Source organism: Lactuca saligna, chromosome 3 (genome assembly GCF_052625555.1).
Source record: "Lactuca saligna cultivar CGN05327 chromosome 3, ASM5262555v1, whole genome shotgun sequence".
Taxonomy (NCBI): Eukaryota; Viridiplantae; Streptophyta; class Magnoliopsida; order Asterales; family Asteraceae; genus Lactuca; species Lactuca saligna.
Genome location: NC_136419.1, coordinates 138,861,398 through 138,933,486, shown reverse-complemented (window position 1 = coordinate 138,933,486; position 72,089 = coordinate 138,861,398).

The window sequence follows — 72,089 nt, the reverse complement described above, 5'->3', positions numbered from 1 at the left end:
TTTCGTTTAGATTCCGTCGGCAAATTCCGAAATTATTTTTATTATTTATTTTTAAAAGGTCACGATAAGAAAATTTCTTTAGAAATTCATAACTTCTTTATCTGACGTCGGTTTTTGCCAGACTTTTTACTGCTGAAATACCATTGTTGAGACCTTCGATTCTCGTTTAGGTCATTCCGGTCAAAAGTCGCTCGATCTCTGATTCGAGTTTTTAGACGGTTGTCGTTAAGCTGAACTTGAAAAATTCCTAACTTTCTTATACGAAGTCGGATTTGGGCGTTCTTTTTACGTATGATCACAGTTTAATGACTTATAACATAATAGGTAACTTAATTAGTGATTTTTGGATATTTTATTTTTGAAGTTAATTTTATTACAACTAACGTGGTTACAATACTTGACTTTTTAGGTCGTTTACATGTAGTTGAAATATCGGGTTGTCACATCATCCCCCCGTTATAGGGAATTTCGTCCCGAAATTTAAAGAAAGAAAGATACAAGTGAATCAAAGAAAAAGATGCGGGTACTTTTGTTTCATCTGATCTTCGCGTTCCCATGTGAATTCAGGTCCTCCCTTAGCGTTCCAACGGACCTTCACGATGGGTATGCGACTTTGTTTTGTTTGTTTGACCTCTCGGTCCATGATTTCTACCGGTTCTTCCACGAAGTTGAGGCTCTCATTGATCTCGATCTCGTCGAGTGGGATAACAAGAGTCTCATCGGACAGACACTTTTTCAAATTCGATACGTGGAAGGTTGGGTGTATGTTACTAAGTTCACGTGGTAGATTAAGTTTGTAAGCTACGGGGCCGATTCTGGCGAGAATCTCGAAAGGCCCTATGTACCTTGGGTTTAGCTTTCCACACTTTCCAAAGCATATCAAGCCTTTCCATGGCGAGACTTTCAATAGAACACGGTCTCCTACTTGGAATTCCAAAGGTTTTCTCCGTTGGTCAGCGTAGCTTTTCTGTTGGTCTCTAGATACTTTCAACCGTTCACGAATCTGAACGATCTTCTCTGTCGTTTCTCATATGATTTCCGAACCGGTGAGAGTGCTTTCAGTATCTCATCCTTTAGCTAAATGTGTGTCGCCAACTTCGGTCCAGCACAGAGGGGATCTGCACTTGCGGCCATAGAGGGCTTCGAATGGAGCAGCCTTTATGCTCGTATGATAACTATTGTTGTATGAAAATTTGACAAGAGGTAAGTGGATATCCCATGCCTTTCCAAAGTCAATCACACAGGCTCTTAGCATATCCTCCAAAGTTTGAATCGTTCTCTCACTTTGTCAGTCTGTTTGTGGATAGTAGGCTGTACTCATGTCTAATCTAGTCCCTAGGTTACTTTGTAGTGACTACCAGAATCTTGATGTAAATCTACTATCTCTATCGGAGATAATGGACATCGAAACCCCATGCAATCGTACTATTTCCCTTATGTAAGTTCTTGTAAGCCTTTCCATCTTGTCAGTCTCCTTGATTGGTAGAAAATACACAGATTTGGTTAATCTGTCGATGATGACCCATATGGTATCAAGTCCACCCGTTGTTTTGGGAAACTTGGTTATGAAATCCATAGTGATCCGTTCCCATTTCCATTCTGGTATCTCTGGTTGTTGTAGTAATCCTGAGGGTTTCTCGTACTCGACCTTAACCTTAGCGCAAGTAAGACATTTACTTACAAAGGTAGCAATCTCTGCTTTCATGTTAGGCCACCAGTACAGTTTCTTAGGATCCAAATACATTTTATCTGAAACTGGGTGAACGGAATACCTCGTGTTGTGCGCTTCAGTCATGACCACATCCCTGAAACCACCATGTCTTGTTGTCCAGATACGGTCCATTACATAATAGGCTCCGCCACCCTTGATTTCTAGATTCTTTTCCATTCCTCTCAGGGATTCACCCGTCACATGTTCGAGTTGTAAAGCTTCCAGTTGATCCTCTTTAATTTGTGTGGATAAGTAGGAATGGATGGTCATATTCAGGGATTTGACTCTCCGACCAGTGTATTCTTTTCGACTGAGGGCGTCAGCTACTACATTGGCCTTGCCCAGATGATAACGAATCTCGCATTCGTAATCATTGAGTAACTTAACCCATCGTCGTTGTTGCATGTTGAGCTCCTTCTGATCGAAAATGTGTTGAAGGCTCTTGTGGTCAGTGTAAATAGTACTCTTCGTTCCGTACAGGTAGTGTATCCAGATCTTTAAAGCAAATACCACTGCTCCCAACTAGAGATCGTGTGTCATATAGTTTACTTCGTATGTCTTAAGCTGACGGGAGGCATAAGCAATAACCTTCCTTCGTTGCATAAGAACACAACCAAGCCCTTGATTCGATGCATCGCAATACACTACAAAATCTTCTATCCCTTCGGGGAGGGATAGTATTGGTCCGGTGCATAAGGCTTGTTTCAGAGTTTGGAACGCCTTCTCTTGTTTTGCTTCCCAATCAAAAACCACGCCTTTCTAGGTTAATGTAGTAAGAGGTTTCGCGATGCTAGAGAAGTTCTTTATGAATCTGCGATAGTAGCCAGCTAGACCTAGAAATTGACGAATCTCAGTAGGTGTCTTTGGGGCCGACCAATTCTTAATGGCCTTAATTTTGGAGGGGTCCACGTGTATCCCTTTTTCGCTAACAACGTGGCCCAAAAATTCGACTCTTCGAATCCAAAATTCACATTTAGAGAACTTCGCATAGAGTTTCTCTGATCGTAGTGTTTCTAAGACCCTCCGTAGGTGTTGACTATGTTCTTCCTTACTTCGGGAGTAGATAAGTATATCATCAATGAATACGATGACGAATTGATCCAAATAAGGACGGCACACTCTATTCATGAGATCCATGAATACTGCTAGTGCGTTGGTTAATCCGAACGGCATCACTACAAATTCGTAGTGTCCATAACGGGTTCGAAAGGCTATCTTGGGAATGTCTTCCTCTAGCACTCGTAATTGGTGATATCCGGATCGTAGATCTATCTTTGAGAAGTAGCTCGCTCCTTGAAGTTGATCAAATAGGTCGTCAATGCGGGGTAGAGGGTAACGATTCTTGACAGTGAGTTTGTTCAGCTCTCGGTAGTCGATGCATATCCGAAACGATCCGTCTTTCTTCTTTACAAACAAGACGGGTGCTCCCCAAGGTGAGAAACTTGGCCTGATGAATCCTTTTTGGTGAAGTTCGTTAAGCTGAATGGAAAGTTCTTGCATCTCTGCTGGTGCCAGACGATAAGGCGATTTTGCTACAGGGTAGCCCCTGGAATTAAGTCGATTCTGAACTCGACTTGGCGTTGTGGTGGTAATCCCGGTAGTTCTTCTAGGAAGATATCGGGGAAATCCCGTACCTATGGGATGCTATTTATATCCTTTACCTCCCAACTCGTATCGACGATGTGTGCAACAAATGCCTAATAATCCTTCCGCAGACACTTTCGAGCTTGGATGCACGAAATGATGCGAAGGTTTGTACTTGATTTGTCGCCGTAGATGACTAATGTTTCATGGTTAGGGAGATTTAGACGAACAGCTTTTTCAAAGCACATGATGTCGGCGCGAAGAGGACTTAACCAATCCATGCCAACTATAACGTCGAAACTTTTTATTTGGACTGGCATAAGGTTGATTGGGAAAGAGTGACCGTCTAAAGTTAATGTACAACCCATGTATATGCAATTAGTGTTTTCCGTTTTGCCATTTGTCATTTCTACAGTGAATGATTCTGCTAACATGCTAGGTTTACGTTTAAGTAAGTGAATAAAGTTTTGGCTCACAAAGCTTCTCTCTGCTCCACTATCGAATAGGATGCATGCATATGAATTATCGAGAAGAAACGTACCAGCAACTACTGTAGGGTCAGCTACGGCTTCCTCGTGACCAATAGATAATACTCGTCCCACTCCGCCAGTATTTGTTGCCTTTGGGCAGTTTCTTTTGTAGTGGCCCACCTCGCCACACCCGTAACATGCTTGGCCTACACCAACACTGGGAACTTGAGTGATCGGTTTTGCAGGGGTCTTGCAGAAACGGACAGTGTGTCCCTTTCTGTTGCAGTTGGAGCACTGCATTTCCTGACACGGTCCGTGGTGGTGGTAATTGCACTTGGTGCACTTTGGGAGGTTGCCCACATAAGGCTTTGTTGGGTAGAGATTTGTAGGAACGGTAGTAGGTACCGTCGCAGCGTTTATGGCAACTAACTGTTGTTTCTTCGAGGATTCTTGGGAAGATCCACCCTTCCCTTTATTCCACCCTCTCTTCTTCTTGTTGTTGTTATTTTTGTTTCCCTTGTGTGGTTCTGGTGCAGAAGTTGTTGAGTGTTGATGATTTCCGTAATCAATAAGTGATTGTGCCAGGTCCTTGGCACTTTCAAAAGTGTCAGGTTTGGAAGCTAACACACTTGACTGAATTTGGGGCGACAGTCCCCAAATGTATCGCTTTATTTTCTTGCTCTCGGGAGCAATCATATATGGGCAAAGGATTGCTAGCTCGCAGAATCTATTGGTATAAGTTGCTACATCGGTACCAATCATTCCTAGAGTACAGAGTTCGTGCTCGAGTTTTTGAATCTCTCCTCGTGGACAGTACTCCCTCATCAACATGATTTTCAAGCTCTCCCAGCTTATCGAGTTTTCCACTATCAGGGTAAGTACCTTAACGTGGCCATTCCACCAAGTTAAAGCCCTATCAGTAAATGTGTAAGTTGCAAACTTGACTTTGTTGTGCTCGGGGCAGGAGCACATTTCAAATACTGATTTCGTTCTTTCAATCCACTGCCTTTAAACCATCACACCACCCGTTCCATTAAACATCCGAGGTTTAGCATTCGTAAAGTCTTTATAGGTGCACTCTCGGGGTTGTCCATGACTATCGCCATGATTGGAAGGATGTATGCCAATTCCTGAACCCGTAGTAACAGGGGTAATCATTTGTGACATGGCAGCTGCCACAGCTGCAGTGACTGCTGCCTGGAACATGACAACATCAAATTGAAGAGGTGGAGGTGGTGGCGGTATCGGTGTTTCGTTGTTAGGGTTACATCTGGGATTCCTGCGTGGCGGCATCTTTAACTATAAGTTTAAAAGATGAGGATATGGATAAGAATAAATGTGTCACACCCCGAAAACCGAAGGCGGAATACATTTTCGGGGTTGACTACCGTGTTGAGTATCAAATCCAATGTACATAGTAAGTAAAGTAAAACAAGCATTACATTACATAATAATAGTTTTACAGTTGTTTCAAAAGTAAAGTTTGTACAGTTGTGATACATAGTATATATAGACAAAATGTAACGGGTCTTCATGTACACCGTCTTCATGCAAAAGAATCTTCGGGTACCTGTTCTAACGCTGACCTGAGAACACAAGCGGTTTGAAAATCAGCATAAAGCTGGTGAGTTCATAAGCGGTTTTGTTTTACGAAAATGTATCGGTTTCCTTTCTGTTTCTGAAATGTTATGTACACCAAGAAAATCCCGTATTTTCTTAAAAGTTGGTTATTGTTTCACAATTTTAAAGTATAGTAAGTTTGTACACTGAAAACATGTTTACTCGTGTGAAAATGTATAGTTGGTTATCTGACTGGTTAAACTGTTCTGTTTACTTATCATGTGTTACCAGGAAAGTCCCATACTTTCCTTATTGTATGTTACAAATTGTAAAAGATGTAATGTTATCCATTCTATGACTCTTTCTAGTTACGTAAGTGTTACCCAGGAAAGCCCCATGCTTTCCTGCATGTATGTATCTTATGTAAACGATGTGAAAGATGTAAAAGAGGTAATCGTGATTAGATTCCATGTTTTCCCCAGGAAGGTCTCGTACCTTCCTGAATGTTAGTTATAGTAAGTAAAAGATGTAAAAGATGTAAACGATGTATAAAGAAATCCATTATTACTATAAGTAAATCTCTGTTATCCTAATTGCGAGTTCCATAACCATACAATAGACTGAAACCTGTGGCAATAAGTAGTCCACATGTGGCAATAAGTCGTCCACATACTTATGACTTTCTTCACCCTTGAACCATTTCGGTTCGGCTGTAACTAGCAGCCAGGTGTGGGGTAGTCAGCCCCGTATAGATCTATACACTCAAGTCACGCTCTCTAAATACCAGAGATTCTGGTTATGGGTGTAGTCCTCCACTCGCGTAATCCAGGTGGAGTGTTCTCCGAGGACGTGTCTCCAATCGTACCGGAATAACAAATTTACTAGTAATAATATGAAAGTCCTCCACTCGCGTATGTGCGTGGAGTGTTACCGAGGACAAAACAGTGTACAGGTATTATATTCAAATGTTTTAATTTCATGCTTTTAATTGATAAAATGTGGAAAAAAACCATTTGTGAAATACATGTAAAACATACTAGTTTAAAAACTTATTTCACAAATATATGTTACGTGATCTGTAGATTCGATCTGTTATCAGTTGCGGTAATCAGTTATAAAAGCATACAAAATGTGAAATACACATTTGAAAACATGTTTTGAATACAAGAATTCCCTTGTACTTTGCTTGTGTTCCCCCCCCCCCCCCTGAAAACAGTGAAAAAGGGTAGGGGTATGAACTCACCGGACTCGGAAACGTGTCAGTTTTGAATGCTAGACGTCGGTTCGGGGTTTGATTACTCGCGATGACCCTATGTAAAATGATATAATGTCCATATATATACAATTAGAGATACATTCACTAATCATATGGAACATTACACTCCAATGAGGTTAAACACCTCAAAACGAGCGTTTGGAGTGACCCGGGTGACATCTTCGGACTTGTAATGGCACTAGGGACTTGGGACATGAGTTTACTCTCCATAAGTAAACATTTAAATGCGTTTACAACCATGAAACACACTCACACATGAGTTTACGGCCGAAAACTCATGTTGGTGTGGTTTTGAGGGTTTAAGGGCTCAAATGGACCTAGAGGTTGCTAGAATGGATTTTCTAAATTGTCTTGGAACACTTGGACTGAATTTAAATCATCAAAATGCTTATTTTATGGGATTTTACGGCCCAATATAGGCTCCTGGCCGTAAACTCCTTAATCTTCATGAAATGGGTGTCAAATGTTGTTAAAACAAATCACATGTGATTCATAAGATTATTCCAAGACCTAGTATGATTTTTATGTGACATTTGAGGGGTGTTATGGAGTTTAGGGCCCATGAGACCCTCCACATGGCCATAAACTCTAATGTAGGGTCATACAAAGTGTTTCAAGGTCTAAAACTTGTATAGAAGGGCTTCTAAAATTCATCTAAAGGCTTTAGGGGTGTTTAGTTTGCATTCTAACACCAAAAGTTTTGGAGTTTACGGCCTAAGAACAAGCCTTGGCCGTAAACCCTTATAAGTCCCACAAATGATGTGTTTTAGACCCTTAAAGCATTTTTGGTTGGTCCCTTGATTTATTCCAAGTCTTTTGCTGGTGTTGGATGGCTTTCTAACACTTTAGAATTGGGTTTATGTCACATTTTGGGGAGTTTACGGCCCAAGCACTATCCTTGGCCGTAAACTCACATAAGTCCCACAAAATTCATGTTTCAGGTGTCCAAATGCTAAAACCAAGGTCCTACAATTCATATCTAAGCCATAGGAGTGATTTGGAAGGGTTTTAGGGCATGAAAAACCCCTTTTACTTGAGTTTACGGCCTAAGCTTATGCCTTGGCCGTAAACTCCTTTAAATGGCTCAAAATCATAGTTTTAAATGTTCTAAGTCCATATCTTGAAGTCCCATAGCCATATCTAAAGTCCAATTGAGTTTAGGAAGGAGTTTAAGGGCTTAAAACCCCATTAAATGGAGTTTACGGCCCAAGCTTGTTCCTTGGCCGTAAACTCATGTTCTTGGCCCTAAAACTCAATTAATTCATCAATTTGAAGGCTAAAGGTGTTGAATAACATGATAGGGAGGTTACCTTAAAGATTTGAAGCCTTAAACTTGTGATTTGGACCTTAATTCTAGCTTGAGGAGAGAGGTTGTAAGAGTTTAGTGAGAAATTGGCCAAAGGCTTCAAATGAAGTCTTAAACACGTTTATATAGCGTTTAAGTTTTGGACACGGTGGAATTTTACCCGATACCGGCGTTAGACGGGGTTTTTGGTCGTACCCGATTGAGTTACCGTAACCCGATACGGTAAATTCTAGAATTATTCCGATCACTAGAGTTGAGTGTTAAAATGATTTCTAAATGTATTAAGACACCCATTAAGTTATTTTAAATGTGTACAAATTAATGACTTAATTAAACTGAGAAATCGGAAATCGGAAATCGGAACGACGATCGGTTGCGCGAGTTGATTTATGAAAAAGTTACATTAAAATGAAGCGGAAATTTCGGGTTGTTACATTATCCCCCCGTTAAAGGGAATTTCATCCCGAAATTCAAGTTTAGAACATAAGACAAGATACAAATCATGGATAAGAAAAGAGTTGCGGATACTTCTGTTTCATTGAGTCTTCCCGTTCCCAAGTGAATTCCGGTCCCCGCTTGGCATTCCAACGAACCTTCACTAACGGGATGCGACTTTGTTTTGTACGTTTGACTTCTCGATCCATGATTTTTATTGGCTCCTCCACAAAGTTGAGGTTTTCATTGATCTCGATCTCGTCTAAGGGAATTGTTAGGGTTTCATCGGATAGGCACTTTTTAAGATTTGAAACATGGAAGACAGGATGAATGTTACTGAGTTCGTGAGGTAAATGAAGTTTATAGGCAACTGGACCAATCCTGGAGAGGATCTCAAAGGGTCCAATGTACCTCGGATTAAGTTTCCCACGCTTGCCAAAGCGTACAATGCCTTTCCAGGGCGAGACTTTCAACAGGACAAGATCTCCAACCTGGAATTTTAGTGGTTTCCGACGATTATCAGCGTAACTCTTTTGACGATCACGTGAGGCTTTCAGTCGGTTACGGATTTGAATGATCTTTTTGGTGGTTTCGCGGATGATTTCAGGACCAGTGAGAGCACTGTCGGGGACTCGACTCCTGGCTAACTGTGTATCCCCCACCTCGGCCCAGCACAGAGGGGATCTGCACTTACGACCGTATAGGGCTTCGAACGGAGCAGCCCTAATGCTGGTGTGGTAACTGTTGTTGTATGAGAACTCGATCAAGGATAGGTGTTTATCCCACGACTTTCCAAAGTCAATGACACATGCCCGAAGCATGTCCTCCAGGGTTTGGATTGTTCTCTCACTCTGTCCATCGGTCTGAGGATGATACGTCGTGCTCATATCTACTTTGGTTCCAAGGGCTTTCTGAAGAGATTTCCAGAATCTGGAGGTAAACCTACTATCTCGATCAGAGATAATGGATACAGGTACACCATGAAAACGTACTACTTCCTGAATGTAGATTCGCGCGAGTGTCTCCATCTTGTATGATTCTTTGATTGGGATGAAGTGAGCGGATTTTGTCAAGCGATCGATAATTACCCATATGGTATCGTACCCACTAGAACACTTGGGTAGTTTGGTGATGAAGTCCATGGTAATCATTTCCCATTTCCACTCGGGGATCTCGGGTTGTTGGAGCAGACCTGAAGGTTTCTGATGTTCGACTTTGACTTTGGCACAAGTCAGACATTTGCCCACGAATGTAGCTATCTCAGCTTTCATGTTTGGCCACCAGTATTGTTTCTTGAGATCCAGATACATCTTGTCCGAACCTGGGTGAACAGAGTATTTGGTTCTATGTGCTTCCTCCATGACTATTTCCCTGAATCCACCGGATTTGGGAATCCAGATTCGATTCATGAAACAGTGAACTCCGTCATCTCTGATCTCAAGTTTCTTTTCCATTCCTCTCAAGGTTTCATCTGACACGTTCTCGGATTTTAGGGCTGCATACTGAGCTTCTCGGATTTGCGTAGGTAAGTTGGAATGGATGGTCATCGTCTGGTTCTTCACTTTGTGGTTTGTACTATCCTTTCAGCTAAGGGCATCTGCTACCACATTGGCCTTGCCGGGGTGGTAACGGATTTCACACTCATAATCACTGAGTAATTCTACCCATCGCCGTTGCCTCATGTTTAAGTCTTTTTGATTAAATATGTGCTGCAGGCTCTTGTGATCAGTGAAGATTGTGCACTTGGTTCCGTAGAGATAATGTCTCCAAATCTTCAATGCGAAGACTACTGCTCCTAGTTCCAAGTCGTGTGTGGTATAGTTGAATTCGTGTGCTTTCAGCTGTCTACAGGCATAGGCAATCACCTTTCCTCTTTGCATAAGCACACTGCCTAAACCTTGATTAGACGCATCGCAATAGACAACGAAATCCTCTGTCCCTTCTGGCAGAGACAGAACAGGCGCGCTGCATAGGGCTCTCTTCAACGTTTGGAATGCAGTTTCTTGCTTATCACTCCAACAAAAGGGTACACCTTTCTGTGTTAGAGTGGTTAACGGTTTGGCGATTTTGGAAAAGTTCTGAATGAATCGTCGATAGTAGCCGGCGAGACCTAAGAATTGACGAATTTCCGTGGGTGTTTTCGGTGCCGACCAACTCTCTATCGCTTTAATCTTGGAAGGATCTACATGAATACCCTCCTCGCTTACTACGTGACCGAGGAAAGTTACCTTCCGTAACCAGAATTCACATTTGGAAAATTTTGCGCAAAGCTTTTCGGATCTAATAGTTTCCAACACTAGCCTCTAGTGCTGTTTATGATCTTCTTCACTTCTGGAGTAGATGAGGATGTCATCAATGAACACGATAACGAATTTGTCTAGGAAGGGACGGCACACCCGGTTCATCAGGTCCATGAACACAGCCGGTGCATTGGTTAGACCGAAGGGCATCACTACAAACTCGTAGTGTCCATACCGAGTCCTAAAAGCTGTCTTGGGAACATCATTCTCCTGGACTCGTAACTGATGGTAACCCGACCGAAGGTCTATCTTAGAGAAGTAACTGGCTCCCTGGAGTTGATCGAAGAGGTCGTCTATTCTTGGAAGAGGATATCGGTTCTTAACGGTTAAATTGTTCAGCTCACGATAGTCGATACACATCCGAAAGGATCCATCTTTCTTTTTGACAAACAGAATCGGAGCTCCCCAGGGTGAGGAACTCGGCCTAATGAATCCTTTACTGAGCAACTCATTGAGTTGACTAGATAACTCCTGCATTTCTGCGGGAGCTAAGCGATACGGGGATTTTGCTACGGGAGTAGCTCCAGGAATTAGGTCAATACGGAACTCGACCTGACGTTCGGGAGGAATTCCTGGAAGTTCTTCGGGAAATACATCGGGAAAGTTACAGATTTCGGGAATGCTCGCGAGGTCTCTAACTTCTTGTTTCTCGTTGATCACATGAGCTAAGAATGCAACACACTCCTTTCGAAGAAGCTTTCGAGCTTTGATGCAAGAAATGATATGAAGGTTGGAACTGGGTTTATCGCCATAGATTATGAGAGTTTGATTCGAAGGAAGATTGAGACGGATAGCTTTTTCGTAACAAAGAATGTCAGCATGATTGGGACTCAACCAATCCATGCCAATGATAACATCAAAGCTCTTAATGGAAACGGGCATGAGGTCTATAGGAAATGAGTGATCATTTAGGGTAAGCGTACAACCTATGAATACGTCGTTAGCGCTTTCTTTCTCACCATTAGCCATCTCGACGGTAAACGTTTCAGTTAGTGGTTGAGGATTTGGTTTTAGATTATGTTTGAATGCATGACTAACAAAACTCCTTTCAGCACCCGAATCGAAAAGAATACTAGCATATGAGTTGTCGAGAAGGAACGTACCCGAAACAACAGTGGGATCGGCAACTGCTTCCTCCCGTCCCATGGTTAGGACCCTTCCAGTGTTACCAGCAGTTGACTTCTTGGGACAATCTCTTTTAAAGTGCCCAACTTCACCACAGTTGTAGCAGGCTTGACTAACACCTGCTCCCGATGATTGATTAGCTGATTGGGTAGGAGTTCTGCAGTATCGAACTGTGTGCCCTTTCTTACCACAGTTGGTGCAAGACAATTCTCGACAGGGACCAGGATGATGGTGGTATTTACACTTGTCACACAGAGGAAGGTTACCAGCATATTTACTGGTAGGAGTTGAGGCAGTGGATCCCATGGCAGAAACAGCAACAACAGGAGTAGTAGTAGTAGCATGGACTGCTGCCGTCTGTTGTTTCTTGGATGATCCTTGAGAAGATTGACCTTTCTTCTTTTTCCAGAATTTCCTCTTTTCACCACTCCTTTGAGTCGGCTCAGAAGTGGTAGTGATTTCCTTGACATCGTCGTTGTGATCAATCAGAATTTGTGCTAAGGTCTTGGCACTATCATAGGTATCCGGACGAGCAGCCATGACTCTTTATTGGTTGAGATAATCCCCAAACGAACCTTTCGATCTTTTTGTTTTCAGGAGTGACTAACCCCGGGCAGAGAAGTGCGAGATCATCAAATCGGGAAGTATATGCAGCAATGTTGGAACTTTTCATCTTCAGGTTCCAGAGCTCGTGCTCTAATTTCTGCATTTCACCACGGGGGCAATACTCAGCAATGAGAAGTTCCTTCATGGCTTCCCAGCCCATGGCATTGGCTACGGGTAAGGTCAGAGATTTGACTCGGCCATTCCACCAAGTCAAAGCTTTATTCGCGAAGGTACAGGCTGCAAATTTGACTTTATCGGATTCCGCACAAGCACAGATTTCAAAGATGGACTCGATTTTCTCGAACCATCGAGATAAAGAAATGACACCTCCAGCGCCATTAAAGGATGTTGGTTTCGCATTCATGAAATCCTTATAGGATCCCCCTCTTTGGTGTCCCTGGCTACCCTCAGGGTTTTGAGATTGAGTACCACCACCCGAACCACTAGGGTTCATTTGTGACATAGCTGCTACCATTGCAGCTGTCATCATTGTCTGAACTGATGCTAGGTCAAACTGGGGAGGAGGTGGCGGCGAAGAAGGATTGTTGTTGTTCTTTGAGCTAGGTCTCTTTCGGGGAGGCATCTTGATCTAATAAGATCAAGAAAGAGAGGATGGTAAGTCCTCTACATTGAATCGATAGATATGACAGTTATATGATTCGAGTAAGCGATAAAGCAGGAAAGAGTTATCGAACAGATAATTTATCGCTAAGAGTGATCACAGGGAAACCACTTGAATAAGGACTACTACAGAGGATCGGGATCGAGAAATACTCCCATAGTATTTCATGAATTGTTTACGACAATGATTCGATGTTTGGGATATTAGGGTAAGTTTTAGGCATGCCACATACCACAGTCACTCCCAAGCACATGTTGGTCGTGTCTCGAATGAATATAGTTGGCCAGGCCATATTGATCCTAGACACGACTACATAACTGCCCAGGTTTAACCGTAGTACCCAACACCCATTTACTTATGTTCTGTTCTACTTGTGGTTACGGATGGCGACGGTTTGGTATACTTGTATACTTTTGAAAATACTTGTAGTTTGAAGATACTTTTAATTCAGAGCACTTAGGCCCTTTAGTGTTTATAGTTTTATACTATGTAAGGTTTGGTATACTTTATTCACTATAAAAAAGGGCTCTGATACCAATCTGTCACACCCCGAAAACCGAAGGCGGAATACATTTCCGGGGTTGACTACCGTGTTGAGTACCAAATCCAATGTACATAGTAAGTAAAGTAAAACAAGCATTACATTACATAATAATAGTTTTACAGTTGTTTCAAAAGTAAAGTTTGTACAGTTGTGATACATAGTATATATAGACAAAATGTAACGGGTCTTCATGTACACCGTCTTCATGCAAAAGAATCTTCGGGTACCTGTTCTAACGCTGACCTGAGAACACAAGCGGTTTGAAAATCAGCATAAAGCTGGTGAGTTCATAAGCGGTTTTGTTTTACGAAAATGTATCGGTTTCCTTTCTGTTTCTGAAATGTTATGTACACCAAGAAAATCCCGTATTTTCTTAAAAGTTGGTTATTGTTTCACAATTTTAAAGTATAGTAAGTTTGTACACTGAAAACATGTTTACTCGTGTGAAAATGTATAGTTGGTTATCTGACTGGTTAAACTGTTCTGTTTACTTATCATGTGTTACCAGGAAAGTCCCATACTTTCCTTATTGTATGTTACAAATTGTAAAAGATGTAATGTTATCCATTCTATGACTCTTTCTAGTTACGTAAGTGTTACCCAGGAAAGCCCCATGCTTTCCTGCATGTATGTATCTTATGTAAACGATGTGAAAGATGTAAAAGAGGTAATCGTGATTAGATTCCATGTTTTCCCCAGGAAGGTCTCGTACCTTCCTGAATGTTAGTTATAGTAAGTAAAAGATGTAAAAGATGTAAACGATGTATAAAGAAATCCATTATTACTATAAGTAAATCTCTGTTATCCTAATTGCGAGTTCCATAACCATACAATAGACTGAAACCTGTGGCAATAAGTAGTCCACATGTGGCAATAAGTCGTCCACATACTTATGACTTTCTTCACCCTTGAACCATTTCGGTTCGGCTGTAACTAGCAGCCAGGTGTGGGGTAGTCAGCCCCGTATAGATCTATACACTCAAGTCACGCTCTCTAAATACCAGAGATTCTGGTTATGGGTGTAGTCCTCCACTCGCGTAATCCAGGTGGAGTGTTCTCCGAGGACGTGTCTCCAATCGTACCGAAATAACAAATTTACTAGTAATAATATGAAAGTCCTCCACTCGCGTATGTGCGTGGAGTGTTACCGAGGACAAAACAGTGTACATGTATTATATTCAAATGTTTTAATGTCATGCTTTTAACTGATAAAATGTGGGAAAAAAAACCATTTGTGAAATACATGTAAAACATACTAGTTTAAAGACTTATTTCACAAATATATGTTACGTGATCTGTAGATTCGATCTGTTATCAGTTGCGGTAATTAGTTATAAAAGCATACGAAATGTGAAATACACATTTGAAAACATGTTTTGAATACAAGAATTCCCTTGTACTTTGCTTGTGTTCCCCCCCCCCCCTGAAAACAGTGAAAACAGTGAAAAAGGGTAGGGGTATGAACTCACCGGACTCGGAAACGTGTCGGTTTTGAATGCTAGACGTCGGTTCGGGGTTTGATTACTCGCGATGACCCTATGTAAAATGATATAATGTCCATATATATACAATTAGAGATACATTCACTAATCATATGGAACATTACACTCCAATGAGGTTAAACACCTCAAAACGAGCGTTTGGAGTGACCCGGGTGACATCTTCGGACTTGTAATGGCACTAGGGACTTGGGACATGAGTTTACTCTCCATAAGTAAACATTTAAATGCGTTTACAACCATGAAACACACTCACACATGAGTTTACGGCCGAAAACTCATGTTGGTGTGGTTTTGAGGGTTTAAGGGCTCAAATGGACCTAGAGGTTGCTAGAATGGATTTTCTAAATTGTCTTGGAACACTTGGACTGAATTTAAATCATCAAAATGCTTATTTTATGGGATTTTACGGCCCAATATAGGCTCCTGGCCGTAAACTCCTTAATCTTCATGAAATGGGTGTCAAATGTTGTTAAAACAAATCACATGTGATTCATAAGATTATTCCAAGACCTAGTATGATTTTTATGTGACATTTGAGGGGTGTTATGGAGTTTAGGGCCCATGAGACCCTCCACATGGCCATAAACTCTAATGTAGGGTCATACAAAGTGTTTCAAGGTCTAAAACTTGTATAGAAGGGCTTCTAAAATTCATCTAAAGGCTTTAGGGGTGTTTAGTTTGCATTCTAACACCAAAAGTTTTGGAGTTTACGGCCTAAGAACAAGCCTTGGCCGTAAACCCTTATAAGTCCCACAAATGATGTGTTTTAGACCCTTAAAGCATTTTGGGTTGGTCCCTTGATTTATTCCAAGTCTTCTGCTGGTGTTGGATGGCTTTCTAACACTTTAGAATTGGGTTTATGTCACATTTTGGGGAGTTTACGGCCCAAGCACTATACTTGGCCGTAAACTCACATAAGTCCCACAAAATTCATGTTTCAGGTGTCCAAATGCTAAAACCAAGGTCCTACAATTCATATCTAAGCCATAGGAGTGATTTGGAAGGGTTTTAGGGCATGAAAAACCCCTTTTACTTGAGTTTACGGCCTAATCTTATGCCTTGGCCGTAAACTCCTTTAAATGGCTCAAAATCATAGTTTTAAATGTTCTAAGTCCATATCTTGAAGTCCCATAGCCATATCTAAAGTCCAATTGAGTTTAGGAAGGAGTTTAAGGGCTTAAAACCCCATTAAATGGAGTTTATGGCCCAAGCTTGTTCCTTGGCCGTAAACTCATGTTCTTGGCCCTAAAACTCAATTAATTCATCAATTTGAAGGCTAAAGGTGTTGAATAACATGATAGGGAGGTTACCTTAAAGATTTGAAGCCTTAAACTTGTGATTTGGACCTTAATTCTAGCTTGAGGAGAGAGGTTGTAAGAGTTTAGTGAGAAATTGGCCAAAGGCTTCAAATGAAGTCTTAAACACGTTTATATAGCGTTTAAGTTTTGGACACGGTGGAATTTTACCCGATACCGGCGTTAGACGGGGTTTTTGGTCGTACCCGATTGAGTTACCGTAACCCGATACGGTAAATTCTAGAATTATTCCGATCACTAGAGTTGAGTGTTAAAATGATTTCTAAATGTATTAAGACACCCATTAAGTTATTTTAAATGTGTACTAATTAATGACTTAATTAAACTGAGAAATCGGAAATCGGAAATCGGAACGACGATCGGTTGCACGGGTTGATTTATGAAAAAGTTACATTAAAATGAAGCGGAAATTTCGGGTTGTTACAAAATGAATAATGAATGTGTCTCATGAACTAAATTGCTATAGTTTCAACAACAGATGATAGTATGAGTCTCACAGATAAAAGAGCAAAGGTTATTCGTAAATCCGAATATATGAACAAGCGTATGGTTTTTCCATAATATTTTAAAGATTGAACGCGATACTCAACGTAGTAGTAATAGCGTGCGAATTATATTAATATGATAGATGATACAACGATCACGAAAATTTGACCCTTAAAAGGGTCTCCGATTACAAGAATTTAAAGGAAGTAAAAGCTTTTAGCCGAAGTCTTATCTTATAACAAAATTTGAGGTTTTCGCAAGTACTACTTGCGACGTGTGTTGCACTTGGAGCTCGACTCTGCATCCGGTTGCTTCGACTCCATAAGACGCCTATCGAAGGCGGCTTGTTGTTCCCTCAACTCTGCGAGGGTTGCACTTCTTTGTGCTTGGAATGCTTCGGCGCGGAGGTGGATGTCATTCTGCAACATATCCAGGCGGCGGATATCGGCCGTGTGGACTTGTACTTCCACGTTGACCTCTCGGATTCGGTTTGCTTGAACCCCCAATTGGTAGGACTGGTTGGCCAGTTTACCTACCATCGCCGGAAGTGCTCGGTCGGCTGAACCTCCGTCCCTGATGTCGTAGAAGTCTCGACACATACCGTAGGGAGATCGTATCCCTTGTTGTTGGCTCCAGTGGATGAGGTGACTTCCCCAAACGGGATTCGGTCCTTGGAAGTTCCTCCTAATGGCTGGAGGGTTGATTATCTCTGGTTCCGAGTTTGTACTTGAGTCGTCTCCTCCATCCAACTCGATAGGCTCATCGTCCTCTTCCGGATCCTCCTCAATCCATCCTCCGTTGCCTTGGTTTGGGTAGTAGGGGTCTCCATGCGGGTAAAATCCAGCCATTTGACTATACGAGAATTGGGTTATAAGATTTGAACAAAACTTGAGACATGTAATACTAATTAATCTATTGTATGCACCAAATACTCCTATAGTATTTAAATTGTACATTAGATACTAGTGTCTATTTTGTTAAGTTTTGACTTGTTGCTCACTACGATCATTCCTCGATATACGTTAGTCTAATTTTGGATAAACATAGTTGATCAGGCTATATTCGTCCCAAATTTGATTACATATCTCGAGAACTAATCATAGTGTCCAACTTGTCTTAATACTTTCGTATAGTTCTTATCATAAAAATGTGTTGTTGTATGCATGTATTTTGGATTTTCATAACCAAAAATAATCTATTTATATGAAATAATGATTTTAGGTACGAAAACTTTTGTCAGAGACTTTGAGTCCATAAGCATTTATAGTTTGTATATCTTATGAGGTTCGTTATACTTAGTTCACTATAAACATTGCTCTCATACCAATCTGTCACACCCCCAAACCGAAACGGCGGAAACGTTAGGGAGCGGATGACTTCATGTGGTAACGTAACAAATGAATACATAGTAAAGAAAGCAATACAACCATCATATATATAATTGAAAGTTTACATTGTTTAAAAGTGTACATGTTCAAAATCAATTACAATATGATGTCCAAAATATGAAATTAAACTGGCGCCGTAGCGTCCCTTCTCCAAAATCCGTTTGTTACCTGTAATTACTGAATCCTTGGGACATACAAGTAGTTTTGAAAGAGTAGATCAGCATTTAAGCTGGTGAGTTTCATAAGTATTTAATGATAATGTTTGTATGAAATGAAATTTTTTTGTTCCTTGTTTGCTTGTTCCTAGAAAATCCTATATTTTCTACTAGTATAAATGTAGCCTTCTTTTAAGACCAATGTTTGTTTCTAGTAAATGTATGTACGTATAAAATTTCCAATACGTCTGAAAAACCCCGTAAATCATTGTGTTTTTAATACTCCATGTGAGTTTTATAACCATGCTATTGACTAGAAATGCCTATACACAACGTTCTTCAGGCGTTGGAATGTTCTAACATTTGTCACCCCAAATGGTGGACTATAGCTAACAGTCAGGGCACGGGTTGTCAAGCCCGTATAGATCTATACACAAACACCATGCTCCCCCTCCAAGGGATTCTGGTATATAATACAGAACTTGAAATGTGTACTCGAACGTACATGAAGTTATTGTCTCACAAAACTTAGTATAAAACAGATTTACTTGTGAAAATGTTCGTTCGTTATTGTATATGTAAGTAGCTTCTTGAAATAGTATTTCCATGTATGTAAAAGTTCGTAGTATTCTCGTGAAACTATACCTACTATAGTTTCCGAAAAGTGTGTTTGGTTTGCATAATAAACCCTTAGTAAAAATGCTCACTTGTTATGAAAAGTGTAGTTTTTGCAGTGCCAAAACCGACACACAGAAAGGTAGTATAAGCAAGTATCTGATTTATATAAATACATAAATCGTTTTCTCATTTCAAAAGATAAAATGTTGTCGTGGTATAATTTGCATATGAAAGTTTCCCTTTAATAGTTTCAAATCACATATGATTACTTTGATAAAACGCGTAAAGTGAAAGTTTATATAACACACGATAATAATCGAGTGTTTTACTTGTATTCCCCCCTTAAAGCATGTAAAAGTAGTCATAAAACATTTAAAAGTGTGAATTATAGGGGTATGAACTCACTTGTAAGATCGGAGGTTGCGGGATGAAAACCGGATAGAATTTCGGCTTGAGAAAGTGGATTTCCTTAGGATTCTCGGGAATCTCGGGGGCACAAACGACCTTCGGGACTCGAGCAAAGTGATCGGGGCTTTAGGGAAGTACGGGCATGGAAAATGAGGCTAGATCGTAAGAGAAATGAGAGAATTGGTGTGTTTTTCCCAGAACCCTCGCATCTCTATTTATAGGGGGCTGAGAGACCTCGGTACGCGGGGCGTACTCGTGCGTCATGCGTGACCGAGTCCTCGACTGCCTCGGCTTCGGATGGGACGGGACGGGCAGGCTCGCATAGGGGCGACGTGGACGAACTGAGACCAAGGCCTCGCGTACGCAGGGCGTATGCCTGTACGCGGCGCGTAACTCGGATGAACCCGGTGACTCACCCTTCGGATAATACCGAATTTTTGAATTAAATTTATATATTAATTATTTAGCAAACTTCAAAAATTCATACCTTCTTCATACGAACTCCGTTTTCAATGTTCTTTATATTCTCGCGAAGGTGATACCATACTCTACAACTTTCGTTTAGATTCCGTTGGCAAATTCCGAAATTATTTTTATTATTTATTTTTAAAAGGTCGCGGTAAGAAAATTTCTTTAGAAATTCATAACTTCTTATTCTGACGTCGGTTTTTGCCAGACTTTTGATCGCTGAAATACCATTGTTGAGACCTTCGATTCTCGTTTAGGTCATTCCGGTCAAAAGTCGTTCGATCTCTGATTCGAGTTTTTAGCCGTCTGCTGTTAAGTCAAACTTGAAAAATTCCTAACTTTCTTATACGAAGTCGGATTTGGGCGTTCTTTTTACGTACGATCACGGTTTAATGACTTCTAACATAATAGGTAATTTAATTAGTGATTTTTGGATATTTTATTTTCGAAGTTAATTTTATTACAACTAACGTGGTTACAATACTTGACTTTTTAGGTCGTTTACATGTAGTTGAAATATCGGATTGTCACAATATAGGTGTTACAGGTGAGGAGTGGTTGATGAAACAGTGAGAGTTTACAGCCAAGAGAGAGAGAGAGAGAAAAGAGCATAAGTGTGTGAATCTTGTATTTGGATCTACATTCTAATCAAATCATACAAGATTCATATTATTCTTTTTCTCCTTTTCTTCTATTTTGATCTGGCTTCATCCGTTTGATTGGGATTCAGCAGCATCAAATGAATCTGATTGATATACAAGCGGATTGGGGACTTACAATTTTGTTGAATGGCTCACTCTAGATATTCAGAACTAACTAGAGCACAAATGGAATATACGATTATCTCTATGCGTTAACGTACTCTATGAATCTATCTTCCATTCACTTTTCCATCCGATAAATAGACTAATCAGTTGTTTAATCCTTCTAAAGAAGCTCAGAATACTATAGGAGATGTTCCCAATTCTACAAATGTTTCATATGACCCCCCCCCCACCCACATTCACAAGCGAAGAAACTCCCAAGCCACTTGCTGACGAGGATCTCTTGGATGATGTAATGTTCGAAGATGATAACACAATAGTTGATGCTATGCTGATCCTCAAATCCTTTAATATGTTGCAGAAGCCTTCCTCCTTGATACCATTTTATGATTTCAGTCTCTCCTCATCCTCCGAGGAATCCAAAGAAGAAGCACATGATGAAGCTAACAAGCATACCTCTCCAAAAACTACCTTGGAAAGTGATCAAGGTAATGGGGCTCAAGCCAATTCGATTGATGACTCCAAGCCCTCCAAACATCATGATGACGTAAACAATGATGATGATAAGAAGTCTAAGAGTTCTACCTCAGGCACAGGATCTTCAGGCGAAAATATTGCAAGTCCTTTTGCCCTGTTAGAACTCTGAGACAATGTTGCCTTTGCTATCACCAAGGTCGACTCCCTTGATTAGAAAGTCGCAAGCCTTGATTCAAAGATTCATAAAAAGTTTACAAGTCTAGAATCCAAGCTATATCTCATCCTTATATCTCTTTCTGAAATCCACGATGCTTCTCCTTTGGAAGTGGACCGAGCCAATCGGCTCGACCAACTTATTTCCCTCTATCTCAAGCATACTATCGAAGAAGTTGAATAGAAGTATAATGACAGTCTCAGCTATCACATCTCTACCACCACCATTATGCTCAAGATTCATGATGACATGATTAATGCTACCAACAAACTCATCAAACATACTCATGTTCGTCATGAGAAACAGATTCAATGATTGGAAAATGAGATTCGTAAAAATGATGCCTTGAACATGATAATGCAAGAGGTACTTATCAAGCTGATCCGAGCAACCTGGAATGTTCTTGATGTTTCGAAAAACAAGTTCGGTGATATGCTGGTAATTTTGGATGAAACCTTTGCCCACCTCAAGGCTTAAGCTCATGCATTCAAGGCTTATGTTCTCTCACCAAACAACTCAACACCAGCTTTCAACAAGTATTTGAATAGTTGGAGGAACTCAAGATTGAATCCATACTTGCATCAGAGGCAGGGCCATCCCATGCAAGAGGGGGAGAAAGATAAAGAAAATAAAGAATGATACAATAGAAATACTTCTCGAAGTTTGTGCTCCGAGATGAATCAACTGATGAAGAAATTCTCGAGGTCGAAGCTCTTGAATGAGGTGATGAATAAGATGAAGACCTAGCTAAAAATGTGATGTTAGGACTTCAAGCCCTCAGGGAACAACCAGTGTATGTCCTTTCGGAAGGGAGGATGATATGGTCCTCAGTTTCTTGGCCATCATCCTTAGCTGAAGTGTTTAGACAAAGCTAAAACATGGCAAAGCTCAAGACCAATCTGATTGTTGATGCATTCTAAGCTACTCAATCCATGCTTCCACCAATTTCTGCTCCAAGGATAGTTTAAATTGATGAATATTCTCCCATTAGGAAACCTAATGATCTCCCTGAAGAGCCTCTAATTCTCCTCCATTTGAGTTATTCATCACCAAATCTAGTCAAACAAATCATTTCCTCTTTTTCTAGCATGAGCGAAAATCCACAAGACAAAGGTAAACAGATTGCAACAGACTCTAACAGCCTAGTGAAAATGTTTCAAAAGTCTGAGGGCTGCTCTCAAGAACAAATCGATCAAGCTTTGGAAGAAAGCATTCAAATTCAAGCACTAAAAGACAATTTGAATCCTATGTTGGGCATCTCTCCTCTTTTCTAAGGAGTTATTCATGACATACACTTTGTTCCACTCACGTACTACGATCTTCCGACACATGATGCTGATAAACTTGACCATCCAATCTCTCCTCACGATTATATCTATATCAAGTACATTCCTCTACATCCAAATGATGATCCTCAAATAATCATTAGAATAGAGTGTGATAGATTGAGAATGTTTTACTCCATCAACACACAATCCCAAAAGGAAGTGTGGTCTCAGAAGTGGATTGCCAAGATCATCGGATATGGTAACAAGGATCAAAGCAAGTTTGATCTTAATTGTATAATGTACATATACTATGTTTCTCGGAACAAAGAAGCCACCATCACCATCACGGATGTAAAATTTTCTTCGATCAACCCAAATGAAATTCTCACCATAGTTTCTCACTTCTGAGATCGTAAATCAAGTGACACGAGCATTGGAGACTACAATGTAACAACCCACTATTTCAAGTCAATGTAATAGTCTAGGTCAACCATTATAACTCGTTTTAAAGTAATAAAGATATAATAAATTAAAATTAAATGTTAGATAAACCCGATATCTATGAAGAAAGTTGTAGTGGTCATGATAAGGATTTCAGATATATAAAGAACTCCGAAATTTGAGTTATAATGAAGAAGTTATGGCCTATCGAAGTTTCACAATAAAAGCGGCACAACGTTGTGCGACATAAAAAGTGAATTTACAATAAAATGATTTTTAACCTTAGCGGTCTAAATGAAAGTCATAGTATAAATTAAACTGAGAGCGTGCATAAAACGAACGTCCAAATCAGACTTCGTATGAGAAAGTTATGAATTTTCTAAGATTTGGCATAGCAGTGTGCAACCCAGAATTCGAATTATAGATCAAGAAACTTTTAGCCAATACAACCTAAATGAGAATCGAAGATCTCGTCAATAGTAGTCCAACGGTAAAAAGATAGACGAAAACGGATGTCGGATGAAGAAGTTATGAATTTTTAACGGACTTTTCCTATCCTAGCCTGCTAAAAATGTAACTTTAGAAATAGAATCAAAATTAGCCGATGAAATTTAAACGAAGTTGTAGAGTACGGTCCCACCTACACATGGATATAAATAATGTCCAAAATGAAGCTCATATGCAAAAGTTATGAATTTTTGAAGTTAAAGGTGCACATTTTGAGGTGTATCCGAAGGGGAACGCCCTGCGCAGAGGGAATCCTCCGCATTCGCAAAAGCCTGATCCGGAGTTGGCTACATAACCCCATTCGCATGGATGACACATACAAATCTCTGAACACGAACACGCACCCTGCTCCTCCGCACCGCGCACGAGGGTATGTCATGCGCTCCTCGTAGGAACACCCTGCGCACCAAAGGTCAGAATCCTTCTATAAATAGCATGCAAGGCCTCCCGGATTATTTTTCAAACTTACCCCTTTGTTCACACTCTACACCCTCTCAAGCCACCATAAACCCCTCCTCCCCGAAGCTTAGGGAACTTCCTTAGCACTAGAAGAAAGCCCCGGAGCACCCGAAGTCTTCGAGAAAAGAGTCTTTTCGGTTTAAAACTCTGCCCGCGCACAACCTGGTTTTTAACAGAAACTCGCAGTTTCGTCAAAGGAAATTATTTTAAGAAGCAAAGTGTTTTCCGAATCACCACTTTATCAAGTGAGTTCGTATCCCTACGTTTTCACTATCTTTTCATATTTTTAAGGGGGGAATACAAGTAAAACACAAGGAATCTTGTGTTAATATCAAAACTATTTAAATAGTTTTCAATTTTCATTTTTACTAAAATAAACATACTACTTTACTAGTTCGATATTCCATACAAAAACAAATATATAAACTATAATAGGTATAGTTTATGAGTCATACATATGATTTTATCAATACAAAATGGCTTTTCTTTATTCGACACATAACCATCAATATAGCTTTGTGAGATATACTTCAAGTACTTATCTAAGTACCAACCAAGCCTTGGAATTATAATCAGAGTCTCCTGGAAGGAGAGCGTCACACTGGTGTATAGATCTATACGGGATTGACAATCCCACACCTAAACTGTTAGCTACAGTTAGACCCGCGGGCCTGAATTGAAAAATGTCGTACCGATTCTGACGTCTGAAGAACGTTGTGTTCAGGACATCTTAGGTCATCACTTATGGTTATAATAACTCGCAATTGGGTATTGAACAATCCGATTAGTGTATGAATACGTAACAACTTTATATACTTTTATTAAATATAGAACTATAATACAATATTTTACAATACAGGTGGTGGATCCAGGCACATAAATTCATGGAATTCCGTACAAATACAATTACAGTATACTATTTTCCATTACAGATAAACTTACATTTCTAGAAACATTCATTTTATGGATATTATTTTAGAGTACAACAACATATACACGGTTTGGTCTTATGGTATTAAGACTACAATTCATTTACAATAGAAAATATAGGATTTTCTGGAAGAACACAGTTACACTTTCAAGGAACAAATGGCAGATTTCTCTTACAAATATGCTTATGAACTCACCAACTTAATTGTTGACACTCTTTTCAAAACAACTTGTATTCTCAGGGAATCAGTAAAACAGATAATCACCGGCTTTTGAGGATGGGACGTTAAGGCATCGAAAAAATCATTTTGACATCATATTGTAATTGACTTTTGAAACATGTAACACTTACAATGATGTAACCTTTTTCAATTACATATATGATGGTTGTGTTTGTTTTCTTTACTATTATTCAATTGTTATGATAATGTACATGACGTCCTCCGCTCTCGAACATTTCCGACATTCCGGTTTGGGGTGTGACAGATTGGTATCAGAGCATTGTCTATAGTGAACTAAGTATATAAAACCGCATATGATATACAAACTATAAATACAATGGGACAAAAACTCTATGAAGTAATTCGTACAAGTATACTTTAAAATATTACGATATTTTTATAAAATTATAAGTACAATCATACTTACTAGTTCGGTGTCATAGCAATAGCAAAACAAAAAGTATTAGATAAATTGAACACTATGAGTAGGTCTCGGGGTATGTAATCTGATATGGGATGAATATAGCCTGATCAACTACATTTATCCAGGATGTGACTAATGTATGTCGAGGAATGGTCGTAGTGAACTACGAGTCTAAACATACCAACAAACCATACAAAGAACCTTTATCATACAAATTTAAAATACTATAGGAGTATTTTATGATATTATAAACCCACATGCTTATATTCTTTCTATGCTTCTTACCTCTACTCTCGTATAGACATTATGGTAGGGTTTTTCATCCCCGAAAATCCCCACCACCATAACCAAGGAAATGAAGGTTGGATCGAGGAAGATCCAGAAGATATTTTAGAAAATGAAGAAGACGAGGAAGACACTGACTCGGAACCAGAAGTTTACAATCCACCACAAGACACTCATAATCGCTGAAAAAACTTCCAGGGCCCAACGCCCATATAGGCAGTGGATCTAAAGAGATAGAGTCAAGAGCAAGGACAATGCCCTCCCTACGGTATGGAATGAGGTTTCTATAACCTCAGTAAAGGAGGTTTAGCAGACAGGGTTTATTTATCACGGTTCTTCGCATAGCCCACCAAGGAGAGCAAGCAAGAGCAACCACCAACCAAGTCATGGAAGTTTGTGCCACTATAGAAGTTACTAAAGTCCGCTTTCATCGTCTAGATGAAAGTCATGACCATACTAGAGATCAGACTAAGGCTCTACAAAAGGAAGTTACCAAAACTTGAGCTGAGTTAAGACAGTTTCGGGGACATCAAGCTATAATACAGAAACGTGTCATTGAGGCTGAGCACCGAGTAATGGATATGCAAACCTTCATGACTCCACCCTCACAGTTCTCTAAATACCATACACCACGAGTAGTTCTTATACTACTCATGTACATTATAGATTAAGTTATTCAATTAAGCATTAGTACTACCCTTTTATTGTATGTAAGTTCGACCTATTTAATAAGTGATTTCACTATTCATGGGTCGTAATGATATCAAAATTTTCCCCGTTTATTGATGTACTCTAGACCTTTATCAAGGTTAAATTTTTTGGAACCATGTACTAAAACATTTCAACAAGGAAATTGGCATGAATTTTATTTCATTGGATGTTACCATTGAATTCTTAAGTTGCTAAGGAAATCATATGTTTATTAATTGATTTCCTAATTAAATTTTTTTTAAATACAATAAAGCTAGAACATAAAAGAATTTCCATAGTCACTATTGAAAACTTATCATCATTTTATCTTTGAACCTATGGCAGAAATATTTCACCTCGGAGAAATCCTAGGCATTTCAACAACATAGCAACACCACCTCCTCCACTGCCACCACCTCTGATGGATATTGATGTCTTTCAGGCTGCTGTAATAGCTGCCGTGGCAGCTGCCATAACTCAAATTAATGCAAGTGGTGCCAGTGGAGCAGGTAGTGGTGCCAACAACTCTAATTATAGAGAAAGTCATGGACACCTAAGGGAGTGTTCTTATAAATACTTAACAAATGCCAAACCCAACTCCTTTGATGGCACAGGAGGTGTCATTGCTTTAACATCCTGGTTTGAGAAGACAGAATTGGTGTCTAAAATCTATGTGTGCCTTGAGACTAGCAAAGTCAAATTTGCAGCTTGTACATTCTTAGACAGAGCCCTCTCTTGGTGGAAAGGCTATGTTAAGTCGTTATCTCTCCCAGTAGCTAATGCCATGAGCTGGGAAGACTTAAAAGCCTTAATGCTAGCAGAATATTGCCCAAGGGGTAAAGTGCAAAAACTTGAACAAGAACTCTGGGGTCTGACAATGAAGGACTCCGACATTGCTGCTTATACTGCAAAATTTAGTGACCTGGCTATTTTATGTCCCAGATGGTCAGCTCGGAAAGCAATAAAGTGGAAAGGTACATCTGGTGACTATCTACCCAAATCCAAAGAAACGTAATAGTTGCAAACCCACTTACTTTTGACAGTGCCAAACATCTGGCATAAACACTGCTAGATCATGGAGTTTGCCAAGGCTTCATGACAGCTATTCCTGAGCATCCCAAAGAGATTGGCAACAAAAAAGAAGTTTTGGAATAAAATAAAAGGGCACTCATCACAAGAGCCCTCAAAGAAACAACAAAATATAGCAGTACACACTGCTACTATTCCTACTTCTGTTCTTGCTATTGTTCCTGCTACAGCTCCTATTATTCCAGCACCTTCCAATCGATATGTTGGAAATCTTCCCAAGTGTAACAAGTGCAACTTTCACCACACCGGAGCTTGTTGGGAAATGCACTGCAGAAATTGCAACAGAATGGGGCATATCGCCCGTTTTTGTATGGCGCCAGCACAACCGATCACCCAAGTCCCCGTTGTTGGAGTATGTCAATCCTGTTATGGGTGTGGTGAAACATTAAAACTTCAAGAGGGATTGTCCTAAAGCAAAGAATCATGGTGGTGTGGGATAGGGATGAGCATGGGTCGGTTTGGGTCGGTTTTTGGCTAAAACCAAACCAAACCGTAGAAAGTCGGTTTTTTGGTTTTTAACACCATATAGGTTCGGTTTTTGCATGGGTCGGTTTTCGATTTTCCGGGTTGGGTTTATGGGTTTTCGGTTTTAAACCGTGGGTTTATAAGCTCCTGTTTTTTTTTCTAGTTTTTAGGTTCAAACCTATTGAAAATACAGTGCGATAAATAGTATTGTATCTACTTTAAATATACCAAAATAAAGAGTACGAATTTTAGTATTATAAAAGCATAAAAGTGCTCAAAAGATCAAAGTTTAACACCATTAACAGTTTGTTGAAAATAAACATAAGGTATTAAAGAGCTAAAGTGTAAAGTCTAAAACTAAAAGTTTAAATCATAATATAAAGAATATATATGTGGGTCGGTTCGGTTTTTATGGGCGAGTTTATATGTCAAAACCGAACCAAACCGTTATTTTTCGGTTTTTGTAAAATTCAAACCTAAACCGTCGGTTATTGCTTTGGTTTCGGTTTTTCGGTTTTGGTTATGTTGGTTTTTTTCGGTTTTTTGGTTTTCGGTTCGGTTTTTGCTCATCCCTAGTGTGGGAAGATTATTAATAATAGGTCACGAAGAAGCAATAGCAGATCCTACCATGGTTACCGGTACATTTCTCCTCAATAATTCATACGCATACATTCTTTTCGATAGTGGTGCGGAGAAAAGCATCATGAGCCATAAATTCAAACACCTACTTAAAAAAATCCCCAATCACTAAAAGACACATTTCCCATAGAAATGGCAAATAGAAAGACAGAGAGAACTAACGACATTTACATAGGATGTACCCTTTAGCTAAATAAATATTCTTTCCAAATATACCTTATGCCAATCTCAATAAAAAGCTATGACGTTATCATCGGCATGGATTGGTTAAATTCTCACCGTACTATTATGAAAAAGTCATTTGCCTTAATCTTCCAGGTAGCAAAACTCTCATTATTTATGGCGACAAACTCATTACTATCACACCCCCAAACCAGACGGCGGAAATGTTCGGGGTGGAGGACTTCATTTGTAGTGTCACAACACATGCATCATAGTAATCAAAGTACAAATGACCATTGAATTTAAAAAGTAAAAATATTTACATGTGTTCAATCTCTATATATTGACACCAAAATAGTTACAGCAAAATACAAAAGATATGACTCAAAACGGCTCTAACTTCTCAAAAGCTCGGGGAGTACATGTTTATTGTTTCCCAAAGATTACAAGTAATTTGAAAAGAGAGTATCAACATAAAGTTGAGTGAGTGCATAAGTATTTATGTTTAAAAGTATGTTTTCTGTTCCTTGAATATGTAAACTATTCCATAAAATCCTATATTCTTTGTTGTATATGAAAAGTAGCTTTAATCTCATAAAACCGTTCTGTTTGTAAACCATTATTCTGTGTTTGTATCCTTTTGTAAAACCAATAAAAGTGAATGTGCCTATCTCTACAGTTGTTATTGTAAACTGTAATGTAATACTGTAAACTGTATCTCTGTAAACTAATACTTTGAAAATGTACTCATGTTTAGTTAATTATACTCTAACATATTGTTAATATCTTTTTAATGAGTTATTATAACCATACTATGACTAGATGGCCTAAAACAAATGATTTGAAGGCGTTTAAATTGTTGATAACAATTGTCACTCATAAGCTTGTATGCCCAACTATAGCTAGCATCCTGAGTGCGGGGTTGTCAATCCCAATATAGATCTGTCACACCCCCAAACCAGAACAGCGGAATCGTTCGAGGGTGGACGACTTCATTTAGTATCGCAACAATTGAATACATAGTAAAGAAAGTAATACAACCATCATATATATAATATAAAATTTTACATTGTTGATAGGTACTTGTTTCAAAAACAAATTACAATATGATGTCAAAATGAAACTAAACTGATGCCACAGCGTCCGTTCGTTAAAAGATGTTTGTTTACCTGTTTTACTAGAATTCCTGAGAAATACAAGTAGTTTTGAAAGAGTAGAGTGGCATTTAAGTTGGTGAGTTCATAAGTATTTAGTAACGATGTTTGTAACAAATAGAATCAAAATGGTTTGTACATGTTTGAATGTTCCTAGAAAATCCCATATTTTCTACTATAGTAGATGGTAGTTTAAGTGTTCCAAAACTTGCAATGCAATAGTGCTTTTCATGCCTAAATAGTAAGTTTATGTATAAATTGCTATGACATTTGAAAAACCCCATAAATCAATATGTTTTTAATACTCCATGTGAGTCTTATAACCATGCCATTTGACCAAGATGCTTATAAGAATGTTCTTCAGGCGTTGGAAAGTTATGACGTTTGTCACCTCAGGCCTGTCGGCCTAGCTATAGCTAACAGCTTAGATGTGGGATTGTCAATCCCATATAGATCTATACACAAGTATCACGCTCCACTTACAAGGGATTTTGGTATATAATACAGGAATTAAAATGCATACTCGAAAGTACGTGAAATGTCTCACAAAACTTAGTATAAAACAGATTTACGTATGAAAATGTCCATTTGTTATTGTGTATGAAAATATCTCCTTGATATAGTGTTTCTAGTGTGTAAATGTTCATGATTTTCTCATAAACTATTCCTATTATAGTTTTTCAAAGTGTGTGTTTTGTTCATATAGTAAACCCTAACGTAATGCTCATTTGTTATGTAAAGTATAATAGTTATAGTGACATAAGTGATCACATATACTTAAGGTATACATAAAGTGTTTGATTCGTATGTGTGTATATATATATATATATATATATATATATATATATATATATATATAAACTTGTTTTATTTCCAAGAGACAAGATGTTATCGAGAATATATATATCGCATACGAAGTTCTCATGTAGTGGTTATGAATCACGTATGATTTACTTGATAAAAAGTGTATATAGTGAAACTTTAGGTTACACACAATAATAACCGTGTGTTTACTTGTATCCCCCCCCCCCTTCCACCAAAAAGTGTATAAAAAGCATTGATAAAACATTTGAAAGTGTAGTTTATAGGGGTATCAACTCACTTGATAGCTTGGAGAAGGTGAGACGAAAACCGAGCAGAACTTTGACTCGAGAAAATGGATTTTCTCGGGATTCTCGGGAATCTCGAGAGCGTAAACTTCCTTCGGGACTCGAGTAAGAAAAACCGAGGCTTCGGGAAGGCATATCAAGGTAATCACGCAGAGTAACAGCACTTAGATGAAAGAAATGAGCACCAAACCCGGCACCCTTAAGCTTCTATTTATAGGGACTAATTTGGAGTCTCACGTCGTGAGTTTTGGATCCTCACGTCAAGAGGCTTAGTCAGCATGATCCTCTTCAACGATTTGATGTGGCTAACACTCTAGAACCCATCAATCACGAGTTCACGTTGTGAGCATGGTCCCCTCACATCGTGAGGCTGAGTCAACCTTAGATTTTGTGTCTTGAAGTTTTAAAATCAGTAACTTTTGCGTACGAGCTCTGATTTCGATGTTATTTATATCCATGCGTAGGTGTGAAAAGGCTCTATAACTCTCGTTATACTCCGTCGGCTATTTTTGACTTTATTTTTTTTTATTATTTTTCAAAGGACGGGCCTGGAAAAGTCTATTTAAATCCAATAACTCCTTTATCTGTTGTCTATTTTCTTCAGACTTTTTACTATTGTACTCCTATTATCGGGGTCTTCAACTTTCGTCTAGGTTGTGTCGGCTAAAGAGCACTCGATCTCTATTTCGAGTTTTTAGCTGTCTACTGCTAGGTTAGAAACTTCGAAAATTCATAACTTCCTCATACGAAGTCAGATTTGGGCGTTCTTTTTATGTATGTTCACAGTTTAATGATATCTAACATAGTAGGTAACCAAATAGAGACTTTTGCACATTTTATTTTCAAAGTTAATTTCATTATTTTCAAAAGTGGTTACAATACTTGACTTTTTAGGTCATTACATAGAGTCGAAATATCGGGTTGACAGATTCCATGGTCAACGAGAGCTTGTGCCAACTGTTTGGCGCTATCAAAAGTGACTGGTTTGGAAGCTAGTACACTTCCTCGAATCTGAGGTGACAGTCCCCAGATGTATCTTTCGATTTTCTTGCTCTCTAGAGCAACCGTCCTCGGGCAAAGGATTGCCAAATCACTAAACCTATTGGTATAGGTCGTGATGTCCGAGCCTACCATAGTAAGGCCCCAAAGTTCCTGCTCTAGCTTTTGTACTTCGCCCCTTGGACAGTACTCTTGCATTAACAGTTGCTTTAGATTCTCCCAGCCCATAGAATTTGCCACTACCAGGGTTAGTTACTTAACGTGTCCATTCCACCATGTCAGGGCTCTCTCGAAGAATGTACAAGCGGCAAATTTTACCTTGCTCACTTCCAGGCATGCACGGATCTAGAAAATCGCTTCTGTTTTCTCTATCCATTATGATAGAGCCATTAACCCTCCGGATCCGTTAAAAGTTATAGGCTTGCTATTGGTCAAGTCCTTGAATGTAAAATCCCCTAAATGACCTGGGCGTTGGCCATGCGTAGAGCTATTTACTCCTCCTCCTGTCGCATTATTACTCATCTGTACTATTGTTGTTGTTACTGCAGCTATTACAACAGCAATCAATGCGGCGTTTTCCGTCGACGGAGGTGGTGGTGGTGGAGGTATCGTGCTCGTCCTGGGTCTTAGGTTCAGACGAGGAGGCATTGCGTTGCCAAGAAATAAAAATAAAATATTATAAGTTTTGGTGGTTAAGAGTTGAATGATAATGAGTTAACTATCTTTAATAGTTCAAGAATTTGGTTTGACCAACACTGGGCTTTGAGTTTGATTCACAAATGGAGTTTGAATAATAATAAACAAACTCATGAACTCGAATGAAATGCACAAAATTTACACACAAAAGAGGTATGCCCTATATATATTAAACATATGGTTGTGTTACATCCGAAGTTAGAAAATTGTGACCTTTCTAAAGGTCTCTGATTACCGAAAGTTAAAGAAGGTAAGACTTTTAGCCGATGGTCCTATTCTATATCAAAATATGGGAGTTAGGCGAGCACTACTTACTGCGTGAATTACGCTTGGAGCTTGACTCTACATCCGAGTGCTTGGCTCCCATTAGACGCCTGTCAAAGGCAGCTTGTTGCTCCCTCAAATCCCTCATTTCGGAGAGAGCTACAGTCATTTGCTCCTGGAGGGAGTTGGTGTGGAGTTGAGCATTCCCTTGTAGCATGTCTAGGCAACGGATATCAGTTGTGTTCTCTTCCATCCTTATGTTAACCTCGCGAATCCGGTTTGCTTGGACTCCAGATTGATAAGCCTGATTAGGAAGTTTGCCTACCAAAACTGGGAGTGCTCGATCAGCTGAACTTCTTCTGCTAACATTGTAGAAGTCTTGACACATACCGTAAGGGGGACGCAGTCCTTGCTGCTGGCTCCAATGGTGGATGTCGCTTCCATAGACGGGAGTTGGTCCTTGAAATCCCTTCCTGAATGGAGGTCGAACCGATGGAGGTCAGACGGCTCGTGGATTGATTACCTCGGGCTCAGAAGTTGAGCTATCTGAATCTTCCTCTTCCTCATCTTCCATGGGTTCCTCCTCGGGGTCGTCTACAATCCATCCTTCATTACCTTGGTTGGGGTAGTAGGGGTCGTTGGGGTGATGAAATCCACCCATTCAGTCTATACGTGAATAGGGTTAAGAATTGACTATAAGCTAAAGTACGTAAAATTTACCCCTAAGTTTGACAGTTGAAGATACCCAAATACTCCCATAGTATTCTTAATGATATGCTCTTGGTATGTTTTAAATTTGTTGTCCACTACAGATACTCCCTGGGATACGTTAGTCGGCTCTCGGACAAATATAGTTGATCAGGCTATATTCATCCCAGTTCTAATTACATATCAAAAGGCACATCTGCACTGCACAATTTATTTATAATACTTCTATATTGCTCTAAGTATGAAAATAAATCGTTGTATGCATGTATTTGCGCTTTTACGACTCAAATAGTTTAAGTTAAAATGAAACGCGGTTCAAGTGTAAAAACGTTTTGTCAAAGACCTTGAGTCCCTATGTTTTTATATCTTATGTAGTTCGATATACTTAGTTCACTATAAACATTGCTTTGATACCAATATGTCACAAACCCAAAACAGAACGGCGGAATCGTTCGAGGGTGGATGACTTCATGTAGTATCGCAACAATTGAATACATAGTAAAGAAAGTAATACAACCATCATATATATAATATAAAAGTTTACATTGTTGATAGGTACTTGTTTCAAAAACAAATTACAATATGATGTCAAAATGAAACTAAACTGACGCCACAGCGTCCCTTCGTTAAAAGATGTTTGTTTACCTGTTTTACTGAATTCCTGAGAAATACAAGTAGTTTTGAAAGAGTAGATCGGCATTTAAGCTGGTGAGTTCATAAGTATTTAGTTACGATGTTTGTAATAAATAGAATCAAAATAGTTTGTACATGTTTGAATGTTCCTAGAAAATCCCATATTTTCTACTATACTAGATGGTAGTTTAAGTGTTCCAAAACTTGCAATGCAATAGTGCTTTTCATACCTAAATAGTAATTTTATGTATAAATTGCTACAGCATTTGAAAAACCACGTAAATCAATGTGTTTTTAATACGCCATGTGAGTCTTATAACCATGCTATTTGACCAAGATGCTTATAATAATGTTCTTCAGGCATTGCAAAGTTATGACATTTGTCACCTCAGGCTTGTCGGCCTAGCTATAGCTAACAGCTTAGGTGTGGGATTGTCAATCCCATATAGATCTATACACAAGTATCATGCTCCCCTTACAAGGGATTTTGGTATATAATACAGGACTTAAAATGCATACTCGAAAGTACGTGAAATGTCTCACAAAACTTAGTATAAAATAGATTTACGTATGAAAATGTCCATTTGTTATTGTGTATGAAAATATCTCCTTGATATAGTGTTTCTAGTGTGTAAATGTTCATGATTTTCTCGTAAACTATACCTATTATAGTTTTTCAAATTCTGTGTTTTGTTCGTATAGTAAACCCTAACATAATGCTCACTTGTTATGTAAAGTATAATAGTTATAGTGATATAAGTGATCACATATACTTAAGGTATAAATAAAGTGTTTGATTTGTGTGTGTGTGTGTGTGTGTGTGTGTGTGTGTGTATATATATATATATATATATATATATACTTGTTTTATTTCCAAGAGACAAGATGTTATCGACAATATATATATCACATACAAAGTTCTCATGTAGTAGTTATGAATCACGTATGATTTACTTGATAAAAAGTCTATATAGTGAAACTTTAGGTTACACACGATAATAACTGTGTTTTTACCTGTATTCCCCCCCCCCCTCTAAAAGTTTATAAAAAGCATTGATAAAACATTTGAAAGTGTAGTTTATAGGGGTATGAACTCACTTGATAGCTTGGAGAAGGTGAGACGTAACCCGAGCAGAACTTTGACTCGAGAAAACGGATTTTCTCGGGATTCTCAGGAATATCGTGAGCGTAAACTTCCTTCAGGACGCGAGTAAGAAAAACCGGGGCTTCGGGAAGGCTTATTGAGGTAATAACGCAAAGTAACAGCACTTAGAAGGAAAGAAATGAGCACCAAACCCGGCACCCTTAAGCTTCTATTTATAGGGACTGATTTGGAGTCTCACGTCGTGAGTTTTGGATCCTCACATCGTAAGGCTTAGTCAGCATGATCCTCTTAGACGATTTAACGTGGCTGACACTCTGCAACCCATCAATCACGAGCTCACGTCGTGAGCATGGTCCCCTCACGTCGTGAGGCTGAGTAAGCCTCAGATTTTGTGTCCCAAACTTGTAAAATCAGTAACTTTTGCGTGCGAGCTCCGATTTCGACGTTCTTTATATGCACACGTAGGTGTGAAAAGCCTCTACAACTCTCGTTTAGACTCCGTCGGCTATTTTTGAATTTATTTTTTTTATATTATTTTTAACAGGACGGGCCTGGAAAAGTCCGTTTAAATCCCATAACTCCTTCATCTATTGTCTATTTTCGTCAGACTTTTTACTATTGTACTCCTATTGTCGGGCTCTTCAACTTTCGTTTAGGTTGTGTCGGCTAAAGACCACTCGACCTCTATTTCGAGTTTTTAGTTGTCTACTGCTAGGTTAGAAACTTCGAAAATTCATAACTTCCTCATACGAAGTCCGATTTGAGCGTTCTTTTTATGTATGTTCACAGTTTAATGATATCTAACATAGTAGGTAACCAAATAGAGACTTTTGTAAATTCTATTTTCAAAGTTAATTTCATTATTTTCAAAAGTGGTTACAATAGTTGACTTTTTAGGTCATTACATAGAGTCAAAATATCGGGTTGTCACAAGATCTATACACACTTTTTTCGATCCCCGGCTGGAGATTCTGGTGATAATATCAAGACTTCAACTATGTTGTTTAAATAAATAAACAACCTGAACAGATTGTCTCATAAAAAGCATATGAACGTTACGTGTATAATAAAAACCCAATCACTCTGAAATAAATGATTGATAGTATTCTCCTTGTTTAGTATACTCTAAATGTACTTGAAAGTTGTATACCCTTGTTTAGTTTTGAATCGAACTCTTGTTCTTGTACAATAGTATAAACCCATGTTCTTATAAAATAGTGTACTCTAGTATACTTGACTCGTGAGTTAGTGTTCTTGAATAATAAATTATACCTATTATAATTTATATGTACTTTCTGTATTGATACTAACTGTTCATGAATGCAACCCCTTGCTCGACATGTTACAAAGGGTATTTGAAAATGAATGAATTAACATTTATATATATATATATATATATATATATATACACACACACACACACACAAGATATATAAATAAAATGGAAATGGTAGTCGGACAAATAACCGATACCCTAAATCCACATCCAAACAAGAAAAAAAGAAATAAAGTGAGTTATCAGTCCTAAGTCTTTTAAATCATATATATATATATATATATATATATATATATATATATATATATATATATGATTTTCGAGGAAAAATATAAGTTTATAAAAGAGTTTAACATTTCGAAATACTTTTGATGACCTGATGTCATTTTATCAAAATTTGAAACCACTTGTTTGTAACACAAAATCCTTGTGTTAAACTTGTATCCCCCCCCCCCCCCTTAAAACAGTAAAATATATGAAAATACGGGGGTATGAACTCACATGATAGGTGGTTATTTGGGCAGCGTTTCGCTTCTTAGAAAGGAGTTTTCTTGATGTAACTGAGAGTTTTTAATGAAAAGCCGCCTTCACTTGGGCAGAGTTTATGCTAAAAGATTAAGAACTTTGAGACTTCGGGGCTTGCTTTAAGTGTTAGATATGTCACCGGGGTTTCGGGATAGTTTAGAGAGGTTTAAAAGTGAAGGAAAGTAGGAGGGAGGTTAAGAATTTGTAACATAATCTGGAGGCCTTGCATCCTATTTATAGGAGGGTTCTGGCCTCGGTTTGCTGGGTGTACTACTAAAATCCTTAGTACGTTGGGCGTACTTCTTGGACGCAGGGCGTACTAGTTTGGTTCTTATCCGAACTTTGGAGGTGGCAAGTCTACGAGATATGCGTTAAAGCTAGTCTCATTACGTTGGGCGTAATCTTGTCGTAAGCTGGTCGTAATGGCCACCTGGATTCGGACATGTTAATTGAGCGAGATACTTGTTACTTTGCGAAGAAAGATGCTACGTAGACAATCCAAGGCCTTGCTTCCGAGTACGTTGGGCGTACTCTTATACGCAGGGTGTACTACTCTTTTTCAAACTTCAAAAATTCATATCTTTTACATACGAACTCCATTTTTGACATTTTTTATATCCACACATAGGTGAGACCATGCTCTACAACTTTCGTTTAGACTCCGTCGGCTAATTTTGACTTTATTTTTAAAGTTATATTTTTAACGGGCCGGGATAGGAAAAGTCCGTTAAAAATTCATAACTTCTTCATCCGGCGTCCGTTTTCGTCTGTCTTTTTTCTGTTAGATTTCTTTTAATAAGATCTATGATTGTTATTTAGGTTGTTTTGGCCAAATGTTGATCAAACTATATTTCGAGTTTCGGGATGTGTACTGTTGTGTCGAAACATAGAAAAATCATAACTTCTTTAGACGAAGTTAGATTTAGACGTTCTTTTTATGGACACTCTCGATTTAACGTATGCTATAACTTTCATTTATAGTTAAGGCTAAAAAGTATTTTATTGAAATTCACTTTTTACGTTAAACAATGTTTTGGCGGTTTTATCGCAGATTTTCGATAGGTCATTACTTCTTCGTTATAGCTCGGATTTGGGCGTTCTTTATATTTTTGGAATCCTTGATACGATTTCTACCGCTATATTCATCCCAAGTAATTTTTTTAACATTTCATTTTTGAGGGTCGGTTATGTAAATGCACATAGTATTCGAAAACTTCTCTTTATTATTTTAAAAAGAACTACAAATTGATCTATACTATTACATAGATTTGAAATAATGGGTTGTTACATTATCCCCCCATTAGAGAGAATTTTGTCCTGAAATTTGGACTATAGCGTTATACAAAGACTAGGGAAAAATATGCGGATATTTCTGTTGCATTTGATCCTTACGCTCCCGTTTTGCATTCCAGCGAACCTTCACTATCGGGATACAGCTTTGTTTGGTTTTCTTAACTTCCCTGTCTAGAATCTCTACAAGTTCTTCCTTAAAGTTTAGGCTCTCGTTTAACTCGATCTCCTCGAGTGGGATCACAAAAGTCTCGTCAGATAGACACTTTTTCAAGTTAGAAACGTGGAAGGTAGGATGAATGTTACTTAGTTCTTGGGGTAGTCGAAGTTTGTAAGCTACAAGACCAATTCTGGAAAGAATCTCGAATGGTCCTATGTACCTTGGATTCAGTTTGTCATGCTTTCCAAAGTGTATCATACCCTTCCAGGGAGAGACCTTCAACAAGACGTGGTTACCAACCTGGAACTCCAAGGGTTTTCTCCTTTTTTCAGCGTAGCTTTTCTGTCTATCTCTGGAAGCTTTAAGTCGCTCCCGAATTTGTACGATTTTCTCTATAGTTTCTCGAATAATTTTCGGACCAGTGAGAGTATTATTTGTAACTTGACCTCTAGCTAACTGTGTATCACACACTTCAGCCCAGAATAGAGGTGATCTGCACTTGCAGCCATAGAGTGCTTCGAATGCAGCAGTCTTTATGCTAGTGTGATAAATGTTATTGTAAGAGAACTTGACAAAGGGTAAATGAGTATCCCATGCCTTCCCAAAGTTTATCATGTACGCTTGCAACATATCTTCTACAGTTTGAATCGTCCTCTCACTTTGTCTGTTCGTTTGTGGATGGTAAGTTGTACTCATGTCCAGCCTAGTTCCCAGAGAGTTTTGTAAAGACTGCCAGAAACAAGAAGTGAATCTACTATCTCGGTCAGAAATAACATATATTGGCACACCATGCAGTCTAACTATTTCTCTGATGTAAGTTCTTGTTAGCTTCTCCATCTTGTCGGTTTCTTTTATTGCCAAGAAGTGTGCGGATTTGGTCAATCTATCGACGATTATCCAAATAGTATCATAACCACTCGTTGTCTTTGGTAACTTAGTTATGAAATCCATCATAATCCTCTCCCACTTCCATTCAGAGATTTCATGTTGTTTCAATAGACCTAAAGGTTTATGGTACTCTACCTTGACTTTGGCACAAGTAAGGCACTTTCCCACAAAGGTAGCAATCTCGGTCTTCATGTTAGGCCACCAGTATAGTTTCTTTAGGTCCAGATACATCTTGTCTGAACCTGTATGAATGGAGTATCTGTCACACCCCAAAACCGATGGCGGAAACGTTCCGGGGTGGAGGACGTCATGTAAAGTATCACAACCAATGTACATAACAAGCATAGTAAACACAAAACATTACATTACATAGGAATATTTACATTTGTTTGAAAGTAAAGTAATACATGTTTTATCTATACATTAGTTTGAACAAAAGTAAAGACGTGTCTGCTAAAACGCTCCGTCTTCTCCAAAATATCGTGGGGTACCTGTCTAATGTGGACTTGAGAATACAAGCAGTTTGAAAATCAGCATAAAGCTGGTGAGTTCATAAGCAGTTTTTTTTTCTGAAAATGAACAAGTTTCCTTTACTTTTCTGAAAAGTTGTTATACAAGAAAATACCATATTTTCTTATAAGAAAAGTTTAGTTATCCATTTGTTACACAATCTGGTTAAGAACATTTCAGTTATCCCAGGAAAAACCCTTATTTTCCTTAAAAGTTTATAGTTGGTTGCCAATTCGGAATGCAATGTACAAGTATCTACCATACTTGAAGTGTTAAGATAAGTATTTTGAAAACTTGGTTATCCTTGAAAGTGCATTAGTGTTAACACATATATAACAGTAATAAGTAAGTAGAAAAGTTTTCTTAATCTAAGTTGCGAGTTCCATAACCATACATTAGACTAGGATAAGGCTCGTACTAGGCCAATATCGTTGTTATGACTTTTGTCACCCGTAGACCTGTCGGTCCGACTGTAGCTAGCAGCCAGATGTGGGGTAGTCAATCCTGTATAGATCTATACACTCAAGTCACGTTCTCCCTCCAGGAGATTCTGGTTACAGGGGTAGTCCTACGCTCTCGTATCTGGGGGAGTGTTACCAAGGACGTGTCTCCAATCTTAAGATTAATGAAATTTGTCCTTCACTCTCGTATCAAGGGGAGTGTTACCAAGGACGTTAGTAAATCCTGTTGTTTAGTCCTCCACTCTCGTATCAAGGGGAGTGTTACCGATGATGCTAGAAAATCATGTTGTTTAGTCCTCCACTCTCATATCAAGGGGAGTGTTACCGAGGACATTAGAAAATCCTGTTGTTTAGTCCTCCACTCTTGTATCCAGGGGAGTGTTACCGAGGACGTTAGAAATGTTCTGAAGTTGATGCTTTTAACATTAATTATGTGGAAATCATTTTTGAAATATAAAATATAACATTTTATAATGAGTTTCACAAATATTTTGAAAACTAACTCTGCAAGTTATACGGTTGGTTAATACGGTTTCCAGTGTTAAAAGCATACGGAAAATGAAACATTTCAAATGAAATCATAAGTTTGAGTACAAGATTTCCTTGTACTTTTGCTTGTATTCCCCCCTTGAAAACATTGAAAAACACGGAAAAAGGTGTAGGGATACGAACTCACCGGACGAGAAACGTGTCGGTTGGATGCTAAGTGTCAGTTCGGGGCTTGAGTACACGCGAGGTTCCTATGTAATATGAAGAGATACATAATTGTATCTAATTAGACTTTGAACTACTAATTAGATAAGAATATACATTCTGAGGCACGAAAACACTTCATTTCAAGTGTTAGGAGAGTAGAACACCATGCTCTCCCTATGAGCGTGAGCAAAGGATGCCAGCGAATCTGCTATTCGGGTAGCATCTAAGAGTGTGTGGGCCTAGATAAGGAGTTTACCCTAAAAGAGTAAGCCCTTAGGGGTGTTTACAGTCCAATGACCATATCCCCATGAGTTTACAACCGTAAAATCATGGGTAGTGTGATATTGGATGTTTAAAGGTCTTACAATGCACAAGGAAAGGTTCTAGGGTTGATTCAAAGGCTATGGAAGTGATTGGGACTTGAAATGACCTTGGAAAAGGAGTTTACGGTTCTTGAATGGCACTTGTTGAGTTTACTACCATAAACACATGAATTTACGTCCATAAACTCATGTTTGTCCATGAATCATGTGTTTTGGTGGTTGTAGGATAAGCATACAAAGTTCTACACCCAATTCTAAGTCATACAAGGTGTTAAGGGAACTTAAACACCCCATTGAAGGTGTTTACGGTTTTGGGAGACCTTTCCAAACTGTAAACTCAAGTGTGACACATTTTTATATGTTTTGGTGCATCTCATGAAGGAATATAAGGTTCTAGACACTCATGGAAGATTTTGGAGGTGTTTAAGGGGCAATTTAACACCTTAAAAGGTGTTTATGGTCCTTGAAGATGTGTTTATGGTCCAAGAATGTTCTTGGGCCGTAAACGCATGTTTACTACCCAAATGATGTGATTTTGGTGTTCAAATCTCGTACATGCAAGTCCTTAAGCCATATCTGAGCACTAGAAGGGACTTGGAAGGGTTTTGGGGCTTCAAAACCCCTTTAAGGGAGTTTACGGTTTTGGGAGGTGTTCCCAAACCGTAAACACAAGTTTTTTATGGTTTTGGGTGGTTTAAACACGAGTTTACATGATAAACAAGCTTAGAAACATGCTAGGATAGATTACTTACCAATTTGAAGCTTGAAAGGGGAGTTTTTGGCTCAAACTCGAGTTTTAGAGAGAGAGTAGAGAGAGAAAGTTTATGAGGTGGGTAAAAAGTCTTCAAAAGATGACCACTCAACCTTTATATAAGGGTTGGGGTTGAGACCCGGTGGAAATCTACCCGATACCGATGTTAAACGGGGTTTAAAATTTTACCCAATTAAATTGTCGTAATTACGACTTAGTCGTAACTAAAATTTTTCCAAAAATATATTGGAGCATTTTTACGCGTTTCTAATGGGTTTGAACACTCATGAGTTCATAATGAAAAGAATCCCACTTTAATTAATTAAAACCAAAAGTTAACAAAAAAATTGGAATACGAACGGTTTTATTAACGGGAACAGATTACAGTGACGGAATAAATTACGGGTTGTCACATTATCCCCCCGTTAGAGAAAATTTCGTCCTGAAATTTAAATTAAGATACAAATCATGGAATTGGAAAGAGATGTGGATATTTCTATTTCATCGAGTCTTCGCACTCCCAAGTGAATTCGGGTCCCCGCTTGGTATTCCATCGAACCTACACTATCAGGATGCGACTTTGTTTTGTACGTTTGATCTCTTGATCCATGATTTCGATGGGTCCTTCCACAAAGTTCAGGTTTTCGTTGATCTCGATCTCGTCAAGAGGGATCACGAGGGTTTCATCGGATAGACGCTTTTTAAGATTAGAGACGTGGAAGACAGGATGGATGTTGCTAAGTTCTTGAGGTAGTCGGAATTTATAGGCTACGGGACCGATCCTAGCGAGGATCTTGAAAGGTCCTATGTACCTCGGGTTAAGTTTTCCACACTTTCCAAAGCGTATCATGCCTTTACAGGGCGAGACCTTCAATAAGACACGGTCTCCAACTTGAAATTCTAAAGGTTTCTGTCGTTTATCGGCGTAACTCTTATGTCTGTCTCGTGAAGCTTTCAGTTGTTCTCGGATCTGGATGATCTTCTTGGTGGTTTCACGGATGATTTCAGAACTAGTGAGAGCACTGTCGGGGACTCGACTCTTGGCTAACTGTCTGTCCCCTACCTCAGCCCAACACAGAGGGGATCTGCACTTATGACCGTAGAGGGCTTCGAATGGGGCAGCCTTGATACTGGTGTGGTAGCTGTTGTTAGACGAGAACTCGATCAAGGGTAAATAGGTGTCCCACGACTTTCCGAAATCAATGACACATGCTCTCAGCATGTCTTCTAGGGTCTGTATAGTTCTTTCACTCTGTCCGTCAGTTTGAGGATGGTAAGTTGTACTCATGTCCATCTTAGTTCCAAGATCTTTCTGAATGGACTGCCAAAATCTTGAGGTAAACCTGCTATCTCGATCAGAGATAATGGACACAGGCACACAATGCAGTCGGATTATCGCTTGGAGGTAGAGTCGCGTGCGTCTTTCCATCTTGAATTATTCTTTAATCGGAAGGAAGTGAGTGGATTTTGTCAAATGATTGACAATTACCCAAATGGTATCGTACCCACTCAGAGATCTGGGTAACTTGGTGATGAAATCTATGGTAATCATCTCCCATTTCCACTCAGGTATCTCGGGTTACTGGAGCAGACCCGAGGGATTCTGATACTCGACTTTTACTTTGGCATAAGTCAAGCACTTGCCCACGAAGGTTGCGATCTCGGCCTTCATGTTCGGCCACCAGTATTGTTTCTTGAGATCCAGGTACATCCTGTCCGAACTTGGGTGAACAGAGTATTTGGTCTTGTGAGCTTCATTCATGACAACATCTCTGAAACCTCCGAACTTTGGGGTCCAGATTCGATCCATGAAACAGTAGACTCCGTCACCTCTAATCTCAAGTTTCTTATCCATTCCTCTCAAGGCTTCGTTCAACACTTTCTCTGGTTTTAGGGCTTCCAACTGGGCTTCTCGGATCTGTGTGGATAAGTGAGAATGGATGGTCATCGTCAGTGTCTTCGCCTTGCGGCTTGAACTCTCCTTTCGGCTAAGGGCATCTACTACCACATTGGCCTTGCCGGGATGGTAGCGGATTTTGCACTCGTAGTCACTGAGCAGCTTTACCCATCACCGTTGCCTCATGTTTAAGTCTTTCTGATTGAAGATGTGTTGCAGCCTTTTATGGTCAGTGAAGATTGTGCACTTAGTTCCGTAGAGATAATGTCTCCAAATCTTCAATGCGAAGACCACTGCTCCTAGCTCCAGGTCGTGAGTCATATAGTTAACTTCGTGTGCCTTCAGCTGTCTCGAGGCATAAGCGATAACTTTTCCTCTCTGCATAAGCACACAGCCTAAGCCCTTATTAGATGCATCGCAATAAACAACAAAATCCTATGTTCCTTCGTGCAGGGACAGGATAGGTGCGCTGCACAAGGCTCGCTTCAACATTTGGAATGTTATGTCTTGTTTCTCACTCCAACAGATGGGTACACCTTTCCGTGTCCTAGTGGTTAAGGGTTTGGCGATTCTGGAAAAATTATGAATGAACGTGAGATAGTAGCCAGCGAGACCCAAGAATTGATGGATTTCTGTGGGTGTCTTCGGTGCCAACCAATTCTCTATCGCCTTGATTTTGGACGAGTCCACGTGTATACCCTCCTTGCTTACCATGTGACCAAGGAAAGCTACCTTCCGAATCCAGAATTCGCATTTGGAGAATTTCGCATACAGCTTATCCGTTCTAAGAGTTTCCAACACTAACCTTAAGTGTTGTTTGTGATCTTCTTTGCTTTAGGAAGAGACAAGTATGTCTTCAATGAACACGATGATGAACTTGTCCAGAAAGGGGCGACACACCCAGTTCATCAGGTCCATGAACACAGTCAGTGCATTGCTTAGACCGAAGGGCATCACCACGAACTCGTAGTGTCCATATCGAGTCCTGAATGCTGTCTTGGAAACATCATTCTCGTGAACTCGAAGCTGATGGTACCCTAATCTAAGGTCTATCTTCGAGAAGTAACCGGCTCCCTGAAGTTGATCAAAAAGTTCATCTATTCGAGGAAGAGGATAACGGTTTTTGACTGTCAGCTTGTTCAACTCACGGTAGTCTATACACATCCGAAAGGATCCATCTTTCTTCTTCACAAATAAAACCAGGGCTCCCCAGGGTGAGGAACTCGCTCTGATGAACCCTTTATCGAGCAGTTCATTGAGCTGACTGGATAACTCCTGCATTTCTGTCGGAGCTAAGCGATATGGAGACTTGGCTACAGGATTAGCTCGAAGAATTAGATCGATACGAAACTCGACTTGACGTTCGGGAGGAATCCCCGGAATCTCTTCGGGAAAGACATCAGGAAATTTGCAGACTTCGGGGATGCTCTCAAGGTCTTTAACTTCCTGTTTCTTGTTGATTACATGAGCTAGGAATGCATAACACTCCTTTCGCAGAAGATTTTGAGCTTTGATGCATGAAATGATGCGAAGATTGGAACTAAGTTTATCGTCGTAAATCATGAGAGTCTGGCCAGAGGGGAGATTGAGACGGATGGCTTTTTCATAACAAAGAATATCAGCATGATTGGGACTCAACCAATCCATACCAATAATAACATCGAAGTTCTTTATGGAAATTGGCATTAGGTCGATTGGAAAAGAATGATCGTTCAAGGTAAGGGTACAGCCTATGAATCTGTCATTAGTGTTTTCTTTCTCTCCGTTAGCCATCTCGACGGTAAATGTTTCGGTTAATGGTTGGGGGTTATGTTTAATAAGATGTTTGAATGAATGGCTAACAAAACTTCTTTCCGCACCAGAATCGAAAAGGATACTAGCATAAGAGTTGTCGAGAAGGAACGTACCCGAGACAACGGTGGGATCGACGACTGCCTCCTCTCGTCCCATATCATCAAATCAAGTGAGTGTATAGTTACTTTCATCTTACACATAGATATGAAGTATTTTCTATAAAATACGTGTTACCTATAATTAAATTGATTGTTTATTTGAGATGATTGTTGAATACAATGTTTTATACAAGTTATAAACTATATATGTATTTTATCTACAAATATGTTGGGTAAAACATGGGTAGACGAAATAGTTGATGTGTGTTAAAATGATGAGATGCCTCGATGTTGTTGTTGTTCCAGTCATCTAGCGGAGTATAGATGACGACCACGGACTCTTCTAGACAGTCCAGTGGAACGCTGGTAGGCTCGCAACCTGTAGGTGTTGTGAACGACGTGTTCACCGGTGTACTCCATCCCCCTCATGGTTGCTTTTAGGACATTTATTGTTGAGGAACCCCCTTAGCAGTAGTGTCCATCCCGATGATAAAATCCTTAGACTAGGTCCTTTGTATAGGTGTTTAGGGACGTAAAGTCAGGATAACGGGAATGGGTAATCAAGGTTATTGTTGGTTGATGAAATTAATAAATTTATTGTTGATCGATGAAATTAATAAATTTATTATTATTTGTGGGTTGAAAACCCTATATGCTCACCAGGCTCCCAAGCCTGACCCACTCAGCTTTCTGTTTTACAGGTATTGGACTCAGAGCATAATTATGATGATGATGAGGGACTTTTGGATTATAGGCCATTTGTTGTAAATAACTGTTGTAAGGCTTTTAATGTACTGTTTATACTTATGTACTGTATCGAACATGACATCCCAAGTCTTTTAATGAAATACATTTCTAAGGAAATGCTTTTGATAAATCTTTATCATATTATTATTTTTGGGACAAATTCCGCAATTCTTTTATTAAAAGGTTACTCTGATTTTGAAATAAAGTATAAACAAAACCGGTCTTTTCTGGCCGTGAAATTAGGGATGTCACACGACGTGGATCCCTGTATTTCTGGTTTGTGTTTCGAAGCATGGGGTGACGATTCCAACTTTGGAGGTAGTTATGAGGCACGACCCATTTCTGATTAGCACCCAACTGGTTCCCACCCTTGTCAAGATTCTTGGGTTTTATGAATACAAGTGCATTTGGCTAATTTCTGAAGCAAAGAGCCAAATTTTACAAATTGGTCCAAAGAAAATATTTAATGAAATGGATGGATTGGCATTGAGTTTATTGGAATTTTATTAAGTTGGGAGTCCAGCTCAAGACTCGCACAAAAAGAAGCACTTGCAGGAGGCAACCTATCATTAGAATTTGCTTTTCTTTTTATTTTTCTTTTTCTTTTTATTTTTTGTGTTTGATTTTGTTTATTTCTAAACTTCTAGTTTATTAGGGTAATGTAGGAATGCTAATTTGATTTTTTTCTGTTATTATGTAGTTTTTTGTCTTTGATCTTTGCAAAAGTTAGGGTGAGATTAGAGAGATTTCTTAAAGCGTGAGGGAAATAAAGTGAGGGGTCGACTCGTTGACGGGAAGATTAAAAGACTTCGAGCGATATGTTGAGTCCGATGTTTATATTTACTAAAAGGAGTCTCGTCACTAAAGAGTATAAGGAGGTGTATTACCTTAATACCCTCCTTGAACACCAAATCTGAACTAAAGCAGAAAGAAGTATTTGCACGATCAGAGCCAAAAACTCATCGAGTGCATACATACAACTCGACGAGTTCTAGAGGAAAAACGCAATTCCTGCCCAAGTTATGATCCAACATGAAGAGTTCTCCACTATCAACTCGACGTGTTGCTCAGTCATTTGATTTTTGAGTCTTCGATTTGAATCCATACGACGCGGGCATAGTTTATATTTTGAAGTCCAATTCTAAGCATTTCCAAGAGCTTATATTTGGAGCTTTTATAAAGATTGTACACATGACATTTGACACCCAAGGCATGGATAAGTTGTTCCCATGTCTAAAGTCAGCTGAAGATGGAGCTAAATTGAAGAAGATCACCCTCGCCACTACTATCCCAGGGGAGTTTGTTCCAATTCTCTCTTTATTTTTATGTTCTTTAATTGTTTTAACATGCAATGGGGACGTTGCGTAAATTAAGCGTGGGGTAGGGGGTTGGTTATTTTAGTTACATTTTAAAATTTTTGAAATTTTTGCATTAAAATTGCTAGGGATAAATTAGAAAACTATAGTAAAAGTAATTCGGAATCATGCTAGTACTATGTTTGATGATTTCATGGAGACCCAAATGTTTAGTTGAGCCTATATACATTTTAATGCATTTGTGGCCTCCTTTATTCTAGTGAAATCATGCGACAAAAACACAATCTCGCTTAGTTTGAGGGATGCAATATGTTTAGCATTGTGTACTTGAAATGTATATAGGAAAACTAATACTTTAACCAATAATGGTTAAAGTTGAGTGCCCTTACTTAAGCATGTACGTTTTGAGAGAGAAAAAAAAAGTGAGATCCATGAAAAAAAGTGAATTACAAGAAAAGTTGTAAGAATTTTGGAGCAGTTAAAGTGAAGATCAAAAGATCAAAATTCTCAAGAAATTTAAAAAGTTGAAGATATCAAAAATCAAATTAGTGGTGAATTCAAAGAAACCAAGATCAAATTATCAAAGAAGTGAAGAATTCCAAAGAGCTCCATAGTAGTATCAAAAAGTTGTAATTTTCGAGATTATGTATGCTTGGATTGCTTGACCAAAATACCTTGAGGTTAGGATGTTTTCTACAGATGGATTCGGAGGGATGCATAAAATGAGCGTTGTTCAAAAGAAGTGGGTGAGTGTTTATGAGGATTGATAGTATATAGAATTAAGGGGTCCTTAGGAAAAACTTTAGACACAAATGCATGCGTTGCAGTCTTGGCATAATGCTTGGATTCAATTAGGATTGTCTTATGTGTTACTAGTGTGTTAAAATTCAGTTTTGCTTGGGGGCAAGCAAAAGTCAAGTGTGGGGTATTTTGATAGGGGCATATTTAGTCATATAATTTATATATTATCTTAATACTTTATGTTTATTATATCTCATTTAATGAAAAAAAGGTGCTTAATTAGTTTAGAATTTCATTTTCAGCAACAATGACATGCTCGGATGGAAAAGGTAGTGGATTTAGCAGTTAGAAGCTTGGATCTTCGATTTTGAAGAAAGAATGATGTTGTTGTACAGCTTGACCCCTCGTCAGTGTTTTGATCATATCTTATGAATCGTAAATCTGATTGACGAGATTCAAAATGTTTAAAAAACTAGACACAATTTCGGATGACTTTTGTGTTTCGAGAAAATGCTCATTTCAAACATGCTCGACGAGTTGGCCATCAGCTCGACGATTTTATCAAAAAGTTCGCGATTCTTGATGCTGACTTGCCGTCCACGGATTTTAAGTGATTGGCTCGTCGAGTCGGTCACTAGATTCACCGAGCCGCCCCTGTTTTCAGAATATATATATATATATATATATATATATATATATATATATATATATATATATATATATATATATATATATATATATATATATATATAAACGCTTCTCATTCGAACCCTAACTAATGGCGGAAGCCTTGAACGATTTTTGGAGGCCAGAAGGGTTCTTGGAGCTCTAGTTTTCTATAATTCAACCTAAGAAGCAATTTAGAAGAGATCAAAGGCAAATAATTATTACTCTTTACTTAATCTTTTGTTTAAACTATGTTGGCATCAATTGATTTCGTTTTTGAGTTGTTTTCTGCTTTAATTATGAGCTAAAAACTCATAACCTCTGTTTAGGGTAAATTATCTTGTTACTATGGTTTGATTTTGTGGTTGGATTAATTTAATTTGGCAATTTTGTTTGGTTAAGCTTGTTAAAGAACCTTATGTGTTAATTAAAACTATTTTCTATTAATTAATCAGTATATTAAGTTGCATGAACATCTCTTAATTGCTAATATCATATTATTTGTGTGAAAACATTGTTATATGTCTAGTAATAGCGAACGTGAAACTAGGGTTAACTAGAAAATGTGTAAGTTAATGTGCGAGCCTGTGTAACGAACCATCAACAAGAAGTTAATTGAATTAGTAATTTTATTAGCTAACTACAAGTCATACTTAACCTGAATTAATAAACTAGAAAATTCTTTAGTTTAATCACTTGATCACTGATTGAATTAATTTGTTTTCTAAGGATTAGTAATAGCGAACATGAACCTAATCACACTAATCAGTAGTCAACGCCAATTAATCCATTGCACTTGCCATAAAATCAACCATATGAACAAGTGAGTCGAACCTAAACAGAAGTCTCTTTTATTATTGAATCTACTTAGCTTCTATTCTCTTTAGTTATTAATTGCCTTCGTTTAAGTGCTATTTGATTGCTTAAGTTTCTAGTCTTGCAAAACTAGAGAAAACCCCATTTCTATTACTTTTTTTATTTTGATAATATTAGCATTTATTTTAATAGTTTACCGTTCCCTGTGTTTGATACCCTACTTGCTTGCACTATATTACTAATCAATAGGTACACTGCCTTTCGTGTGTTTATTTTGTGTCTAATTTAGTAGGATTAAAACTAGTGCATTCCGCACACATCAATCGAGTTTTGTGTGCTTCATTCATAACCATGTCTCTATAACAACCGAACTTTTGTGTCCAGATCCAGTTCATGAAACGATAGACTCCATCACTTCTGACTTCGAAATTTTGATCCATTCCTCTCAGTGTTTCACCTGCCATGTTTTCGGGTTTTAAGGCATCAAGTTGTACCTCTTTGATCTGCATGGACAGATGTGAATGGATCATAATGGTCAACGACTTTACTCGGCGTCCCGAGTATTCTTTTCTGCTAAGGGTGTCAACTACAATTTTAGCTTTACCAGGTTGATAACGAATATCACATTCGTAATCATTAAGTAGCTCCACCCACCATCGTTGTCTCATGTTCAGCTCCTTCTGGTCGAAGATATGCTGAAGACTTTTATGGTCCATGAATATTGTGCATTTCGTGCCATATAAATAATGTCTCCATATCTTTAGAGCAAATACTACTACTCCTAGTTCAAGTTGATGTGTTGTATAGTTGACCTCATGTGTCTTTAGTTGTCTCGAGGCGTAGGATATAACCTTCCCTCGTTGCATAAGAACACATCCAAGCACTTGGTTAGAAGCATCACAGTACACTACAAAGTCTTCTATCCAATCAGGAAGAGACAAGATCGGTGCACTGCATAGGGATCGTTTCAACGTTTGGAACGCTGCTTCTTGTTTCTCTCCCCAACTAAAAGTTACACCCTTTTGTGTCAAGGTGGTAAGCGTTTTAGCAATTCGGGAGAATTTCTAGATAAATTTGTGATAGTAGCTAGCAAGAACTAAGAATTGTTGGAATTTTGTAGGTGTTTTGGGTGTTAACCAGTTTTCAATTGCCTTAATTTTGGATGGGTCCACGTGAATTCACTCTTGAGTGACCACGTGACCCAGGATATCTACTTTCCTGAGCCAAAATTCACATTTTGAGAACTTTGCATACAGTTTCTCTGTTCTCAGAGTTTATAATACTTGATGAACATGTTGTCCATACTCCTATTCGCTTCTTGAGTAGATAAGGATGTTGTCAATGAAGACTATGATGAATTTATCCAGGTATAGACGACACACTCTCTTCATTAAGTCCATGAACACAGCAAGTGCATTCATCAATCCAAAAGGCATCACTACAAACTTGTAATGACTATAACGAGTTCTAAATGGTGTTTTGGGAACATCCTCCTTCAAAATACGTAACTAGTGATACTCGGATCTCAAATCTATTTTCGAGAGGTAGCTCGCACCTTGAAGTTGGTCGAACAGATCGTCAATGTGAGGTAGAGGATAACAATTCTTAACTGTAAGTTTATTCAGCTCGCGATAGTATATGCACATGCGGAATATTCCATCCTTTTTCTTCACGAACAACATCGGTGCTCCCCATGGTGAGATTCTTGTTCTGATGAAGCCTTTGTTAAGGAGTTCGTTCAGCTGGCTGGATTGTTCCTACATTTCTGATGGTGCAAGATGATAGGGGGATTTGGCTACAGGGGTAGCCCCAGGGATTAAGTTGATTCTGAATTCGACTTGTCGTTCTGGTGGCACTCCTGGGAGATCATCAGTAAATATGTCAGGAAAATTGCAGGCCTCAGGAATGCTCACGATGTCTTTCACTTCTTGCTTTTTGTCTACCACATGAGCTGAGAAAGCACAATACTCCTTACAAATATACTTTTATACCTTGATACAAGAAATCATCTGGAGGTTCGATCCGGGTTTGTGATAACTTCATTTTATTTACTTCTTTTTATAGTTTTTTAGCACATTTCATTCGCATTTTAGTTAATTTCCATGCATATTTTCTTTTTTTGTTATTTTTATGACCATTTCGGGTACTTTCTAGTTTCTTGAGCATTATTGCAGATTTTTTGGAGACTAGCGGAGCGGGATTTTTGGGAGGTGATCGGACATGAAGGGCAATGGGGATTTCGTGCTTGATGGCTATGGAGGTGATTCATGCAGTGGACTTGTCAATTGCTTGAGGGCTTAGAAGTGTTGAACTTTAAATTTGAAAGGCACAGGAGAATTCTTGAGTGTGCAAGATCGATGATTGGGGAGTTTGCGGAAGCTTTAAGTGATGTGGAGAGGAAAATTGGGCTCAAATTGAAGAAACATTGCAGAGAAATGAGTTGGAAGTTGATTAGACTCGAACTGGGCCAATAGAATAGCTGTGGGGGCCCAAATCTTGAAGGAGCCCAAAAACTCTGTCATAGTCACGTGACCCGCGTGGATTCCTGACAAAGGAAAATTCGGGATTTAGTCTAGAGCTCTATATTGGGAAGGTTTGTGTGCCTCTTCAGCCTTATCTTGAATGTCCGATTTTGACACTTTCTCTCTGGATTTTGGAGAACTTTTGAAGACCAAGAACACCTCAAGAACATCTACTTTTCACCTCTTGATTATTGTAAAATGTTTGGTACAATCTTCTCTAACTTTGTTTTTTTGAGTTTAGCCATGCTTGACTAAACTACTCTTGGTTGACTTTTTGTTGAATCCTTTGAAATTTTGTTGAATGTTGAAGAATCCATGAACTTGTTCTTAAATCTTTATGGAAATGTTTTGTGTTTTAACATATTATTACTACTAGTATGTTTTTGTTCATGAGTTTAAATGTGTTTGTGGTGATTAGTTGCCTAATTTCTTGATTGAGTAAAGGATCCTTAAATTAGCAAGCAACAAATGATTTTTGTGTTGTTTTTGCTTCACACAATCATAAAAACATTTTCACCAACATTGTAGTGAAAGCAATTAACTCCTCTTGGATTTGGTGACATTTTAGTTCTTAATGCTAGTTGACTTTCACTAATTGCATGCTTAATGGAAATTGTGACTTTGACTAAGGAAATTGTTATGAGCTTCTATAACCATTTTAAAAACTAAGAAAAGTCTAGTTAATCTCAAGCTTCTTGGATTACTATGGCCAAATTGAGGATTTAAAATGTAACAAAGTAATTTTTCAAAACAATTTTTCATTTCTTTAAAACATAATTTCATTCAAAACAAACCATAAAAATCTATTGTAACGTAGTCATAATACAAAACATGTCAAATCCCAAGATCAAATAAATTCCAATCAGCCTACGTGTGTGTGTACGAGTCATGTCGGCGCCTTCCCACGGTCCTCGCTAGTACCTAAAACACATAACACAACAACTGTAAGCATAAATGCTTAGTGTGTTCCCCAAAATGCCACTTACACATATACCCCCTTCCAGGCCATGACCTTCCGGTCCATGTGTCTCAGGGGACTTCCATCCCGACTTGGTAAACCTTCCGGCCCCACCCGTGTCGACCTTCCGGTCCATAACTCTCTGACCTTCCGGTCTACATCATAATGCCTTCCGGCCCATAACATAATGCCTTCCGGCCCAAATCAAGCATAACATACATATCGCATACAAAACAGGCAACCTAACATACAATGCATATATCTTATAGCATACCAGACCTTTCGGTCACACATAGGTACCCTTTCAGGTACAGTATAGTGAGAAGACTCACCTCGTATGATGTCTAAGTCTCACGTGCTCGATATTCCTGAATCTCGTAACCTCGACCTAGCCTCGCCTAATCACATCAAATAATCATTCTAAATCATTAACGACTCTCAAGGCTATACTATATTGCTTCTAAAATTCTACAGAAGGGTAAAAGACCATTTTACCCCTCCCTAACCCAAAAGTCCATATGTTGACTAAAACCCTAAAAGTCAACAAAAGTCAACAGCAAGCAGTACGCGGGGCATACTCTTACATTCCAGAAACAGGGTACGCAACCCCTTACGCAGCGCGTACTAAGATTACTCCCAACGTAATGCCCAGTTTCCTTGTTCAGCACATTCAGGTCTTAAACGGTTAAGACTTGCATCCAAACTTCATATCTGACTCCTCTAATATGTCTTAAACCATAAAGTTGGAACCTTTAAGCCTTTGCATGGTTGTAAAGGTCACTTTGTGCTCAAAACACCTTTCCTCTTTCCATAATGAGACTATAACTCATGCATGACACAGATCCATGTCCAAGACTCAATTTTTATGACTCCTCAACACATATTACACTAGAAAAGGTCAGATCTAAGCATATGGAGACTCTTTGCACATAAAGTCTCCAACTTTGAACCAAATACCCTAAAAATGGTCCAACAAGCAAAACTTATGAAGAACAAGGAAAGCTATGAGCTTTTTACCTCAGGAAGGATCTCCAACCACTGTAGAACTCGGATCTACACTTGTTCTTCAACTTCTAGCTCCAACAATGGCTCCTTCTTCTCCTTCTTCACCTTGAAAAGACAACTTCAAGCTCAAAAACTCACACACAAGCTAAAGCATGAATCTCAGCTCTTCAAGGGATCTCTCAAGGGTGTATGGTGGCTAGGGAAAAGGACTACATGTTCCTTTTATAGAGTAAGGCCACAAATTAGGGTTTTGCATCTGGGCCGGTTACGCCCGGCGTAACCTTGGGTACGCCCAGCGTACCCGGATGACCCGTGTACAAATTAAGCACGCGAGTACGCGCGACATACTCCCCAGTACGCCCATCGTACTCACCAATTCATCTTTCATTTTAAGGGACTAACTAGCCAATTCTCCAAAATAGAAGGGTCATAAAGCTAACCTGGATTTTGAGCTGTTACAATTCTCCCCCACTAGAACCTGACTTCTCCCTTGAAGTCTCATGTTGTGAACAACTTCGGATGCTGCTCCCGTATCTCCGACTCTAGCTCCCAAGTCAGCTCAAACCCTTTCCAATGTTGCTACTAGACCGGAACCTGGGGCACTTCCTTGTTCCCCAGAACCTTGATCCTCCGATCCAAGATTACGATCGGCTTCTCAGCATAATTCAGACTCGCATCCACCTGGATATCCTCTAACGGCACTACTGCCGACTCGTCGGCAATACACTTCCTCAGCTGCGACACGTGGAAGGTATCATGAACTTGGTCCAACTCCGTAGGTAGCTCCAAGCGATACGCTACCTTGCCCACCCTCGCGATCACCCTAAACGGCCCATTAAACCGGGGTCCCAACTTGCCCCTCTTTCTGAATCGGATCACTCCTTTCCAAGGAGATACCTTCAGGGGCACGAAATCACTGACCTGAAATTCGAGTTCGGATCGTCGCCTATCCGCGTAACTCTTCTGGCAACTCTGAGCGGTCAATAAACTCTATCGGACCTGCCTTATCTACTTTGTCGTCTGAAGCACTATCTCTGTACTACCCATCACATGTTGCCCTACCTCACACTAGCAAATGGGGGTACGACACCTCCTTCCATACAACAGCTCAAAAGGTGGCATACCAATGCTCGAGTAATGGTTGTTGTTATATGAAAACTCAGCCAAGGGCAAATACGTGTCCCAACTTCCGCTGAAATCCAATGCACATGCCCAAAGCATGTCCTCGAGCGTCTGAATCATTCGCTCGCTCTACCCGTCGGTTTGTGGGTGGTTTGCGGTACTGAAATGCAGCCTCGTACCCAACTCCTCATGAAACTTCTTCCAAAACCTGGAAGTAAAATGCACATCTCGGTCTGAAACAATCGATATCGGAACTCCATGCCACGATACCACCTCCCTCACATATAACTCTGCTAGCCTCTCAGCAGAAGAGCTCTCACTGATAGCAAGAAAGTGAGCGCTCTTCGTCAACCGGTCCACAATCACCCAAATCGCATTGACACCCCTGGCAATCATCGACAATTTGGTGATAAAATCCATGGTGATTTGTTCCCACTTCCACTCGAGAATCTCTAACGGCTGTAACTTACCATGCGGGCGTTGGTGCTCGGCCTTAACCTTGCGACATGTCAAGCACCTTTCTACGAACCATGCAACATCCCGTTTAATACAGGGCCACCAATACTCCTTATTTAGGTCCAAATACATCTTAATAGCCCCGAAGTGGATCGAGAACTTCGATATGTGCGCCTCTTCCATCAAGACGGTACGCGTCCCACCCATAAACGGTACCCAAACCCGACCCTGGAAGGTTATAAGTCCTCGACTATCGGTAACAAACTCCGATACTTTTCCGATCACTCGCTCTCTCTTTCGGTTCTCCAGTCTCACAACCTCCACCTGGGCCCCTCGAATGGCATCCCATACCAGAGTCATCACTGTCAATCTCATGCAAATATATCGAATCGGGGTGCCCTCCGCCCTTCGGCTCAGGGCATCGGCTACCACATTAGCCTTGCCCGGGTGGTACAGGATCTCACAATCATAATCCTTTATTACATCCAACCATCTCCTCTAGTGCATATTCAGATTGGGTTGATCCATCAAATACTTCAAGCTCTTGTGGTCCGTGTATATCGTACACCGAACCCCATACAAATAGTGACGCCAGATCTTGAGGGCAAACACTACTTATCCCAATTCCAGATCATGAGTGGGATACCTCGACTCATGAGGCTTAAGCTGCCTCGATGCATATGCTATCACATGCCCCCTTTACATAAGCACCGCTCCCAACCCGGATATCGATGCATCACAATATACCATGAAATCCTCCATCCCTTCCGGAAGGGCTAACACCGGGGTTTCGCATAATCTCTGGTGAAGTGTCTCAAACGAGGTCTGGTGCTCCGGACCCCAAGAAAATGCAACACCCTTCCGGGTCAATTTGGTGAGTGGCACGGCGATCTTGGAGAAATCCCTGATAAATCTCCGATAGTAGCCTACCAACCCTAAGAAACTCCTGATCTCAAAAGGTGACCTCGGCACTTCCCAACTCATCACAACCTCAATCTTGGCCGGATCGACTAATATCCCCTACTAGTTAACGAGATACCATAGGAACTGGACCTCCTGTAACCAAAAATCACACTTAGAGAATTTGGCATAAAGCCTCTCCGATCTCAGAACTCCGAGGATTTCCCTCAAATGCTCCTCATGCTGCTCTCTGGATATTGAATATACCAATATATCATTCATGAGAACAATCACTGATCGATCCAACATCGGTATGCACACCCTGTTCATGAGATCCATGAACGCAGCTGGGCATATATCTTATAGCATACCAGACCTTTCCGTCACACATAGGTACCCTTCCAGGTACAGTATAGTGATAAGACTCACCTCGTATGATGTCTAAGTCTCAAGTGCTCGATATTCCTGAATCTCGTAACCTCGACCTAGCTTCGCCTAATCACATCAAATAATCATTCTAAATCATTAATGGCTCTCAAGGCTATACTATATTCCTTCTAAAATTCCAAGAAGGGTAAAAGACCATTTTACCCCTCCCTGACCCAAAAGTCCATATGTTGACTAAAACCCTAAAAGTCAACAAAAGTCAACAACAAGTAGTATGCGGGGTGTACTCTTGCATTCCAGAAATGGGGTACGCCACCCCTTACATGGCGCGTACTGGGATTACGCCGAGCGTAATGCCCAGTTTCCTTGTTCAGCACATTCAGGTCTTAAACGGTTAAGACTTGCATCCAAACTTCATATCTGACTCCTCTAATATGTCTTAAACCATAAAGTTGGAACCTCTAAGCCTTTGCATGGCTGTAAAGGTCACTTTGTGCTCAAAACACCTTTCCTCTTTCCATAATGAGACTATAACTCATGCATGACACAAGATCCACGTCCAAGACTCAATTTTTATGACTCCTCAACACATATTACACTAGAAAAGGTCAGATCTAAGCTTATGGAGACTCTTTGCACATAAAGTCTCCAACTTTGAACCAAATACCCTAAAAATGGTCCAACAAGCAAAACTAATGAAGAACAAGGAAATCTTTGAGCTTTTTACCTCAGGAAGGATCTCCAACCACTGTAGAACTCGGATCTACATTTGTTCTTCAACTTCTAGCTCCAACAATGGCTCCTTCTTCACCTTGAAAAGACAACTTCAAGCTCAAAAACTCACACACAAGCTAAAGCACGAATCTCAGCTCTTCAAGGGATCTCTCAAGGGTGTATGGTGGCTAGGGCAAAGGACTACATGTTCCTTTTATAGAGTAAGGCCACAAATTAGGGTTTTGCATCTGGGCCGATTACGCCTGGCGTAACCTTGGGTACGCCCAGCGTACCCGGATGACCCGCGTACAAATTAAGCGTGCGAGTACGCCCAGCGTACTCACCAATTCAACTTTCATTTTAAGGGACTAACTAGCCAATTCTCCAAAATAAAAGGGTCATAAAGCTAACCTGGATTTTGGGCTGTTACATAAAACAAGTATTTCACCATTGGATTCTAATGACATGTTCATCAAAAAGTCAAAGTGAGGAAACCCTAAGTCAACCATCTTTCCCTTATTGATTTTATATCAAATTCTTATTTTTTTGAATTGTCCATTTAAATCTTTGTTTAATTCTAGTTTTATTTCAACTATTTTAAAAGACCAAAACCCCCCAATTTTATTTTATTTTATTTTTTATTTTTCAAATATTTTTACAAAGAGATTTTTCATAAAGTTATAAATTGAACCAATCTCTGTAGATTCGACCCCTTTACCACTATACACTATTTTAGTGTGTAATATTTAGTGTTATTATTTTTGTTGGCCTCGACAACCACCAGTTTCTCGCCATAGATGATAAGAGTTTCATTATTCGGCAAGTTCAGGCGTATGGCTCTTTCATAATATAGGATGTCATCATGGTTAAAACACAACCAATCCATACCAATAATGACGTCGAAACTTTTGATAGAGACCGGCGAAGGTAAGGGTACATCATATGTATATGTCGTTAGTGTATTCGTATTTCCCATTGGCCATTTCTACTGTGAAGGTTTCATTTAGTGGTTGGGAGTTTTGTTTTGGTAGGTGTTTGAAATTATGGCTCACGAAGCCCTTCTCAGCACCACAATCAAATAGAATGCATCCATAAGTTATGGTTAGAAGAAATGTACCCATGACCACCGTAGGGTCTGCCACAGCGTCTTCGTGACCAATTGCGAAAATTCTTCAAACTACCCCAGCATTTCCAGCTTTCGGACAATCTCTTTTGAAATGCCTAACTTCCCCGCATCCATAACACGCTCGACCTACTCCAGCGGTAGGTACTTGGCTAATCGGTTAGGGTGGTGATTTACAGAATCAGGCAGTATGCCCTTTTCTATTGCAGTTCCGACACTGCATTTCCCGACAATTTCCATTGTGGTGGAAATTACACTTGGTGCATTTAGGGAGACTACCAGCATAAGGCTTAGTTGGTGTGGGGTTAGCAGGAACAACAACAGCTACAGTAGCAGCATGGACTGCCACGAATTGTTGCTTCTTCGAGGATTCCTTAGAATATTGGCCCTTCCTTTTATTCTAGTTTCTCTTGTTGTTGTTGTTGTTGTTGTTGTTGTTGTTGTTATTGTTGTTGGTGTTGTCGTTTCCTTTGGGTTTTTCTGGGGCAGGAACCATAGAGTTTTGAAGGGACCCATGGTCAATAAGTGATTGTTCTAGCTCTTTGACACTATCAAAGGTAATTAGGGGTGAGCAAAAACCAAACCGCAAACCAAAAAACCAAAAAAACCGCATAAACCGAAACCGAAAAACCGAAACCGAAATGAAAAAAGATGGTGCAGTTTTTAGTTTTGTAAAAACCGAAAATACTCGGTGCGGTGCGGTTTCTAGTCTCGCAAAAACCGCAAAAAACCGAACCGCACCGCATATATATATATATATATATATATATATATATATATATATATATATATATATATATTAAGTGTTGATATTTGTAAGAACCAAGAACTTATGACAATTAAAATTTCTATAAATATAAATATCTATCTTATCTATCAAATGATGATTGTATATTTTTAAGCATACATTCAGTGGTATTTACAATAACAAATAATGTTTATGACATTTTTTTTAATATTCAAATATGAAGAGTACTAGTGATATAGTATCATTTTTATGAATACAATAATTGATATTATCGTATGTACTTGTGAAACAAATATTATATTAAATTTTTATTATATTGAAGCATTAGAAACAAGTTAGATAAGTGGTTTCGTAATTTGATTTCAAACCAAGAGGTGGTGGTATCGGTTTATCTCCAATTAATGATTAGCACTCTTCATCTGAGTGAAAGTAATTTGCTGAGTTACTTGAGTTTGAGTAAAAAGGCAAAATGAAAAAAAAAAAAAAAACTAACAACAAACCGCAAAAATAAATCGAACCACAAAAAACCGCAAAATCCGAACCGCATAAAACCGAACGGTGTGGTTTCTAAAATTCAAAAAACCGAAGTTGCGGTTTTCGGTTCGATTTTGGCAAAAAACCGGACCAAACCGCACCATGCTCACCCCTAAAGGTAATAGGCCTGGAAGCCATAACACTTCCCTGAATCTGAGGTGAAAACCCCTAGATATATATTTCAATCTTTTTGCTCTCCATAGCAATCATATCCGGACATAGGATTGCTAAGTCGATGAACCTATTAGTGTAGGTTGTTATGTATGAACCAACCATACTAAGACCCCAAAGCTCTTGTTCGAGCTTCTGTATCTCACCCCGCGGGCAGTATTCTCGCATCAGCATTGACTTCAAGTTTTCCTAACTTATCGAATTAGGCACTACCAGAGTTAGCGACTTAACATGTTCGTTCCACCATGTTAGGGCTCTATCAGCAAAGGTACAAGTAGCGAATTTAACCTTGTTGCTTTCCGAACAAGAGCAGATTTTGAAGACTGCCTCTATTTTCTCAATCTATTGTCTTAAGGCCATTACTCCCCCAGTCCCGTTAAAGGTCCTAGGTTTGGCGTTTGAAGATTCCTTGAAGTTATACTCCTGATGGTGCCCTTGATTTTCACTCTGATTGGATGGGTGTGTGCTACTCCCTTATCCACTTATGCTAGTTGTGTTTATATGTGGCATAGCATTTGCGACAGTTGTTGTGACCGCCGCCTGAAACGTAGCAGCATCAAATTGAGGAAGTGGTGGCGGAGGTGGTGTTGGTGCTTCATTAACATTGACAAGCCTTGGGTTTCTCCGTGGAGACATCTTTCACTTTAAGAAATAAAAGATGAAGAGACAACTAGATATTAAGAATAAACATAAATATGATATCTCTGAACTAAAACACTTAGTTCAATATGAATCATGTAAATAATTGGTAACAAAAGTCTAATACAAGTACAACTTGTAACAAGATAATATGAATACGAGTGGTTATTTTTCAAAGAGTATGAAAATGCATGTCGATTGTATTGGTATATTAAGTACATATAATCTGGAAATTTTGACCTTAAAGCAGGTCTACAATATACCACAATACTGGGAAAACATCAACATCAAACCGACCTAAAGAAAATGAAATTCCGCGGTCGTACTGAAAAACATGAAAAATAACACTAAAACATATCTGTAGACTTAGACTATAACCAAAATTTATGAAATAAGATGTTTATGAAAATTGTAATAACTCTTATTGAAGTAAAATGCTTATCATTTTATTGATATATGGTTTTGTACATATAGTAAAAAAGTAGTATATACATTTGATATCCTAACTTACATTAAAATAGAAAAATAGAAGTAGTGTAAACACTACTTGTGGCGAGTACGACTCCTAGTACTGGGATCTGTCACATGGGATTCTGATTCCCTTAAACGCCTCTCCAGTGTAGTTTGACTCTCTTGAAGTGTTCTCATTTCAATTTGAGCAGCAATCATTTCTACATGGAGCATGTCTGTGTGGTGTCTGGTTTCATCGTGATCTCTGTCTAGACGATGAAGCTTTACAACGCTTTCTTAGGAGGCAGCGGTGACTTCTAGGATTCAGTTGATCGATATATGGGATTGAACAACCTGACGAGAAATACGGCGCACTATAACAGGGAGGGCCCTGTCAGCCGATCCTCCATTATTGATGTTATAAAAATCTATGTTCATTCCAAATAGAGGGCATTGTCCTTGTTGTTGGCTCCACCTATGTAATTCTTCACCCCATGTTGGGGTTGGACCTTGAAAATGTTGTTTGGCTACTGGGAGTTGTACTCCTTGCGGTGGATTATATACCTCTGGTTCCGAGTCTGTGCCATCTGAATTTTCTTCTTCACTATCCTCCTCATGATCCTCTTCAGGATCGTCTTCTATCCAACCATTATTCCCCTGATTAGGAAAATATGGATCTCCAGGTGGAGGGTATCCTGCCATTAATTCTATACGAAGAGTTAAATATTAGATTCATAGAAATGATGTAGTTTTACAAAATACTCCTATAGTATTTTAAATTTGTATTCTGCTCTAGAGTTTATTCTATATATGTAGTTGGTAAGTTTTAGACTTGTTGCAACACTACTTTCACTCCCAAACACATGTTGGTCGTATCTCAAACCAATTGATCAGGCTATATTGATCCCATATATGATTACATAACTGCCCAGGTTTGACTGCGGTGTCCAACATCCAAATACTTTTGAGTTGTTATGACTGTGATATTGTTCTTGTATGTATAAGTGTTAGTATAATTCTTAATAAATACATATATTTTAAAAGTATACTTGTATTCAGAGCTCTTAGCCCTAAATGTATTTATAGTTTGTATATCTTTTATGGATTGATATATTGAGTTCACTATAAACATTGCTCTGATACCAATCTGCCACACCCCCAAACCAGACGCGGAAACATCTAGGGGTGGAGGACTTCATTTGTAGTATCACAACACATGCATCATAGTAATCAAAGTATAAACAACCATTGTATTTAAAAAGTAAAAGTATTTACATGTGTTCAATCTCTGTATATTGACACCAAAATAGTTACAGCAAAGTACAAAAGATATGACTCAAAACGGCTCTATCTTCTCAAAAGCTCGGGGAGTACCTATTTATTGTTTCCCTGAGAATATAGGTAATTTGAAAAGAGAGTATCAACATAAAGTTGAGTGAGTGCATAAGTATTTATGTTTAAAAGTATGGTTTTTGTTCCTTGAATATGTAAACTGTTCTAGAAAAGCATATATTTTCTGTTGTATATGAAAAGTAGTTTTAATCTCATAAAACTGTTCTATTTGTAAACCATTGTTCAGTGTTTGTATCCTTTTGTAAAACCTGTAAAAGTGAATGTGCCTATCTCCACCAGCTGTTATTGTAAACTGTAATGTAATACTGTGAAATGTATCTCTGTAAACTAGTATTTTGAAAATGTACTCATGTTTAGTTAATTATACACTAACATATTGTTAATATCTTTTTAATGAGTTATTATAATCATACTATGACTAGATGGCCTGAAAAAAATGCTTTGAAGGTGTTTAAACTGTTGATAACAATTGTCACTCATAGGCTTGTATGCCCTACTATAGCTAGCAGCCTGAGTGCAGGGTTGTCAATCCCAATATAGATCTATACATACTTGTTTCGATCCCCGGCTGGAGATTCTGGTTATAATATCAAGACTTTAACTATGTTGTTTAAATGAATAAACAACATGAACATATTGTCTCATAAAAAGCATATAAATGTTACGTGTATAATAAAAACCCAATCACTCTGAAATAAATGATTGATAGTATTCTCCTTGTTTAGTATACTCTAAATGTACTTGAAAGTTGTATACCCTTGTTTAGTTTTGAATCAAACTCTTGTTCGTGTACAATAGTATAAACCCATGTTCTTGTAATATAATGTATTCTAGTATACTTGACTCGTGAGTTAGTGTTTTTGAATCCTAAATTATACCTATTATAATTTACATGTACTTTTTGTATTGATACTAATTGCTCATGAATGCAACCCCTTGCTCAAATACATTATTTTACAATGGGTGTACTACTGAAATCCTTAGTACGCTGGGAGTACTTCTTGTACGCGGTGCGTACTAGTTTGGTTCCTATCCAAACTTCGGAGGTGGAAAGTCTACGAGACAAAGATAGTGTCATTACGATGGGCGTAATCTTTTCGTATGCTGGGCATAATGGCCTCCTGGATTCGGGCGTGTTGATTGAGCAAGATACATGTCACTTTGCGAAGAAAGTGGCTACGTGGACAATCTGAGGCCTTGCTTCCGAGTACGTTGGGCGTACTCTTGTACGCGGGGCGTACTTCTCTTTTTCAAACTTCAAAAATTTATATCTTTTACATACAAAGTCTATTTTTGGCATTCTTTATATCCACGCGTAGGTGAGACCATGCTCTACAACTTTCCTTTAGACTCTGTCGGGTAATTTTGATTTTATTTTTAAAGTTATATTTTTAATAGGCCGGGACAGGAAAAGTCCGTTAAAAATTCATAACTTCTTTATCCGGCATCCGTTTTCGTCTGTATTTTTACTGTTAGATTTCTTTTGATAAGATCTCTAATTCTCGTTTAGGTTGTTTTGGCCAAATATTGATCAAATTAAATTTCAAGTTTTGGGTTATGTAATGGTGTGTTGAAACTTAGAAAAATCATAACTTCTTTATACGAAGTCAGATTTAGACGTTCTTTTTATGGACACTCTCAGTTTAATGTATGCTATAACTTTCATTTAGATAGTTAAGGCTCAAAAATATTTTATTGAAAATTCACTTTTTACGTTAGACAATGTTTTGTTGGTTTTGTCGCGAATTTTCGATAGGTCATTTCTTATTCGTTATAACTCGGATTTGGACGTTCTTTATATATTTGGAATCCTTGCCATAATTTCTACCACTATATTCATCCCAATTAAGTTTATTTAACATTTCATTTTTTAGGGTTGATTATGTAAATGCACAGAGTATACAAAAATTTGTCTTTATTATTTTAAAAAGAACTACAAATTGATATATACTATTACAGAGATTCGAAATAATAGGTTGTTACAGGTACGAACCTCCAAATCATTTATTGCGTCAAGGCCCATATATATTTTCACAAAGACTATTATGTTTTCTTAGCTCACGTGGTTGATAAGACACAAGAAGTGAAAAATATCAAGGATATCCCCAAAGTTTGTGATTTCCCTGATGTATTCCCTGGAGATCTTCCAGGATTTCCTCCTGAACACCAAGTCAAATTCCGATTCGACTTGATTCCTATAGCTACCCCCGTAGCCAAATCCCTGCATCGTTTAGCACCGTCAGAGATGCAGGAACTATCCAGTCAATTAAACGAACTTCTAAGCACAGGATTTATAATACCAAGTTTCGCAACCTGGGGAGCACCATTCTTGTTTGTGAAGAAGAAGTATGGATCATTCCGCATGTGCATAGACTACTGGGAACTAAATAAGCTCACTGTCAAGAACCAATACCCTTTGCCTCGAATCAATGACCTCTTTGACCAAATACAAGGAGCAAGTTTATTCTCAAAGATTGACCTAAGATCATGATACCAACAACTACGAGTCCAGAAAGAAGATATTCCTAAGACCACATTCCGAACTCGCTACGGTCGCTATGAATTCGTAGTGATGCCCTTCGGTTTAACAAATACATATGTAGTGTTCATGGACCTGATGAACTGTGTGTGTCAACCTTACTTAAACAAGTTCGTAACAGTTTTCATCAATGATATACTAGTCTATTCCTGGAGTAAGGAAGAACACAGCCAACACTTATGATAGGTCTTGGAAACATTAAGGGCAGAGAAGTTATACGCAAAGTTTTCGAAATGCGAATTTTGGAGTCGAAATATGGACTTCCTAGATCACGTAGTCAACGAAGAAGCAATACACGTGGACCCTTCCAAAATCAAGGCAATCAAGAACTGGTCGGCATCAAGAACGCCAACAGAAATCCGCCAATTCCTAGGCCTTGTTGGCTACTACCGAAGGTCCATCTAAAACTTCTCCAAGACCGCAAAACCACTCCCCACCCTGACTCAGAATGGTGGAAACTTCAACTAGGAGTAGAAACCAGAAACCTCTTTCTAGACACTAAAGCGAGCCCTATGCAGCACACCGATTTTGTCCCTCCCAGAAGGGATGGAAGATTTTGTAGTTTACTGCGATGCATCTAAGAAAGGGCTAGGATGCATTATTATGCAGCGAGGAAAGGTCATATCTTATGCATCGAGACAACTTAAGAACCACGAGGTAAACTATACCACACACGACCTCGAATTAGGAGCAGTAGTTTTTGCTCTAAAGATCTGGAGACTTTACCTTTATGGTACAAAATGCACAGTCTTTACGGACCATAAAATCCTCCAGCACATCTTCGATCAAAAAGAAATTAACATGAGGCAAAGACGATGGGTAGAACTACTCAATTATTACGAATGCGATATTCACTTTCATCCCAGAAAAGCCAATGTAGTAGCATATTCCCTTATTCAGAAAGAGTACTTGGGTCGCCGAGTAAAGCCTCTAACCATGACAATCCATTCACACATGTCTGTACAGATCAAAGAGGCTCAGCTGGAAGCCTTAAAACCAGATAATGTGGTAGGTGAGGCCTTAAGAGGAATGGAAAAGAAGTTGGAAATAAAGGGTGACAGAGTTCATTATCTCATGAATCGGATCTGGACACGGAAGTTCGATGGCTACTGAGACATTGTCATGAATGAAGCCCACAAGACTCATGATATGTGCATAATTAGTTAATTATTTAACATATATTCTTAGTTATTTTTGATTAATTATGTGAATACACTACTAGAAAACAACCCTTTAATGACGCGCAAACAATGACACGCAATGATTTACGATACGCATTTTTGGCATGTCCTAAAAATAATGTCACTTTTCCAAAATCTAAAGGATAGAAGACACGCATTTGTCCGTGCCCTAAAATTAATGTCCAATGAAAAAAATTACAAACACAGAAGGCACCTAAATTTAAGTGGGCGTCGTGTACAGATATCGTTTTATAAAATTTTAATATGTGCGTCCCATTTTGATACAACTAAGGGGGAAAACGAAATCCCCCAAAAATTCAAGTACCCCGCCTTCCCGAAAAATCAAAGCTCATGATATTTTTCATGGAGTCGGCGATTGGGGGTCTACGTCTCCTCACACTAAAATAGTTGGCGATTTTAAGGTTTTTGTCTCCGATATCAAAGAAGAACTATGGCTTTTATGCTCTGGACCTCAAAACTACCCACCCATGAACTAGGGCTTTTATATCGTCATGTTCAGGCAAAACAACGATATCCTCTCTTCCTCCTCGCCATCCAACTAATTCTTCGTCATTTCCTTGTTGAATATTGCTGAAGCATGTGATGGTTAACCCCTGAAGAAGTTATGAAGAGAAGTCGTAATCTGAGGGTGCATCTTTTAGTAGAGATGGTCTGGCAAAGACCTTATATTCCCACCTATCTGACTGATACTCTAAGCCTAAGTCGACTTACGAAACATTCTCATAGAAGCTTTATCAGACATTCAAATCTCATCAACGGTTTTTCAAACCTCCACTTCTCGCCAAATAATTCCACGAAGATTCTTTCTCCTCCTGTAATTTTCAAAAGCCCCGTCATTCACTTTCTCTCTCCATCGTTGGCATAATTTCTTAGGGTTCTACAAGGTTTTCTCTCTAAATTCTTCAACAATTCAATCACCATGTGAATTGAAATTATTTGCTTATCTTCTGATTTCGAGTATATAGATATCATCTGAGGATGCATCTTACCTCTTAGGATCATGTTGGATCTTATATGTTGAGATTCTTTAACATTGTTCACTAGCCTTCCAACCTTTCTTTGTATAGGAATCGACTCCAAGGTAAGAATACATTTGTTACGTTACTTTATACAATCCTATCACGAATTTGATTTAATTTCGTTTTCTATGCTTTGATTCCCATCTATTCAAACAGAAAATTTATGCATTCTAGCCATTCGATGAAATGCCTGACTTAAATTAAACACTTCTAGAATCAGAAGAAGAAGAAGAAAATGTAATCAGAAGAAGAAGATGTAATCTATTCGATGAACCGCCTCCACATCAACAACCTTCCATTGTAGGAACCCCCACCTCGTCCATACCTACTTACGTTGATCCCAATATCTTCTTACCTAGCCGACAGAACAGCTCTTCTGCCCAATTCTTTTCTCAAATCAACAAAGATTGAGTCAAAAACCAAGGGTGAAAATAATAACAACATTCGGTGGGATTTGTCCATTAGACCCTCAATACTTTCAGGTGATTCATGTATTTCATTTATCAAAACTCCCACATGTTTCTTTAATCATATAACATATCATTTACTTTCTTTTTTAATAAACTTGCAAATGAATCATATGTGAGCAAATCACAAGATTTTAGTTACTCAATTGGTGAAAACGTAAGTAGGTTTGTGTACAAAGTGGATAAAGATTGGGTCTGGATACCAGTAACCCGTGACATAAGGGCACATCTTTATATTCTTGACACCTCATCTGATCCTTATAAGCTTCAAGGTTTCCAAAAATGGTTTGGTTGTTAGGGTAACCTTTTGTTATGTTGTTAGGTAGTTAAGGTTAGGATCTATCTTTTTATAATTATGTTTTTGAGTTCAATTTATAATTAGTTAGGTTATCAGATGTGAATTGCAGAGATTTCTGATCGATTTCTATACTTTGTTCATTTATTTGATGCAAATTTGTCCAAAATTATGAAATGACTCATCAGATATTGACCGACTTATTGCAGCACTGATGAAAAGTCAAAATTAGTACATAACATCACTGAACTTACTAGCAAGATTCGGTAGAAATCCACTAATAGGTCTATTTTAATCTTATTAACTATTGTCTAGATAAATGATATTTAATTTTTTTTTTTTTTTTGAGAAAATGGAAATTAAAGGAAAAATCTGAGGATGATGATTGGTATGTAAAGATGAGTTATTGTTTATATGAAAATTCTAGTTTTCTTGCTAATTTTAATACTGTTTTTCAGGAATAGGTTATGCCTTAGCTAAGGAGTTTCTGAAAGCAGTTGTCAATGTCTTAATATGCTCAAGGTCTAGTAAGTACAAGATTGTTCAAATATTAAATATTAGAGTGATTGAACATTTAAGTATCAACATATTTAATGTTTGTTTGAAATAATATTTTATACATTTAATTTTTTTGAGTGCAAAACATTTTCCGGTTTGTGTTGCAGGTTTGAGATATTCGAGACGAAGAAGATGATGAACAGTGGGCTCTAAGAGGGTGGTGGCCTCCAGTTCTGTGGTTTTTTTCTTGTTCTTTTGATTCATACGAAAAACACACAAAAAAACTTTCTTTGGTATTTTACTTCTTTATTTTCTGGCTCAATTAATGATGTTGGTGATGTTGGTTTCAATGGTGAGCACTTAAAGGTGATTTGATTGAGGCTAGAAATAATAGGTTGTGATGGGTTCGTGGAGAGTGTAACGGAGCAGGTAAGTAAATTTCTCAGAATTGGTTTTCATTCGCAACAGGACTGAGAGGTGTATGGTGTTTCAGGTTAAGAGCCATATTCCACTTGTGGAACCATTTCCTAATGTTAAAGATGAATTTTATATTGTATCTCGTAAGGAATTACATTAAAAAAGTTTTCCCACTACACAACCTTCCACAAAGTCTCATGCTACTGCCTTTGTTGGAAAGTTTAATGATAAAAAAATGAAACAAGATTTCTGGTAATATGAATTTAATATTAATGTAAAAATTATGGTCTAAAGGGTCATAATTTTGAACGTTGTTTTAATAAATTAATTTTTGGAACTCATTAGTTACCCTAGGATTTTAAGTTTAGAAAACGAGACTCAAGGTTTTAATAAAACAATTTTTGGAAATAATATTGTTACTTCTGGTTTCATTGATACCTCTTTGTGATATGCTATGTATAATAATTCTTCTAACAATTTTTTTTCTTACTGGTGAACAATATAAGAAATTTTATAGTCTCATTAATGACAAACATGGCACCAACGAAGTTGCAACAAATATGAGAGGTCTTTGTTGTAATTCTTTTGTGACTAAAAATGTCGGGTTATATATTCAGGAGGAAATCATCACAGGACTATAAATGAATCTTTTTCAAGTACAATTGATGTTTGAAAACTTGATTTAAGGGTGGATCATTACAATGGTTCATCTACAAAATTTATAAAATTAGGAGTATGAAATTATCTGAATCTATAACCTTGTTTGATGTCCTTGTGGTTCCATATTTTAATGTGAATTTACTTTCTATCCATAAGCTTTATAAATATAATTAATATCAGGTTGTTTTTATGAATCTAATTGTTTTGTTCAAGATTCACAGTTCAGGTAATGGTCCTTCTTCTCTTGAAACTACTTGCTATGTGTCTAAGTTTACTTGGCAGAATAGGTTGGTTCATCCAACTGTTTAATCCTTAAATGTGATAAAAGATAAACATTCTTTTAAATGTGAGTCCCTTCCTCCTTGTGAAATATGTCACAAGGCTAGCAGTCTAGGAATTATTTTTAGTTGAGTAAACATAAAACTATTGCCTTAGGTGATCTTGTAAATCTTTATGCGTGAGATCCTCACATTTTAAGTATTTCTTAACTATTATGGATGATTTCACCAGGGATGTACGATTCTATTTGCCAAAGTCCAAGTCAGAGTTTTTTTTAATTGGTTTTTAGTGTTTCATAATTTTTTGAAAAATCATTTTAATTCTAATATTAAGGTGGTGAAGTTTTAAAGGCTGAAACACAGTAGAGAGTACTCTTTCAGAATTGAAAGCTTTTATGTGTAAGTCTCTAATTTTTGAATCTGTGGACTGTGAACTCGTTTTATTAAGAATCTGCAACTGCAAAATCTATCTATGGACATTGATTCATTGAAATAGAAATAGAATTTTATGATTTCGTTTTTTCATAGAGAATCTACAAAATCGATTTTGTATGAATCATTGCTTAATTCGATTTCTCTATTTAACTATTTTTTAGACTTCAGACTTCTTATTTCTTTTGGGTTGCCATGGAAGGATTTTTATTAATTTTCTTGCTAATTTGTTTCATAGAGAATCTGCAAAAATTGATTTTGTATGAACAACCAAAGACTAAGACTCTAAGAAAGCAGCTAAGCAGGGTACAGGTACTCTTTTTAATTTTTTTGCTAATATGTTTTTTGTGATTTTGATTAATTCGAAATTTATGAATTTTAAAGATGATTTTGTTTTAATTTGATATCTCTGTTTTCTAATCTTCATATTTCTAATTTCTGTTTTGAGCTCAAAGGACTGAGGATATAAACGGCCAAGAGAGAGTTGATGACTGCTGTGCATGTAGTCTCTTCTAACTTATTTAGTTATTTTTGTTAATCTATTTTTTGTGAATCTATGTTATGTGATTGATTGTTGATCTATTATTTTGATTTAAAAATGCCTCTTAGAAAATGTCTGGAAGTGGAAAATGAAAAAGAAAAGAAAAAAATGAACTTTTTTT